General features: G+C 46.5%; 1 protein-coding gene across 1 annotated transcript; it reads right to left on the bottom strand.

Annotated features, from left to right (window-relative positions):
* Positions 1 to 21,081: 21,081 nt before the first annotated feature.
* LOC125403637 (acyl-CoA desaturase 1) lies at positions 21,082 to 34,480 on the bottom strand. The gene is made up of 6 exons (XM_048439178.3): positions 34,052 to 34,480; positions 33,264 to 33,546; positions 30,004 to 30,134; positions 28,467 to 28,672; positions 27,001 to 27,233; positions 21,082 to 24,807 (listed from the first exon to the last, which is right to left on the bottom strand). The coding sequence occupies exons 1-6, from the start codon at positions 34,073 to 34,075 to the stop codon at positions 24,608 to 24,610; spliced, it is 1,077 nt and encodes a 358-aa protein (XP_048295135.3). The 5' UTR covers positions 34,076 to 34,480; the 3' UTR covers positions 21,082 to 24,607.
* Positions 34,481 to 71,900: the final 37,420 nt, after the last annotated feature.

Below are 71,900 nucleotides of genomic sequence, written 5' to 3'. Positions count from 1 at the left end.
CCCAGGCTACCCCAGTCATCAAGATCCCCATAAGCCTCTTGTCATTGCTGCTTTTATCACGTTTGTGATTGCATCTGGCCTATCACTGTCTTCCTAACAGTACATGGACCAAGGCAGGCTTCCATTAGGTATTTATTCCTTGACCTTATACATCTATTATAGCAAGGGAGATGATCAAAGAGTTCTCTTTTTAAACGCTCCCAAATTTCAAACGATAACTATGCATCATAACAGAGACTTCAGTGGAAGCAATAAACTGAGTGATATGTTTTGCTTATCCATTTATTTCCAAAACTAGGTAACAAGTCAGGAATTTCAATGTATGCAGCAGGGTAATGTGGCAATATGACCAGTGTGGCAATATGATTGGGAAGATTCTGTCCCGGGGGTATTTGGAGCCTCGTGGTCAGCCTCAGATCACACTGGGAAGGCCTCAAGTCAAGCTGTCATTTCTAAACCAAGGTTACGTAGAGATAAGAGGGTGTGAACCTTCACTTGCCTTCTCTCAGCTCACTCCTTCTTGTGCCAGGGGAGATCTTAACCTCTCTGAGGAGCAGATGGGAGGTGGGTGGGGGAAGGGAAGCAGTGGGAGGAGAGGAGGGAGGGGGAACTGGGATTGGTATGTAATAATAAATAAATAAATTATTAACTTAAAAAAAGACACAGACTGAAAAGCCAATGCCTTCAATGACCAACGGCAGTAGGATCATGAGAACCCAGGAAAAACTGCTCCAGAGGGAAGGAAATTAAAGAGATACTGACAACCAGCACTCCGTGGTGCAGAATGGAATCCTTTGCTAACAAGGGCAATCCAGGGAAAGCGTCATCGGGCCTGGCTGATGGCCAGGAGGAGCCTGAGAATGCCCTGCTGGGTGTAGAAGAGCCGAGCAGGGAATGCAAGGCAGATGCAGGCAATTTATTTCAAGTAAAATTTGAAATAAATTAGAATGTCTTGTCACTATCCTCACAAAGTTTCCAGAGTTTGAGATGACTTATCCACGAAGGGACACCATGAGTTCCTAGACTGACTGTCACGGCAGACTCCAGAGTTGTCTTTCTGTTGTGTTTCAAGACAGGGGAGCTCTGTCTGTCCTAGAACTCTCTCTGTAGACCAGGCTGGCCTTAAACTCACAGAGATCTGCCTAGCCTACCTCCCCACTGCTAGGATTAAAGGCATGTGCCCCTACACTCAGCTGACTCTAGGGTTATCAAGGCAAGTGCCCGAAGAGCTGGTAAGGCTCAAGTAAATAGCCCCTGTGTAAACACTGCAAAGACGGAAGTCCCACTATAAACTCTCATTGTTTGGTTTATTCCGTGTACATGTGTTACTTCAATCAAAAGTAAATGGGAAAAAGCGGCAACATGGACTCAGTGAAGCTGCCCCTGCTTTGATACCTGTCAGAAGCCAGTTTCAACAAAACTCATGCGTTCCAGGGGAAGAACAAGAGGATTAGAATTACTAGGCAAAAGGAACAGAAATACAGGGGAAATAAGGGACAGAAACACAGAACAGCATCGGGAGAACGTTCAGTGAATACTGACTCCGCCTTGCTTGTTTTCCACACACTTATGTACTTCATCCAAAAGGGGAGGGGGGTAACAGACTTCATTAACACGATATAAGGAATAGTCTTGATTTCGCCAACCTTTGGTCCAGGTGGAGAGGACCCATCTTTACATCCAGAATACTAATTAACTACACCCTGGGTCAGAATCGCTCCTTTGTAGCCACACCTGTTGTCAACAACTTTGGGAGAGCAAAATAAGCTCACCCCCTGAGCTCTAGGCAAAGTGGAACAGGCTCACGGCTCTGTGGGTCCTCACAGACGCTCCACCCCCAACTTTTAATGTCCTGTCTCCTGCTTTTGTCATGGCACTACCCATGAGAACAGGCTCCATGTATGCTCACTCATTTAGACCTGAACTGGAAACTCCTGAATGCCTTCCCTGAAGGTCTCGCTAATATACAGTGCCCCTGGGTGCCTTTCCTAGGAGGTGCCCCCCCCACCTCACCAGACATAAGAGGGTGACCGTTTTAAGGACATACGATGGAAACTTTGACATGAGAACTACAACATTCACAAGAAGGCATGTAAAAACTCTGCCCAGGCAGAGGCAGGCAGATTTCTGTGAGTTCGAGGCCAGCCTGGTCTCCAGAGCAAGTTCTAGGACTGGATCCATAGCTACTGAGAATCTGCCCATCTTGTAACTATTCCCGTGGAATGCTGATCGGTTTGAGAAATCAGAATCCATACATAGCCTTCAAGATCAGTGATGCATAAAATGTCAAAATAAGAGGAAAGGATGAAAGCATATTCTGCTCTATGTAAGAGTCTGTTAGCATGTTTCCACAGCCTACACATGTCAGCCTTCCTTTGTTCCCTGGCCGACACCCGACAGACTAAAGGACTGGTGAGCTTGTTGAAAATCCACGATTTGATGTTTTCCACCTTGTTACTCTAAAAGCAGAAATTAGGTGAGTCGAGTTGAAAAGGCCCTTGGGCCTGGCTCTGCCTTTCAACACATTATTATAAATCGCCAGGATTCATTTCAAAAGCTAAGTTGGCTTTCAGATCAAGCAGTGTGTACCGTGCATTCATGCTAGGGTCAAAGGTTGTGACTGGAGAAACCTGACCTGGCTCAAGTGCTAGGCGCCTATCTCAGTTCATCCCAGTTCCAAGATGATCCGGTCACTAACTCAGCTCGCGCCGACAGCCTCACTGCCCGTGTGCGGGATCTGCTTGACTCACCTTTCTCAACAGAAATCCAAGAAGTGGGTACAGTTTACTGGAGCTTTGTATTTTCAAATTGGTCGAAGATTGTGTTTTTCTAAAAAGTGAATGTGAAATCACTCTCCTCCCTTTTTCCCTCCTTCCCTCCCTTACTTCCCTTCCTCCCCCCCTCTCTCTTTTCTCCCTTTGTCCCTCTCTCTCAACTCTTTCACAAGATCACACTACTTAGCCTAGACTGGCCTTAAATATATGATCCTGTCATGTATCTCCCCAGTGCTGGGACCCTTGTTCTTTCTTTGCAGGGCACACAGACATTTGTTCAGTGGGGAGGGAGTGGTGTGGAGGTGGGGTTTCTTTTGCCTTGGAAGTAGAGGAGCTCTTTAGGAAAGAAACACCCATAGGTGCAGAACTCTGTTGGTCACCTCATTGTTAAGAGGGTCCAATCTCTAGTCCTTCTGCAAGCTCAAGAGCTGCTTCAGGCCCCTTTCATGTACATAACCACCCGGGGCAGCAGCTTCTCAGTGCAAAGGAAGAGGCTATTTGAATAAGCTCAATACAGATGGAAAAGTACAAAATATCCGGCGAAAACATTTTATTCATGGACAACAGCATGAAAGCAGCCACTGTGAAGAAGAAAAAAAACCAAAACTACAGATCCCAGAGGGCTTTTTCCCAGCCCCCCAAGTCCTCACAACAGTGTCAGGCAGGCAGTGTAGCCTCTCTGATTACAAAGAAGCACAGGAGGAATTGGGCCCCAGAGATTTCTTCATATAAAAGGGAAATTTGGGGGCCAGGTCTCATGGGACTGAAAGGCAGTCATAAGACAAAGATTCCTTTCAGTTAAAAGAGTCTAGGAATTATTTTTCTTACTTTTTCCATTTTTATTTACATATTTTGTGTGTGTTTAGAGAAAGGTATGCTACAGATGGGACTCAGGACATCAGGCTTGGAGGCAGGAGACAATATCTATCCGGCTGATTCTAGAATTTCAACACTTAAAAAAAAAACAAAGGGAGAAAGAAAAGAAAAAAGAAAAGAGACCCTTTTGAGATACGGGTCTGGCTGAGGTCGCATCTCTCAATCCTAGGGAGAGCATTGACCAACAACATTCTTCCCTCTCAGTGAGTTATTCTACTCGGCTCCTGAGAAAGAGATACCATAGACACCTAAGGCCAAAGGTAACTGAAGGAACACCTCAGAGGGTTAGACAGCCTGAGGGAGGCCTGACAGAACCAGGGGTCTGGGGTCTCTCCTCACAGCAGCAGGAGAGTACAGAGAGCCCTGACAGAAACACAGGTCTCACAGGAACTGGGGGTGGGGGCTGGGAGGGGCAGCAGCTCCCTCAGCCCTGCTCAGCTGCAGCTCTGCCCCTGCCCAGCACCAGCCTGTCCCCACTGAGTCTCAGAGCCTGCACCAGCTGAAGGGACCCTCATCCCTGGCATCCCAGCGTCCTGGAACTCTTTTCCTCTCAGCCCAGTGGCTGAGAGAAGTGTGGGCCCCATCTTCAACACTGTCCTCACCCTGAGAAAGGCCAACTCCTGCCTGTTTCCTCTGGCTCTCCTGGAAGCTAAATCCAGGGTTGTAAAGGAGTGTTTTGTGAACTCAGGAAAGGAAGAGACACTGTGGTTGTTCTGCAAATGTATTCACAGGGACCTCTTCTTTCTGTTGCCCACCCTGGCCCTAAACTGGCTGCAGAAGAAATTTCTCCCTGAAGGAGTCAAAGGGTCCTTGCAGGAATGCAGGTCCTGGCCTCTGCTTCTCCTCAGGGAGGGAGCATCACTCTGAGGGGCTCTGCATGTCCACCTGCCCGGAGATGCTGATTCCAAATTCAACTTGCACACCTGTGTCCAGGTGGAACCGTACACAAAGCTATGGAATACACCCAACTCTGTATAGACCTGGAGTTAAGAGAGGGCATTTGCAGCTGTTATGCCCAAATCCGTGAAGTCCCCCAATCTATGCATGGCTAATTCTAAAGAAACCATAAGGCATAAGGGATAATTCCATTTTAAATTTTGGATTGCCATTTTGTTAGAGTTTTTAAAAAAAACAACAAACAAAACGAATGTCACATGATTTTACCGCCATCTTGATTAAAGGTGACCACGTGGAGTGGAGTGGGCTTAACAAATCTCCAAGATAGTTTGAATTGGGATAGATTTGTGCATGATGACTCATGTCTCTTTCTAAAAACAATTTCTAAAAAATTTAAAGTGTTAAAGCTGCATCTCAATGTTTTATACTCAAATGTACCTTGCTCTGCCAGCTAGACTTTGTTTATTTAAGAGTCACCCAGGTGATAAAGCTTAAAAAGACATAAAAGGATCATAGGAAACAGTTGAGGTTTACAAATGTATGGCAGGACAAGAGTCCCAAGGAATGTGCAGTTGCAACAATGGACCTTAACAGTTTTAGAAATCCCAGTGCCAGGTGATCGTCACCAGAAACACCAGCTACAGTGAAATGGAGCAGGCTGAGATCTAAAAGACAGACTATGGATATGCTGTCCAGGGTGGGACCAAAGAAGTACTTTATTTTTAATATTCTTGATATTGCAGGAAGACATTTAAGAGATTTTAATTTTTTAGAAAAAAATTTAAATAAATTTATAAGGCTATGCTATAAAATGTTTTATATTGTTAATATTTAAACTTAAAGGCTCTTTGCTTTTACATACAGGGCTCAGTTTCCTTGTTGGCTTTTGGGGGACTTAGTGGATTTAAGCATAACACAGCAGAGCGGTGGTGGGGCACAAAATAGACCTCTGAGTTCGAGGTCAGCCTGTTCCAGAGCAGTTACACACACACACACACACACACACACACACACACACACACACAAACATATCACACACACACAAAAGTCTCAACAAACAGGGAGGGGGCATACACATCTGGGGCAGAACCTGCTTCCCTGCTCCTACATGAGACTGCTGAACTGTCTCTCCAGCACCAGAAGTTTAAAAAATGGAGGGAGGGGCTGGAGAGATGGCTCAGAGGTTAAGAACACTAACTGCCCTCTCCGAAGTCTTGAGTTCAATTCTCAGCAACCACACGCTGTTTCACAACCATCTATGGTGGGAGGGATCTGATGCCCTTTTCCGTCATGCACACATACATACAGACAGAACATTCACATACATAAAATACCTAATAAACAAGACTTTGGAAAAAATGGAGGGATTTATTTCAATTCTAAAGACTCGGGCGAGAGAAGCAGAAACAAGAGGGGATGAAAAAGATTATTGAATGAATCACAAATCCCTAGATATAAAGAAAAAGCATTTTTCCTTAATTTTTAATTAATTTGTTGGTAGAGTGTGTCTGTGTGTATGTGTGTGCATGCATGCATGTGGGGGGATGCGTGTGTGCGTGCGTGCATGCATGCATATGTGAACATGCATACCACAATGCATGTGTAGTCAGAGGATAACTTCCAGGACTCAGTTCTTCCCTTCCTCCTTGTTGAGACAGAGCCTTCCGTGTTCTGCTGTTGTGCCCTCTTTTCCAGGTCAGCAGGCTTACAAGCTTCGAGGCAATTCTCCAGTCTCAGCCTTCCATCTAACGGTTGGAGTGCCTGGATTACAGATGTGTGTTGCCCCATCTGGCCTTTTGCCTAGGTTTCAGGGATCAAACTTAGGTCATCAGGCCTGTGTGGCTGGTGCCTTTACCTGCGAGGCCATTTTCCCAGCCAAAGAAGGAGCATTTCTTGGCATGAAAGTCTAACAAAAATTCTTGATAATGGAAGCTGTTCTAAACCAAGGCATAACATCATAAACTTTGGGAAAATTGGAAATCTAGAGACTGTCTTTAAAAAAAAAAGCACTCTATTTTTAAGAAATTAATAGAGAAAACACACTTAAAAAGATTTATTTATTATGCATACAATATTCTGTCTGCATGTATGTCTGCAGGCCAGAAGAAGGCACCAGATCTCATTACAGATGGTACGAGTCACCATGTGGTTGCTGGGAATTGAACTCAGGTCCTTCGGAAGAACAGCCAATGCCATTTCTCCAGCTCTTAGGATGCACATTTGCTACAGATTATGAAAAAAAAATAAGGAATACAAAGATCCAGGGAAGAAGCCCAAGATATAAAAGAGGAGATGAACAGAGAGTACCTGGCCAAGTCAGAGCAGAGAAGGATATGGAAGAGAATGCTTGAGGACTTTGAGACTGACAGAATTCCTGATGTGGCCAGATGTATTATGAAGAGAAGCTGACAACTGATGGAGAGGCTGGACTGAATCTTTGTTAAATATATAGAGAGAACTCGAAAGAAAAAAAAACAAACAAAAAACCATACTGTCACTACAGCCAACGGACATAAAAGTTTTGTAAGCGAGAAATCACGGGGCTATTGCATGACTGCAGTGTGAACAATATTTACATAGAGTTATATAAACACTGACTATGGACACAGCCAAAGTTACAACATGATTGTGTTGGGAGGGTGGAGAAAGCGAAACTTGCAGGCACGCACACATCATAATGGTAACGGCAGAACAGAAAAGACAGTCGAGACGAAGGAGATGGTGGCTCACTGGCTGTTCTTCCAGAGGACCCAGGTTAGGTTTCCATCACCCACTTGGCAGCTGACAACCACCTGTAACTCTAGTTCCAGGGGATCCGACACCCTTTTCTGGCCTCTGTGGCACTGAATACACATGGGACACAGACATACATGTAGGCAAAACAACACCCATACATATAAAAAGAAGGAGAAGGACATGACCAGATGGTCAGTGTGGTAGAGCACTTGCATAGCATGGACACGGGTTTTGGTTCTGCAAGAAAAAAAGAAAAGAGAAGAAAGCCAAATTTTTGATGGTTAGATGTGAATAAAATAGTGCCTATAACATCTAAAAATCAATAACTGGCCATATAAGCACACCACTTAGAAATACTGAAAAAGTGGTGGGGGTTGGCCATGGCTATAATCATGGTACTTGGGAAGTAGAGGCGGAAGGATTGTTGAGTTCTTGTAGCTTGAGCTGCCTGTGTCCCTGTCTCAAAATCAAACAAACAAAGCAAAAACAAACAAACAAACAAAATAGAAAAGTCTGGGGAAATGGAAGATGTGACCTCCTGACCAGCCAGGCCTACAACGTGAGATTTGATTTGATTTGATTCAACAGTAAATTTTAGTTATCTTGGCCTCCCACATGCCCTGGGAGGACTCAGGTGCTCTCAGAGGTCAAGGGTCACACACCAAAAATGTGCATGTAAAGTGATTTTCCTAGAGCAAGTGCCTAAGTACTGGATTTAGTACTTAAAGTTAGGTGCTACTGACTCTGTCTAATTACACAGATGCATGGGATGCATCATTGCGTCTTTATATGTAGATCCAGTGACACAGATATGAAATATAATGAGAACTCATATTAAAATCAAAATAATCATAGGCTGTGATATAGCACAGACAGGTGGAGCAGGGGCAAGAACTTGGGCTCCAAACATAGTACAGAAAATAAAATTAATCATATGGTCAGGTTGGATGGTGAACACCTATGACCTACGATCCCAGCCACTGGGGAGTGTAAGCAGGAATACTGGAATTCAAAGTTGTCCTTGGCACAGAGTGAGTGAGGCTGGAAGATGGTCTGTGGGTGCCGATTGAAACCCTGACCCAGACAGAAACAAGTACATGTGGCTGAGTGGTGGAAGGCTCACCTAGTGGGCTCAAGGCCATGTCTGAACCTCAGCAAGACACACACACACACACACACACACACACACACACTCTCACACACACACACACTCACACACATACAGTCACACATTCTCTCTCAAACACACACATACACACACACACACAGATAGATAGAGAGAAAGAGAGAGAGAGAAAGAGAGACAGAGAGAAAGAGAGACAGAGAGAGAATGCCAGGACCAGGGCCAGCAATGTCCAGAGAAAGGACAGTAAAAGAGTAAAAGCATCTCTACCACATGCCTAGCTAGGAATGCAATTACTGTGTCTGTCACCCAGTCTGGTCATGAGCTCATCTGAGTCCTATCATGAAGACAGCTTAGACAGATTTGCTTCAAACCTTCAGATTGTGAGGGAATGTTGGTACTTGGATATCAAAAAGACACGGTTGCCATCCATCCTACGCACCAAAAACAACAAACAACTCTCGTTGTCTTTGTTTGACTCCAGGGCTTTGATGCACTTCAAATTACAGTCTTAAAACTAAGGTAAGATGGCAACGCCACTGTCTCCTGACGCTCAGGAGCTCCTCCCTGCATCGAGGACAAGACGAACAAGGAATTCAGTGAGGGACAGCATACACCTCCCAAGGTCTCCTAGGGCAGTGGCTCATTTGTTTCCACTGGAAACATCTCTTGGTCTTCTACAGCTGGGTAGCCACCAGGCCCTCATTCCAACACAGTCTGACCTCTGGGCCAGTGAGGAAGGGTTCCCAGAGTTAGGGCCTGGGAGCCCCTAGCAAGCCAGATTCAGCCATCCATCCTAGCCCTCAGCAGTCCAGTCAAAGACAGAACAGAGAGTGAAAAGCAGAAATCTGCTTAATGTCACCATATTGGGAAGAGGAAAAGAGGTCCAGTACTGCTCCCACCCATCCTGCCCATCTTCAGCTTCAAAATATGACGCATAAGTTTGTTTGTTTTGTCCTGTAACTCAATATACAGACCAGGCTAGCTTCCAACTCAGAGATTGCATACTTCTGCCTCCCGAGTGCTGGGAATTAAAGGCACACACCACCATATCCAGTAAAAATCTTTTCTTTTTAAATATATATATGTGTGTGTGTGTGTGTGTGTGTGTGTGTGTGTGTGTGTGTTTTGCCTGTATGTGAGTCTGTGCACTACATGTGTGCAGTGTCCATAAAGGTCAAAAGAAGGCACCGGATTCCTTGAACCTGGAGTTACAGATGGTTGTATGCCTTGTAGGTACTAGGAATTGAACCTGGGTTCTCTGGAAAAGCAGCCAGTTCTCTTAACCACTGAGCCACCTCTCTAGCCTACTTCTTTTCCTCCCTTCCCTCCCTCCCTTCTCCACTTCTTTCTCTCTCTCCCCCCTCCTCTGTTTTTGAAACAGGATCTCTGTGACTTGCTGTGTAGACCAGGCTGGCTTTGACTCATAGAGATCCACTTGTCTCTGCTGCCTCTGCTTCCGGAATACTGAAAAAAATTGTTCACCACCACCTTCATCTCTGCCTAGAAGCTTAGGTTTAAGTATAGAACAAGAAATCCAGAAGTATGTGTAGCTAAGCAGACTAGATCAAGGTACAACCCCAAATACATCCTTTTCTCAGTTCCTGTCTCTCCTGCAATGCAGTCTGACAAATTGTCAAAAATGTGTGAATGTCGGGCTGGAGAGATGGCTCAGTGGTTAAAAGCACTGACAGCTCTTCTAGAGGTTCCAAGTTCAATTCCCAGCACCCACATGATGACTCACAGCCATCTGTAATGAGATATGGTGCCCTCTTCTGGCATGTAGGAATACATGTAGGCAGAACACTGCATACATAATAAAAAATAAATAAATTTTTAAAAAAATGTGTGAATGTCTTCCCAGGAGACAAAGTCCACCTCTGGCTGGCAGCAACTTTTGGCCTTTTCTTTCTCCCAGAATGACATGCCTGGGCTATTTCCAATTTCTTGGGGCCCATTGTTCCAATAGCCTGATAGCCGAGGGGTGGCACACGGCACAAGCGACTCTTCAGAATATTGGCATTCCCAACAGTGTGGCTGGAGAAAATGTGCTTTCTCCTCTGTGGAATATTCTAAGTCGTTCGACGAGTCTCCTCACAGACGGACAGTTCCTTTCTCCGTCTAAAATGATCTTACTCACTCACCCATCTTTTTGTTTTCTTTTAATCTAGATCAGCAGTTCTCAACATGTGGGGTGTGACCCTTTTGGCAAACTTCTGTCTCCAAAAATATTTACATTATGGTCCATAGCAGAAGCAAATTACAGTTATGAAGTAGCAACAAAATGATTTTTTGGCTGGGGTCACCACAACACGAGGAGCTGTATTAAAGGGTCACAGCATTAGGAAGGTTGAGAACCACACCACTGCTCTAGACCCATTCGGCTTCTTTATTATGTGTGTAGTTTTGTTTTGGAGGCTTAGAGTTTGTAACTGGAGATGTCGGGGTCAGAGGCAGGGTCTCGGCAGTCCTAACAAGGCAGGCTGGGTCACCATCCTCAATAGGCCAATCAAACAGACCAATAATAGAGATAAGCAGAGAAAGATTTATTCAACATGGATGCATTGGGAAGATGAACCAAGCGGTCCTATGATCCACTGCTATACCTCCTATTCGTGCTCCCAACTAGTCCATTGCCAGGGTCGAGACATGAACTTAGGTTTAAATAGAAGGTATGAAGCAGGGCATTGGTGGCGCCCGTCTTTAGTCCCAGCCCTAGGGAGGCAGAGGCAGGAGGATCTCCGTGAGTTCGAGGCCAGCCTGGTCTACAGAGATAGTCCCAGGTATATATATATATATATATCTGTTATATATATAATAACAGCAAGAGGTGTTATTACAGAGAAAACCCTGTCTCAACAACAACAACAACAAACCACCAACAACCAAAGGTATAAAGTATGCAAAACAAGCAACCTCCCCTCTCCAAGGCGTGATTCCATCTGCCATTGACCTATCAGCATCTCAGCTCACGCCTGTCCTCCAGGTGGTCTGACAAGAGGGAAATCCCTTCCCTGGAGTTAAGTTCCACTTCTGGTTGGCACCAGGCTTCAAGCTTTTCCTTCTCTCAGCAAGAGATTCCTGGGGAAATTCCAGTTCCTGGGGGAACCTTGTTTCAAAGTGCTGAAGCCAAAGGGAGGGGTACCAGAATCTCTTTAGAATATTGTCAGCCTAGTTCCAGGCTTATTCCACACTGGTTACCCTTAGGTTCTAGATACCACGCCCTCTACGTGCACTGAAGTAAGGACCATCAACAACTGTATTATAATTTTGAAGATTTAGGGTCCGTGTATACAGTTGTATAACCAACGCCTCCAAACAAGACATGGGGTACCCTAAAAGTTCCCTCTATGAACTTTAGCTTCAACATGCTACACATTTTCAGTGAGGTAGCTGCACTCATGTGCTTGGCTAGGTGGAGAGGTCCTATGGGATTGGGGAAGCCCACTACTGAGTGGGTCTGTGGTGGCATTTCCAGAGCCATTCACAAAGGGGAAGATCCATGCGGAATCTGAGCAATACAGCTGGGGTTCAGGTGGGAGAAAAGTGGGGAGGAGGAGGGGACCAGCTAGAGCAGGCCATCTCTGTTCTCTGGAGGCCGTGTCCTCCCCACATACACGGACGGAAATTTATGAAGTCATGAGCCAACCTGAATCTCGTCCCCCTTTAAACTAGTTTCAAAGCACCAACTGTTCTTCCTTTTCTCTTTCCCTCCTTCCACCCATGTGTGTTTGTGTGTGTGCATGTGTGTGCAGGCGTTCCCACGTAGAGGTCAGAGGACAACTCACTAGAGTCGGTGCTTTCCTTCTGTGGCATGGGCCCCCGGGACAGAACTCAGGCCATTGAACTCAGCAGGTCGGGACTCTCTCGTCAGTCTTTCTTATTATCCACTGAGCTCTGTGTTTGTGTGTGGAAATGTGTGTGTATATAGGAGTTGGAGGGAATGTTTGTGTGTGAGGGGGAGGGTGGGAGTGAGGGTGGGCGTTTGTGGCTGGGAGTGGGGGATGTTTGTGTGGGTGTGTGTTTGTGTTTGAAGTAGGGGCAACTTCAGTTTCTTCAAAGCCACAGAATTGTTCTCAGATTATATTTTTCTGAGCCTCCCAGGTATATCTAATAGGTGTGAATCCACTTTAGATTGTTCATCACAACTGGCTGTTGTTATTTGTTTATGTGCCTCTATGGAAAAGCACGTTTTAGCCACGTGTGGCTTGTCATTGAGATTGGACATTACTCTTGTGACTCCTCTTAACCCTCTGAGTATAAATTGTCTGAGGCTCTGAATAAAGTTGGCTATTGCATGAGACTTTATTCTACTTCATTCATCTGCTCCATGTTCCCAAGTCCCCCTGCTAGCTAGAGCCGTGAACAGCCCCGAAGCTTAGGAGATGTTCTGTCTCTGCACCCTGCCTCCTGCTAGGGGCACACAAGGATTACAGATCTGCTGCACCCCGACTCTACATGTTCCAGGGAGAAGTTCAAGCTTCAGGTCATCTCCCAGTCACCACTAAGCGTTTTTAAAGATGGCAATTATCACAGTTTTCCAACACTGCAGGGAGATGGCTGTTGGTGGGATCTGAATCCAGGGCCTTGCATATGCTAAAGACACAACCACTAAGTGAGCAGCACCACAAATCCTAAAACTTTATTTTAATGACCGCATACTATTTCTTCAAATGTTAGTCAATTTATTTAGAAAAAAAACCCGAAAAACTTCACAAGATTATCAAGTTATTTAGAAAAAATATCAGACAAAAAATTGAAAAATTTCACCAGAACTTTTTATGCTATTTCTTGGTGGGATTAATTTCCAATTCCATGCTACCATTGCAGCTTTGTGTGTGCAGTTAGCTTGTTTCGTTGTTTGTTTGGTTTTGATTAGGAGGGGTCTGGCGTTTTTCTGCCTCATCTTTCTCTGCTATTATTCTATGCTCTGTCCATGTTGTTACCGTTCTCCAGCACACTGTCATTGACTAGTCTTTTATTTTGGGGGTTTTTGAGACAGGGTTTCTCTGCATAACAGCTCTGGTTGTCCTGGAACTCACTTTGCAGACCAGGTTGACCTTGAACTCACAGAGCTCCCCCCCAATGCTGAAATTAAAGGTGTGCATGACCACCGCCCAGCTGAATATTCTTTTCTTTTCTTTTTTTTTAGATTTATTTATTTATTAGAAGAGCCTGTGCTCTTAACTGCTGAGAAATCTCGCCAGCCTGAATAGTCTTAATCTTTTTATTATGTCCCTAGTTTTACTACAACCTTTCTAGATCTTTTCTAGTTCGCTTTCAAATCCCATATCCTGATCCTGGATACTGCTGGGTAGTATTTCCACATGCATGTAAAACTCTCATGTCAGAAACTGAATTCCTATTCCCTTTCCAAATCTGTTTTTGCAGACACCAATTTTAGCTGGGGTGAGCGCTGTCTTTGCGGTCATTTATAAAAGCCCATCATGTTCCACTTCTCTGCAACTAACTCTGCTCCAAAACTCCTCTCCGAGGCCCTTCTTTCCAATTCCACACTGCTTTTCTTTTTTCTAAGTAATAGCGAGAAACAAAACTATGGGTTCTTCAGGTAGGTAGTCACAGCCTCTCCCCTGCACTTTCCCCCTTCTACCCTCCACTCCTTCATCCCCGGTGACATCAGCCTGGATTCTGAACACTGGGATGCTGTGCTTTCCTAGTCCGCTCTCTCCTTCACGACCGGGTCTTTAGTCTGTTTTGACTTGTGAGCGCGGCTGCCTCCTTGATCTGCGCCTGCGCTAAGCACGGAAAAACGAATGCATCCTGCCTACAACCTGTGGCGCTTAGCTACCTAGAAAGCTGCTGTGGACCTGAGCCCACGAGTTCTTCGCCATTCTCCTTTGCGGAGAGGGAGGCCGGTACCCCAGATGCGACCTCTCTAGGAAGATCTCCAAGGGCTCCGGCCTGCAAAGTGCGCGCGCACCTCCGGAGCCAGGGTGGCCGAACGGCGCTTCTTGATTGGAGCGGGCGCGACTGCTGATTGGCTGTGCCGGGGTCAGGCGCTGTGGGCCGAGTGAACGCGAGTAACCCCGGTGGCGGTGCTGACCGCGAGTAACCCCGCTGGGCGTTTGCTGCCCTGACCCGGCCGGGGCGGGAAGAGGCAAGGGTGTGGGGCTCATTGTCCAACCGCTACCCTAGTTGAGCAGGCGGAGCCTCTGCGTAGAGCTGCTCCCTCCCGGTTCAGGCCGCAGCTTCTCTGTGGAGCTTAGTGAGGCTCACAGTCCGACAGGAGGTGCGTCAGATCATGGGGTTAACGAATGGTTGTAGCGGCCTCGTGCCCTAGTGACCCCAATGAGGCGGCTCCTCTTCTCACTGTCCTGATCCGTTGGAAAAGTCTTGGCAGGAAGCTTTGACTGGCAGAGACTGAAGTTACTGAAACTGCAGCTTCTCTCACCATGTACTCCAGGGACAAAGGGCCGGGAGCCTGAGGGGACAGGCTTTTGTAAAAGACCGAGGAGAAAAGGGACAGATGAGTACGCATGAAGAATGAAGGATATCACGCAAACATGGGTAGTGAACATTTAAAATGGTTGCCCCGGTGTGTAAAAGTGTAGAAAGTTGCAGATGGAAGCAGTCGCGGTGGAGCAGCCTAAAATGTTCTGGAGCTAGGGTTAGTAAGTGCCATAGGATGACTCTATGCACCTGTGTGTGGTATGTGCCCCTGTGGATGCGTGCGTAGACGAGCTTGTGTTTTCAGGCATGCATGGAGGCCAGAGGTTGACATCCAGATGGCTTCATTGCTTCTCCACCTTAGGCTTTTGAAACAAGGTCTTTCATTGAACTTGGAATTCAGTTTCACATAGACTGGTTGGCCAATAAGCCACCTCATCCCCCATCTCTTCTCCCCAAGATATACGGGTCTCTAGCTGCCAGCACTGAGGTAACAGACACAGAAAGCGATCCCAGGGATTTTTCACCTGGGTTCTGGGAATCCAAACACAGGCCCTCTATACTACCCATTGAGCCATCTCCCCGGCCCATGACTTTTTAAATTTAGTTCTATTGATTCATGTTCAAATTACATGTGTGTATGTATGCAGATGTGTATTTCTATGCTCACATATGAATTAAAGGGATCCTTCTTTTGGTCTGGATTCTCTAGAAAGGGCTAAGAACAGAGACATGAGCAAGCTTGGACATCTGTGGTCTTCTCCACTCAATTCCCTCATTTCCTTAAGTTGCTCACAGCTCTTTTAAAGCTTGGGTGGGACACGGTCAAGATAGAGGATTCACATTGGCCTCTCTGAGAAGGGTCTTGCTTGGATTCAGATCGCTGAACTACACAGTACACTCTCTGTGGCTTGAGTGTAGCAGGCTGGGCAGGATGGGGGGGCGGCAGAGTGGGATCATCAAAAGGGGAGTGTTCTGCCCCTAGGAATCTCAGGAACCTTAGCAGCCTGTAATTAGGGCTTGTGGCATTTGTCCCTAAGGTCAATGCTCAAGAATCAGTACTTTGTCCATCCATAATGTAGAAAGTTAACTATAGGTCAGAGACTAGAACTTTTCCCTCTCTGTGACATTTCCTGCAGTTCGTAGCAGAGTTAGAATTTAAAAGAAGATGAGAGATAGATCTTTCCACGATTTTATCCAGTATTATCTGTTTTAGGTGCAGGGAGGCATTTCTTTTTGTTCTTGTTTCTGTTTTTTCAAGATAGGGTTTCTCTGTAGCATTGGAGCCTGTCCTGTAACGAGCTCTTGCAGACCAGGTTGATCTCGAGATCCGCCTGTCTCGGTCTGGAGTGCTGGGATTAAAGAATCGTGCCACCATTGCTGGCTTGAGGAAGGTGGCCTTGAGGGTCTCACAACCTGACTGGAGAGTAGGGCGTGGTTAGAAAAAGTTCCTGTGGAAAAGTAAAGGGATTCAAGCTGCCATGTGGTTGCATGTTAAGGAGAGTGAGCTGCATTTCTTCCTGGAAAACAAAGGTTCATGTTGGGTGACTGGACATGACTTTGGCTTTCCACCACTGCCAGCCGGGGAGGAGGGCTGCACCAGCCGGCTCAGAATCATTACTGTGTATCACCAGCAGGTTCTTAAGCATAAGAGAAATCCAGGCGTGCCTTCTCCATCCTCTCTTCCGGGGGACAGTGGTGTGTCTCCAGACCACTGCACAAATAATCATGTTCTTCTCTCCAAGGAAACTCGGCCCCATGAATCAAATTTAGGCTTTTATAGCATGTTCTACAGAGCCGACGCGCCATCTAGACCATAGCACTAGGTCTGTCTACAGCAAAGCTTTCACATTGTCATGTCCTCCAGTGTGTGGACTTAGACCTTGGCTTCTTCACTCTTCAGAAAGTTAGATTTGTGACTGCACAGTGACCTTCTTGACGACCATGTGCTCTCGAGAGTCTACAGCTGCTGCACTCTGGTGTGGCAAGACTAACAGTCTGTTTCGCAGCTGCTTCTTATGAGTCATATGGCTCGCATCTGTTCCCTTTAAGTTTGAATTGAGAGACTGTATAGACTGGAATCAAATGGAATATTGAGTATTGCCCTTAATCGAGTAGTCTAATCCGTGCTTTTTTTTCTTTTCTTTTTGAGATTATAATATAATTACATCATTTCTCCTTTCCTTTTTCTCTTTCCAAACCCTCTCTGTACCCCTCCTTGCTCTCTTTCAAACTGATGGTCTTTTTTCCATTAACTAATTAATTCCCATACACATATTTTCCTAAACATATCCTGCTCGGTATGATGTTACATGCATGCTTATTTTCAGGGCTGACCATTGGTATTGGATAACCTTGCGGACGACTGTTTTTGCTGTTCTCAGTATTTCTCTGTTGTCTGTTAAGTTCTTTGTGTAGGACTGAGGCCTCATTGGCTTTCCCCCATCCATGTTAGCATGTCCATTATTGTCCTTGTCCAGGTGGGAAATCCAAACAGAGATATAGAAAGAAAGTAGGCAGAGCCAAGGAGACACCATGCAGCTGTTGAAGGAGAAAGACACCCAGTAAGAAACTTACCCAGTAAGCCAGATTAATAGAAATTGGTTAATTTAAGATATAAGAGCTAGCTAGGGGGCTGGAGAGATGGCTCAGATGGTTAAGAGCATTGCCTGCTCTTCCAAATGTCCTGAGTTCAATTCCCAGCAACCACATGGTGGCTCACAACCATCTGTAATGGGGTCTGGTGCCCTCTTCTGGCCCGCAGGCATACACAGACAGAATATTGTATACATAATATATTTTTTTTTAAAAAAAAAAGCTAGCTAGGAATATACCTAAGCTATTGGCCAAACAGTGTTGTGGTGTGGGAGAATTGTCTGTAATCTGTCAATTATATTTTAAATAAATGCTGATTGGTCAGGCAGGAAGTATAGGTGGGAAAACCAGACAAGAAGTAGAGGTGATGCAATGAGAAAAGGAGAATTCTGGGAAGCAGGAAGCTCCCTCTGCCACTCCTTCCCAGACCACCGAAGAAGCAACATGTGAGCTGACAGCTGGAAAAGGTACTGAGCCACATGGCTAACACAGACAAGAATTATGGGTTACCATAAGATGTAAGAATTAGTTAATAAGAAGACTGACCTAATGGGCCAATCAGTTTATAATCTTATAGAGTCGTGTGTGTGATTTTCCTTGGGGCTTGCCGGATGTGGGGTACTGGGTGGGACAGAAACCCCAACAAGCTGGCCCTCATACTACAGTGTTGTAATGACTATAGTTTCCATGTGATTATTCGGGTCTGGGCAGCTGGGAAACAAATGAGCAGTCTCCAGTTACAGCCTTCCTCTCTTCAGCTCCTGGCAACTGTACCATAGCAACAGCAAAAGTTAAGAAGGAAAAGTGTTGCATGGCATGTGCAGGGTTTGGAACCTTCATATATGAGGCTGGGAAAGTGCGATGGCCCCACTGCCTTGGAAGAGAGTGTGGCAAAGTGTGAAAGCAGAAACACTGTATGATCCAACAATTCAGCTTCTAGGAGTATACCCAAGAGAAACAGGACACATATTCATGTGAAAACTTATATGTGAATGTTCATAGTTGTGTTATAAAATAGTCAGAAAGTAGGAAAAAACATTTCTATCAATAGATTAATAAATGCAACGTATTTATAAAATAGAATGGTATTTGTTTATACAAACAATAATGTGCAGTTTAATGTGGTGGCGCACACTTTTTATCCTAACACTCAAATGGTAGAGGCAGGTGAATCTGCAAGTTCCAGAGTAACCAGGGCTACACAGTGAGACCACATCTCTAACCCTCCTCACGTCCAAAAAAAAAGAGAGAGAGAGAGAAAGAAAGAAAGAAAAGAACAAGGAAATACAGATACATGACATAGGTGGATCTTGACATTATTTTGAACCCAAAGAGTAAGACCTATGCTTCCATTTATATGAAATGTTCAGGATAGATAGAGGCATTTGAATTTTTTCACCTTTTGTAGATTGTCCCCCCCACCCTTTGTTTTTTCTTTTCTTTTTTAAAGATTTATTTATTTATTATGTACACAGGGTTCAGCCTCCATCTATGCCTGCAGGCCAGAAGAGTGCACCAGATATCATTACAGATGGTTGTGAGCCACCATGTGGTTGCTGGGAATTGAACTCAGGACCTCTGGAAGAGCAGTCAATGCTTTTAACCTCTAAGCCATCTCTCCAGCCCGCTTATATATATATATATATATATATAGCCTGCTGTGTCCCAGGCCAGCATTGAACTCTTTGTCAGTGAGGATTATCTTGAAATGCAGGTCCTCCTGCCTGTACCTCCTGAGTGCTAGGGTTGTACAACCTGAGCGCTAAGTAAACAACAACCACACATGGTTTATGCAGTGCTGCAGATCAAAACAGGGTCTCCTGCATCCTAGGCATTTTACCCACAGAGCCACATTTCAGCCGACTGGCTCTCTTTTAAGCAGAGGCACAAGATCAGAAATTCCGAAGCATAAATGGTCAATAGTTCTTTCCTTTCTTTTGGTTTTCTTTGAGGCAGCTTCACATACTCCAGGTGGCCTCACACTCACTTGAGCTTCTGATCTTTTTCCCTCCACCTTATGAAAGCTGGGATGACTAACACCTGCCACCATTCTCAGTGGAGATAATGCTGAAAACTGCCAAGGGATAATCAAGAGAAGACTGACCCTCCCTTCTCCTCCCAAAAGATGTGTAAGTACTGTATAGAGTTCTCTACCTATAGATGTGTATGTAGAGTTCTCTACCTATAGATGTGCATGTAGAGTTCTCTGTACCTATAGATGTGCATGTCGTGTATAGCATTCTCTACCTTAGATCTGTATATTCACTTTTCGTTTCTCCATTATTTTAAACTACTTTTTGGCTAAATCTTTATGTCTGAACAGGACATATGGTCTTCTCGTCCCTTTCCATATAATGCCTCAAGCAGTATTCACTGCTTGCCCCCTGGGGACTCTCACTGAGTTTCTACCCTCACTCTCTCCTTAGATTCTTTCAGGTGGAAAGTCTCACCCTCTTTCTCTTTGGAGCCTTTACAAAAATAAGAAAACAGTCCGCTGTGAAAGAAACACTGTGCTTCCTATGGGAAGCACACAGGAGTGTTAAACCAGAGGGAGGGCATCACGGTGCAGAACAGGAGGGAGTGAGAGACAAACATTGGGAGGGCACATTGTTGATTTAATGCCAGTTCATGGAAGCCAATCCGGAGCAGTAGTTCTCAGCCTTTGTGGTGCCAAGACCCTTTAATACAGCTCCTCATGCTGTGCTGACTTCCAGTCATAAAATTATTTTGTTTGCTACTTCATACCTGTAGTTTTGCTACTGTTGTGAATCAATGTAATCTGTGTTTTCTGATTGTCTTAGACAACCCCCGTGAAAGGGTCTTTTGTCCCCCACAGGTGGAGAACTGCTATTCTAGAGCAATTGAAAAGCTATTCTGGGGATTGGAGTGGGCTCAGCAGTTAACACTGACTATTCTTCCAGAGATCCTGAGCTCAATTCCCAGCAACCATAACCATCTATGCCCTCTCTGAATGCAGACAGAACACTTATATACATATATCCCAGTACTCAGGAGACAGAGGCAGGTGGATCTCCACGAGTTTGAGGCCAGCCTGGTCTACAGAGCGAGTTCCAGGACAGCCAGAGCAGTTACGCAGAGACAAAAACCTAGAGTACCCATCTTGTGGTCTGAAGGTTTGCAAACCTCTCTGGGCTGTTTGCTTTCCCTCAGTTGCCAGTCAGCATTCTCAGCTTTCTGTTCCCTGGAGGCAGGACATTCCAGGAAGAAAAATGAGCTGGACTTTTCAGGGCTGAGAGCTAACAGCTTTTCCTGAAGCTGTGTTATCCATGTGGCCGTGTGACACACAGAGACCTGGCACGGCCCTGGGCTGGTTGTCAGCTGATGCTGTGTTTGACTCAATGCCAGTAGACTCTTGGTTTCCTGCTGCCAGAGTTTACCCTCTAGTTACCCTTAGGAAGGGCAGGCGGTTACTGGGGTATGACTCCATCCTTTCTATAGTTCTAGCAAAGGGAGGCAGATTTCTGGGACTTTCAAGGCCAGCAAAGGCTACATAGTGAGACTCTGTCAAATACACAAGTTCAAAACAGAGGCTGTGAATGTGCCTCGTCTGTAGAATGCTTGACCAACACGCAGAGATCCCTGGGTTCCACCTCTAGCACGGTGTGCAAGAAATAGATATCATGACTATCACAGTCAAAAAGCTCCCAGACATTATAGCCAGATCCACTTTTATTAGGAACAACTACAATCTCAATTAGTACAATTAGACTCAAGAGTTTATATTAATGAAAATCATCCAAAATTATGCTTGGGTTACAAATAACTATCACCCGTAAAAAGGAGAAAAATCTTCTTCAGGCATGGAAAAGGTTTCCTGCACTGTTTCCATGGCAGTGAGTAGGCACTCCTCTGTGACTGCTTAGATCCCACTTCCCCGGTGAGTGCTGTCAATCTCTGGGAAGAGCAATGAGAACTAAAGATGGTATCTAGAACATATGGATGTGTGGGGCTCATGGTGTACACTACTCCTGTAGAAGGCTGTATGAGACTCTCTGCTGAGGACCATCAAATACTTAATTAAAAAAAAGCTCTAGTCACCTCAAAACTGCCCCTTGAGGTAGGTGAGTAATAGTAGCCCAAAGACTTGCTCAGGGACAGTGTCAGAGTGTCCTCCAGGGTGGACGTGCTAGGCACTTACTTCACCATGAGTGGGAAGTGACACCATCAGGTGTTTATTAGCAAGGGAGGTTTGGAAGACATTAAAGACCTTATCTCTGGGGTAGATTTGTTATAAAGTAGATTAAGAGAGGCCTTGGATTAAGCCACCAGCAGACTTCACTTTGCAAACCTTTTACGCCAACTCACCTGAGCTACACTTTCGGAGAACACACCCAGAGCCTAGCAACCCAAGGAGAAAACTCCCCTGAGCACCACCGCCACCATCACTTGTTTAATAACAGTAACAAGGACGCCAGTGCAATCAAATACAGTCAAGTTACTTCCACTTCATACCAGATTTGAGCATCTACTAGAAACAGCTCCCGGAAAAATTATCCAAACGAAGCCTGTAAAAGATTTCAGCCAATCACTGCAGTCACAATCTACCAGCTAGCCTCTTGTTTACACCCGCTCCATCTTCAGGGTCTCAGGGCTAAGGGAGGGAGGGAGGCTGGGCTCACATGCACTGAAGAGTAGAAAGGAGGTAAGGCACCCAAAGCTGTTAGCACATTATGTGGGAACTGTCAGAAATCCACCTGAGAGGATCTGAAAGTGTCCCTTACCTAAACCTTCCATCACATCCTACCTAAAGCCCCACAGACACGGGGGCCTCAGCCTGAGGTCCCTGTGCAGCCCTGTGCTGCAATATGGCCTGCATCAGATCTGCGGGATGAGAGTGGAGGAGGAAGAAGGTTGTTGTTGTTTCTTATAAATCAAGGATCTGATGACCTGGGAAAGGAAAACCACCCAAAGGCCTTTCCAGAGGGTTAGGTCAGAGGGATATAGGTCAGCAGATCTGCAGTGATCTTCTACAAGATTTTCACCTTCAACGAACAGCTCGAAGCCTGTGTTCGATCAACACAAGAAGAAAGGCTCTGATCTGATTTCAAGTGAACAGAGCGTTTGGCGCTATCCACAGCCAGTCCTAACACCAAAGCCAGGCTTCTGGATTGGGCTACAGGGCAGGAGAGGTTGATGGTTCCAAAATGCTGATGTAATGCTTTCTTCTAGATTTTTCTGTACTATTGTCTGCCCTGAGCTGTGTGATAGGGATGTTCGTTAGTTCATGGCACCCTAGTTACCACATTTCAGTGGAAGCTTTGCAATACACCCTGGCTTCAGGAAGCAGGGCCTCTTTCTGAAGTGAGGCCCTGGGCGATTGCCTGTGCTTCTCGTGTTTTTTTCAGGGATAAAATGGGGAACTTCATCCTCTCACAAGCATTGTACCACCACCTGCCTACATTCATCAACCAGAACCACCTTGCAGAGCCTGCAAGGAGGCGAAAACACACTGTCTACCCCGACTCACACGGAAACCAACAATCGACCATCTCATTCAGCAGATGCTCCACTGAGACAAGCACTTGGCCGAGCTGTTAACTCACAAACCAGCAGATCTCTGAACCATGGTGTTCGAGAGCCTACCAAGCTTTTCCGAAATCACTGTGGCAGAGGCACATAGGGATAGAGGTAGAGAGGATCTGGAGGCCACAAAGAAGCGACACCTGGCTTTGCTCACTCAAGGGACACACCTGTTCTGTGCCCATGGAGCATTGCATCTGTGGGAGAGGAAGGTGCCAGGACAGCAAGCCCCGAGTGCTCAGAATACACTCAGGCAACTTGTCGCCTGTCCAGGGAAAGAGGAAAATGCCAAAGAACAGAGAACTGGCAGCAGAACTCAGGGCAAGGTAACAGCCTCCCAGGCAGCTCACTGGGAGCTGGATGACCCCAAAGCAAAGAATGCAAGAAAGGTTCAACCCCACGAGAAGCCCATCTCTACTCAGTTCAAGGAGAAAATCAGAGTGATGGATGGTACTAACACTTCAGATCCCTGGCAGTGTATTCCCCAAGGGCTCACTTAGGAATCTCCCTTTCAGCAGCTACCTACAGATGCTGTACCTCAACCTCTCCAGTTCCTGTCCAGCCAGGAAAGAAACTGACAACTCCTCTTGTCCTTCAATTTTCCAAGTGAAATATTTTCATGTTCCAAATGAAGATTTTGTTTATATCCATAGTCTTATACCATATCCTCAGAACGCTTACCAGCTATTAGCTATCAGTTCTAGAGACACACTTCACATGAAGATTTTTCTGTGAAGAAATCTTCATGTTGCTAAAAGCTAGCTGCATCCCCCTCACACACAGACCACATAACAGCCCCCCCCCACTCTCTTAAACTGATTGAATTATTTCAGCCACACCAAGCTCTGTGGTTCAGACTTGACTAAAAGGAGGCCATGCTATAGAGAGGGGCCTGGTGTCTGTGTTAAGTAGGCCACTGGGTATGGTTACCCTTTCCTACCTTTCTCCCAGCCTTACTTATGAGCCACACTATAGATGCTAACTCTTGGCTCCAGATGATCTACTTTCTATATATCAAATCAAAAAAAAATTTCCCATTTCATCTAGCAAAGCCTGTGATGAAGTTCCTTAGCAGATAGGGAAGTTCCCGGAAGGTTTTGTTATATTTCTAGTTTGAAGCAGCAATCTCAAAGCTCAGAACAAGGAGAAAAGTATCTAGGAAGAAGAAGCAATATTTCAGACACCAGAAAAATTGCCTAGGCTTTGGAAGGTGGACACAGACCGGTGGCTGGCCGGCTGAGTGCCTGGGAGGTAGACAGAGAGAAAAGAAACCAAGCAAGATGCAATGCAAACAGGGACAGAACCCTGTGCTCATGACCTTGGCCTCAGAACAGCATGTTTGCTGGCTTTTAATACTCTGTGTATAGAATGTTCAAATTTATTGTTATTACTTAAGATTGTTGCGTAAAATTGTATATGCATTTATCATGTCTGTGTTTAGAAGTATCTATCTATATTGAGGCTTGGTTAATCCTAGCTAATTAAAATGCGTTTTACCTCAAAACGTGATCAAAGCTTTTTCATTTTAAAAGAATACTGTACTGGAATAGGTTAAATGCATCATTAGCAGTCTGGTAGCATTATCCTGGAGTTAATCAACAGAATATTAAATCTCTGCCCAGATAACTTTGGGAACAGGAACTGGGGAGCCCCAAACTCAGCTACTCTTGAGGCTCCGATCTCCAGTTCTTTTAATCCTGGCCAAGACAGCAGCCTTGGATACTTTCTTCCGGTCGTAAGCCAGGCCCAGGGCAGCCATGCAGTCGATGAAGAATGTTGTGAAGTTGACGTACCAGCGGTACTCACTGGCAGAGTAGTCGTAGGGGAAGACGTGGTGGTAGTTGTGGAAGCCCTCGCCTGGAAGAGAAGCACAGGGAGCAGTTGGGGGCTCGGTGACTGCTGTTTCCTGCTCTGAACACATCTCTAACAAGGTAATCGGGTACCTCAAACCTTGAAGAAGCTCACTGTTGAGTGCCACAGTCTTGTATTTTAAAGTGAATAGATGCCCTCAGAGGAATCTCAGGAAAGCAGCTGACAGGCTCTGCTCACACTTACCTGTCTGGGAGTCTTTGTCAAATCAAGTTTTTATTATAAGATAAGAAGTTAAGAGAGAAGCTGGGTCTAAGGGAACAGATTTTATGCTGGAAAGTATCAGAACATCAAGAGGTACAGGCCCAAGAACTCATAGGGTCTGTACATAAGTACATGTGTTTGGGAAGGAAAAGGAGGAAGCAAAGGGAATTCTCAGTCACATTCTCCCAAAGCTAAGTAGATAGCACACCTTCCCCACACACTGCTGATCTCTGTAAGGATAGGGTGTATTCTAACAGGAGGGGCAGCTGCTGCCAAAAGGAAAAAAAAAGCCAGTCAGTGACAAGAGACCTCCTCCTCCCCACCACCACCACACTGGCTCACAGTAGGCTGCTGACTCTTGAGTCAGGGATGTGCTGAGAAAACAAACACTTTGATAAAAGGAAAAAAAATATCTGGACTCTGGAGGGCTTCTGCAGAGGGTGATGTGTTTACCATCTCTTGGCAGGACTCTTCTTTCTGAATGGATTCCAACAATACAGAACACAGAAGATCCAAATGCCCTCTTCTGGCCATATCAGGCACTGCATGCACAAGGTGCACAGCCATACATGCAGGCAAGCCACCCCCACCAAAAAAAAAAAAAAAAAAGAAAGAAAGAAAAAAATACAATTTCAAGATTTTTTTTAAAAAAAGATTGCTAGTTTTTACACACTTTCCCAAGGATGTTTCAAGTGAGTACTTCCCAGGAGTCCACACCTTGACATTCAACATGAAATCAGACACCGTAGTGACAAGGGAGAGAAAAAGAGATCAAGGAGTAGCGACAGGAGCAGGGAGAGATAGCAGCAATGTTCCAGGGAATGACCAGCATGTGACCTGAGGGGAGTAATTCAAGACAAGGATGAGAGTGATAGGAGCATCAGGGCAGAGAGCAATGGGAAAGATGAGAATGAGCTTGGAGCAGTTACTATCTCCCAGCCCAACAAAAGAGATACTGGCAGCCATTTGGAACTGATGGTCACAAGGAAGCCTCACTGTAGAGCAATACAGGACACACGTAACCCAGTTCAGATTATTCTTTCCTAAGGAAACATCAGATTTGGATAGCATAGGGTTCGCTTTAAAAGTGGTCAAAGTAGCAGCATACAAAATTGTAGGAGAGACACACAGACTCCAGCAAGAACCAGGAAAAGCTTGGATAATGTTACAGGTACCACTGAATGGAGAGCAGAGTGGTCTCCGGCTGTCAACAGATGATGAGAAGAGGGCACTGGGTTCTCACAGGGGAAACCAGCTAAGGCTTCAGTCCCTGGGAGAGCGGGGCAAGGGCAGTGCCAGAACTGCAGTCAGCACTGGAATGTGAGAGGGAAGCATCCAGGAACAGCCAACATCAGATCACCCACGAGGCACTTCTCACAAAACGCTGCTCCATCAGTATGGAACAGCTGGGAGGAAAAGAACAAGAAGGGAAAATGGTGGGGGGAGGCGGTGGGGGAAGCCAAGAGTCTGCCATGCAGCTGACATGGCTACATGACAAAGCAAGGTCCACAGCGGGGAGATAAATACAAGTGTGGCAACCTGAAGATTATTGGCCTAAATCCCAACTCTTTTACACTGGACGCAGCAAGATTACATAGGAATCACTAGACAATAGTCACTACCCTGGTGACTATGTACTCTTTTTGCAAATCCTAGGCTACAAAGAGTCACAGACCTGCCAGGGGACAAGAGGAGGAAAACTCAGAGGCTCATTATAGGAAGCATTTAGAAACTGGTTTACAACCTATAAGCAAAAGCAGAATTACTTCTTGCCCTTTCCACTTTACATTAAGAGTTGTTGCTTGCCCAACTCTCAAGAGTTTCCAGATACTCCTCCCCAACCCCCGGTTTTATAGTGGAAAAACTGAACTACACAGTACTCATAAAACAGGTCATTCTGGTTCCCCTGGCTCCTAGACAAATACCCCAAATAGCAGGTCCCTAGATAGATGGTCATGCTGAGGATTAGTGACTTACCCACGGCACCCACGGAAACCAGGACATTCTCTCGAGGTTCAATGTTCTTGTCGTAGGGGCGATAGCCATAGATGTGGGCGGCACTGTTCACCAGCCAGGTGCAATTGAGAACCACAGCATACCGCAAAAAAGCAGAGACGTACAAACTGTTTACAAAAGTTTCACCCCAGTAATACCAGGGCACCAGTGTGGGCAGGATAAAACACATCAATAGGATGCTGGGCACGTAGTACCTATATGGAGAGATCAGACACTGAGTGTATGGAGAGAGGACTCCCACACCTACACAAACTGTCCTTTCTAATTAGGCAGGGTTGTGTCATCTTATGCCTGAGGATGGAACAGGTCATCAGCATGAGGAGGTGGCATAAAATCTCGACGCGGTGTTCTTTCTGTTTTCCGAGGATGTGCCGCTATTCCACGTTCCTCTTACTGGGTCGAGTGTGTCTCCTCTCAAGTCTTTTCCTGACTACAAATCTATTACCCTTTTCACCGGAGCACAAGCTCATGCTGGTCAAACTGATCAGAGTCAAATCACGGCCTCATCAGTCAGTTCCACTGCCCAGGCTGTTGTCCATCAGCCTTGGAGCTCCTTTTTCTTGCCTTTGGCAGCTTACGACACATGTCCCGCACTCACTTCCTGCGATCACCCTGTAGATCTTTGCTCTGCTCTCCCCACCAGGTCTCTGTCTCATTTTCCACTGCCTACAAATCAGGCCACTGACCTCCAAGGGGACTGACTGCCCTGGGCAGTTGTCCCTAGCACTTTTGTGTCACTGACATCTCCTCAGTCTGGTTCCTTTCCATGCTGGTCACCACTTCCCTGGCTTGAGACCTCCCTGCTGTCTAACCTGTGACTCTGCCCACCACCTCCCTGGACCCAGGATTATTTTCACCTGTCTTGAAAGTTGCTTCTCCAGAGCCCATCTGACTGTGCCCCATGCTGCCAGAGAATGCTTACATGGTTCTCCCAAACAGACTGAATTCTGTGCCTGTCCTTGGAGTCCTGTTCCTGTCCCATGCTACACAGAGAAGGGCTATATTTCAGGAAACACTTTGGCATTCTGTTGCACTGTCAATGGATGCCAAGGGGTCCCTCATTGTATATCCACTGAGCTGTATTTCCTCCTTGCACCTAACCATGGTAAACATAGTATTATTCCGCCTTATGTGATGATTCCTTCCTTCAATCCCAAATAGGCTGAAAATTCCCTGAAGGAAAACCACTCATGTACCAGACTAGGACTGATGCACGGTCCTTGGTTTTGTTAAGATAGCTCAGGCAGAAACAAAGCAATAAATTATGGCTGTGAGCCTGTTGGATGCTGAATTCGAGATGTAAATGATTTTGAACTTATCAACCCAGTAAATCACCCAGTTATTATTTTATAAGCCCTAAAAGGAAAAAGGTAGAGTCCCCAGGTCCCATGCTCTTCCAGTTCCATCCCAAACCCCACCTCACTCACTTCCTCTGGAACATGACCAGTTTATCAGCTTCTAGGTCAGACATATCCAATTTACTGCCCTTCTCTTTGACAGCCGGGTGTTTGCGCACGAGCAGCCAGCCCACGTGAGAGAAGAAAAAGCCACGCCGGGAATTGTGAGGGTCAGCGTTTGTTTCTGTGAACTTGTGGTGGGCGCGGTGATCTCGGGACCATTCATACACATCATTCTGGAGGGACAGAAAAGAGGACCCCAGTATTGAGAAGAAAAGCCTTCCTAGGGGAATCCAGTGATCAGTTATCTTCAAAGGCCCAGGATTCTCAGTTCAACTCACAAAACCCCTAAGACTCTAGCTCCAAAGGAGACCTGGGGGTGGGGACTGCTCTTTTGTACATCTGTCCCTCAAGCTTATTTTGCAAAGTCCCAGAGCACACTGAGGGTTGTGCGTGGGGAGGAAGAAAGGTCCCAGCACTCACAGAGAACACTGCAGCTCCGGAAGAAAGGAATGTGGGAACGTGGGGCCAGAGATCAGAAGGCAGGTAGCCTTGGAGCTCAGGGAGTCACTCTGGGGAAAAGATGCAGGGCACGCCTCCCTGATGCTTTCACAAGTGACAGCCCACCTAATCTCTTTATAAGGCCAGCAGGTAACTAACGAGCATGGGCACATTTCCCTAGGACCTCAGAGTTTGTCTTAGACGTGTGAGAAACACTTCACATAGTGTCATTATTAGGGACTAATTTGGTTCCTTGTTTCTCTCTTGTAAGCCTCACACCACAAGTCATCCTGTGCCCACTGTTTCTCCCCCAACCCTCCTCATCTATTATAAACCAACTTCTGTACCTGAACTAGCCAACCCAGCAGCCTCAGCTAGAACAAGGTTGCTCAGTCCACCTTCCATCTAGAGATGATGAGACTCAGTTCCTCATCTCTAAAGTGCAATACGTGGCCAGGAATGGTGGCACACAGCTTTAATCTCAGTACAGGGAAGGCAGAGGCCAGCCTGGTCTACACAGTGAGTTCCAGGCCAGCCATGGCTACATTGTGAGATCCTATCTCAAAAAACAAAAATCAGTGTGATAACAATAATATCCACCAATATGCCCATAAGGACTTAACGAGTTTAGGGATGGCAAGTGCTTAACAGTGCCCAGCACAGCCAGCACTATATAGAGTTCCCAATTCTGTGACACACTGCCGTCAGTCCCAATGTGGTAACATTTCAAGATAGTCACAGCAAAGCATAGTTGACTTTCCAGTAGGAGTAGGAAACCATGGCCAGTGTACAAACTGTGGAGCATGGCCCTTTAGGCAGACAGCCTACAATAAATACACTGTGTAATACCACAGTGGCCCTGAAATCAAAAGGGACCCAGCCTGGACAGCCTTTCCTATTTGCTTCCCACCTATCCTCCCAATCACCTGAGCACTTGAACCTGTAAAGCCCCAGAAACCAAAAAGGGCAATCACTGGGGGTCCTAAGAATTCTCTAGATGCTGCTCCCCACTGCTCCCCCAGATCATCCTTGGGGCAGAGACACAGCAACAGCACCCACTTCTCACCTGGAAAGCCATGGTGTTGGCCAGGATGAGGAAGAGCCTCAGCGGCAGCCGAGCCTTGTAAGATCGGTGGCTCCACAGGCGGTGGGCCCCGGCTGTGATGCCCAAGCCACTGCCGTAATAGCACAGAATCGCTGCAAGACAAGTCAGCGGAGGAATCACTAACAAGCAAATTTCAACGGTGGAAGTAGTCAAGGAGGCTTCCCTGATGCCAGTGTTTGTCTCTGGACTTTCGCTAAGGATCTGTCTGCCGGTGAACCCTAAGAATCCCTTGCTCTCTGAGGTCTAGTAGCTTCTGCCCCTTGAATGGGCAGAGCTGCGAACTTCCAGCAGAGCTCAGGATCATAAACAGGAGTTTTGTGAAGACAGCAGCCACACCACTCTGAACACTGGCCACTTAGAGAAGCCCAAAGTTGTAGGGGACATTCAAGTGGCACAGCTGATACAGTCACATTTGAATGGGAAGGAAGCCACATAAGACAGCTTTGGTCGGGCAGTGGTGGCACACGCCTTTAATCCCAGCAGAGACAGGTGGATCTCGGTGAGTTCGAGGCCAGCCTGGTTTACAGAGGAAGTTCCAAGACTAGCTTCAAGGCTACACAGAGAAACCCTGTCTCAAAAAAGAAAGAAAGAAAGAGAGAAAAAAAAGAAAGAAAAGAAAAGCCCTGAAAGGTCATGTTTGCAGTGTCCTAAACTTTGCCAGTGACCAAGATCCTCACATCCACTTTGAATAGAGTGCATGTCACTAATACTGTACTTTACCTGGGTGTGGTGGTGCATACCTTTAAACCCAACACTCTAGATCTCTGAGTTCGAACCCAGCCTGGTCTGCAGAGTTCCAGAACACCAAGGGCTACACAGAGAAACCCTGTCTCGAAAACCAACAAAACAAAAACACCACAAAAGTCCTATACTTTATAACTGAGGAAATAAGATCCCAAGAGAGGTTAGGTATAAGCAGGGTCAGTAAAATAAGAGTCCGATGTCAGAACATTTTTCTGCTTCATCACCTTCTAGGCCTGCAGGCTCAGAAGGCACTAAATTTGATCTCCAATGGGGAAGTAGATACTGTATGTCCCCAGCTCTCCTCTGGCCAGCGCTGGAATGCTGGGGCAGAGTCCTTGGTAGACACTGTCCTAGGGAGCAGCAACAATGATCCTCAGAGACCATCGACCTTAGCTGCAGTGGGGAAAGACTACACACTGTACAAACAGTCCCGTGGCCTTCTGTAGCAGAGATAGCAATTTCCTAAGCAGCTTCCTGCACAGCCCCATTTTCCTATTACAAAACACTTGCAAGTCATAGTCAGTGTATGTCCTAAGTACGGTTCTAGCTATATTTTCTCAGAGTTGGGATGGTAGCACCAGAAGCTTGCTACTCACGGTCATGTGGCAATCTGGTCTGACAACACTGTATCAGAGAGCCCCGGAGAACCACTAGCAATCAACAGGAGGAAAGAAAAGGTCTGCAGCAACACAGAAGCCCTCAATTTTGCACCAAGGAAGTATCCATGGTAGTCTAGTGCTGTAGATGACCCAGACACAGTCTAGATCACATATGATACCATCTGAACAAGGGAATTGGGACAAGAACCCACCAGGCACCCTGGAACACATTCTACCCAAACCTCTCAGTGCATCCAGGGAGATGGCTCAAGGCACTTAGATTCCCTCCCCATCCCCCACGGGGCTATTGTGTCCACCAGGGGCAGGGGCAGGTGGCGGGGGGGGGGGACAGTTCAAGAGTTGTCTTAAGACAACTGGAGCCATATCACGGTGGTGTATGCCTTTCACACTTGGGAGGCAGAGGCAGGCAGTTCTCTCAGTTTGAGACCAGCCTGGTCTACAGAGCAAGTTCCAGGACAGCCAGCGCTCCCATCTTGGGGTGGGCTGGAGTTGGGTGAGGAGGTATATGCCTTTAATCCCAGCATTTGTGAGGCAGAGGCAGGATGATCTCTGTAAGTTCAAGACCCAAGGTCAGCCAGGGCAACAGTGAGGCTCTGTTCCCCCACTCCCCCCAAAAATGGGGGCTGGGAAGAAGCCTCTTTGACCCTGAGTGTTATCAGAGATTCCTTCAGAACTGTGTCCTCTTGTGGAGTTTGAAGAGAATAAGAAGGCTCTGCAAATACCTGCCTCAAGAGAAAGGCCGGGAAGTGGCACAGCTAACCCAAGGAACACGGCTTTCTCAATCCTGGCAAGGCATTGCTGCCCTACTTGATACTTGGAAAAACTGCGGTTCAGAGAAAGTGGATCCTCTCAGATCTAGGGCATCTAGAGAACCTCTAAGATGAAGCTTCCAAGACCAGATCTAAGAGCTCAGAGGACCTAAGGGGCCCAGGGCAGTGGGAGCCAATACCTGGCTAACCATCCCCTTTACACCCTTATCCACTGAGCCAGCTGCCACAAAGGATCTACACCTGATACTGCTCCAGAGAACTCGCCTGTATCTTCCAGAGAGGGACTCCTGCCTCACTGCCCTGCTCCCTCTTCCTGACTCAGGTTTCATAGATGAAAACCCACATAAGTAAAGTGGACAGGCATCCGAGAGACAGCCTTGCCATCAGCCTACACCCAGGGAATCCCTGAGGGGCTGAATTAGGGCTGGGGCTGAAGAAGATTCTAGTTTCTGCCGTGGAGGGGTCAACAGAGCTGGTGCAGGCTAAATGAGGGAACGGGATGAACAGGAATCTCGTTCCATTCTTTAAATATCCTGTTGATTGGCGCGTGCTGCTCCCCAGAGAGTGACCGGGAGCAGCTGAGCCACACACCTGTAAGCCTGAGTGTTGTAGCAGCCTACCAGCTTGGTCTGGTTAGTGGTTGAGGTCACAATAAGCACCTTTTTTTTTCTTTCTTTTTAAGGACCTCTCCAGCGTAGTCTCCCCAGGTTCTGTTCCCCGCTCTAGCGAACCAGTAGTCCACAAGGCCCCAGGTTTAGTCTTAATTCCCATGCCTCCCAGGTAGGGTGCGTTTCTCCTGAGTCATGTGGGGCTGGGATAAGCCACCGAGCAAGTGACTCACACAGACAAGCTTGGTCAGAAAAAGTTGTTTCTCTGCCTCAGGTGGACCCTTCCAAGCCACCCGCACAGGAACCCAGAATTCATGTTAAGGGATTCCTAGTTCCACAAGGCTTTGCTCCCAGGAACCAGAGAAAAGGCCAGGAAATCTAGACAGAGGGGCCGCTGCCTTGGGTCAGGAGTTACCTACCTCATTAAAGAGCAAAGAGAAACCTAAGGTACTGGCCCAAGACAAGGGGGAGCTGCTCACCGAAGATCCAGGTGTAGACCTTGCAGGAGGGAATCAGTATGATCCCATACAGGGCCCCCAAGTGCAGCAGGGCCATGAGGATGATGTTTCTCCAGACGTACTCCAGCTTGGGCAGGGGCCCCTCCTCATCCTGGTAACTGGGGTCGTGTATATCTTCCTTCATTTCAGGACGGATATCTTCTTCCAGGTACAGAGGTACGGTCTTCTGCTTCTCTCGTTCATTCTGCAGGCTTCCGGAGGGAGGCGCTGTGATGGTGGTGCTGGTCGAGTAGGAGCCAGAGATCTGCAAGGAAAAGTGCCATCAGGGGAGCAGATCTGTGGAGGACAGGGTGGGAGTGACCACTTTCCTCACACTATTGCAGCAAAAGGTACAGTAAAGGCACAGACCCTGCCCCAGAGTCGAGGTTGCATGAGGGCGAGATGGAACAGAAGTTTTAAGAAACTGTACAGATTTGTTGCGGGTAGGAGAGCATAACTTCAAAGTGAAGGACCAGTGGGAAATAAGAGTTAAACATTCGCACCTTTAGTAATACACAAAGGGAACCCCGTGTGAACATACAAGTATCGGCGCTACTGGCCTTTCTTTACTTTAAAGCTTAAGACACGAAAAGTTGAGGCTCAACTGCCCGAATTACAATCCACACTCCTCAAACGACTGGTTGCACTAGAATTCGCGAAAGCCAAGTAACCCGGAGAATTCTCAACTCTCCCCCTCCGCGGACCCAGTCACCTAGAAGCCCGGTCCGCGTGGCCGACACGCGGGGCGGGGGCCGCTTCTGCAAGCTCACCTCTTGGAGCATGTGGGCCGGCATCGTGGCTGTCGGCTGCTGGTCTCACTTGCCCAGCACTGAGACCGAGCGTGGACTTTGGTTCCGGAGCCCGCTGGTGCGAGCGATTGGCCGAGCTGCGCTCAGAAACCTCCGCTCCTGACCCGCGGGAAGGGTGTTCAGTCGAACCTGGATGTGCGCAGATCTCCCCGGGTCGGGAATTTAAAGGGTTGAGCAGGCGATGGGATGACCGTGTTTAGTATTTCCTCAGACCCCTTATATTCGCTGCCAGCAAAGGGCAAAGAGCGCGGGACTAGCAAGCCAAGGAAGTCAGGCGTGGAGGTGAGAGAGGGAGGGACTAAGAAGGAGAAAGAAAGCCAAGTGGATTCCGGAGTAGACCTCCGTGGCACCGGGATGCTGAAGGCACCTACACCGGGCTGCTCCAACCCCCTGCCTCGGGGAAAATGCTAATGTGCCTCCTGCGAAGACTGTCTCGTCATTGGCCAAAGAGAATTTGGTGCCACCTCGTCCAGCCTTTTCCATTGGCTCGGGCAATCTGCTGTTCCCTCTGCCACTAGCACCTCGCTCTCCCCTCCCTTCTTTTTCTCCTTATCCTCTTTGCGGTGGGCCAACGGGTGACTTTTCTTTAAGAGGGGGATAACTTGATCCCCTGGGCTGTGTACATGCCTACGACTGTCTCCTGGCGCTTAGCAAATGGTTCACTGGGAAAATTGCAATGGGAAAAGTGAGGAAGTCACGGTGGCTATCGCCACTCACAAGTCGACCCAACTTCGTGTCCATCCCCACTTCCACTCTCGTGCAGAGAGGAAACTGGCCTCCACCCGGGAGACGACTGGGGCGGGAGGGTGCAATCCGCTTCTGGAAGTCTAGCTCCCAGGGCTCTGACCCGAGAAAACGGTGATTTATCCCGCTTGTTAGCAGCGGGATGCTAACTTCAGACAGCTGCTATCTCGGGTGCAGGAAGCTCTCAAGCCGCAACACAGCACTGCGCTCACTCATTGGTCGCACTCTTCAGGGGACCGCCTCTGCCAGGAGCCGGAGCCCAATCCGATCCCCACCTACAGGAGCGGGATGTTTGAGGGAGTCCTTGATCCTCAGGTTGGAATCTGGGAAATTTCCAGGGAAATGGACTAACACAGAGATATATTCACTCTGTAACAGGTCTAAGGGCCTGCATGTGCCGTAAGAACAGCAAACAGGTGTTCAGTGATCCCTAACAACTAAGCACAAGAATCATTTTGTTGAACCCACACTGTGACCCTGAGCAGTGGGTAGGTACTCTTTGGTGACGATGTTAATGAAGACTAACTTCAGTGGGAAACTCACTCTGTAGACCTCCAGCTCACAGAGATCTGCCTGTGTCTGCCTTTGAATGCTGGGATTAAGGGCGTGCCACCACCACACCCCGCTGCTTGGTCTTTTTAAAGAGGAAGTGAGACAGAGAGATGAAGTTACCGGTGGCCATGCTTAGCAAGTTTGTGGTGGAGCCTGGAATTGAGTAGAGAATGAGGGGTTGCCTCATCAATTTGTCTTAAAAGTCACATTCCATTTGTCCTGGGGGTACACACCTTTAACCCTAGCATTTAAAGGCAGAGGCAGGCAGATCTCTGAGTTCCAGGCCAGCCTAGTCTACACAGTGGGTTTTTGTTTTATTTTGTTTTGTTTTTTGTTTTCCCCCAGATCTGGCTTCTCCAGGTAACTTTCACTGTCTTGGAATTCTGTTTGTAGTCTAGTCTGGTCTCAAATCCAGAGATTCGCCTGCCTTTGCCTCCTGAGTCCTGGGATTAAAGGCATGCACCACCATGCCTGGTTTAGATAGTGGGTAGTAAGCCAGCCAGGGTCACATAGACCTGTTTGACAACAACAGTCAGGTTCCCCTGGAAACCCTCATCCCCATTCTGGTATTATCACCTAGGTCTGGGGATATTCCCTGAACCGAATGACCATGACATTCATTGCCGGAAAAGGCCAGGGCAGGTCCAACGAAAGAGCACGTGGTATAGGATATCTGCAAAACAGGCTGCCGTGCTGGAAAGAAAGCGTGGGGAGCCTAGAATAGGCTGGGTGATGCCAGTAACTAAGACAGAGTGAGGACTGGTTTATCCCTTGTGCTAATGATAATATGCCTATAACTGTGACGCCCACTGCAAACCTCAGGAGCTTCCAACTGAGCACAAAATAAGACTTCATGATAGGAAAAGCACTGTGGGAAAAACACAAGAGTTGGTATCAAGAATTAAAGTGACAAGTTAGAATGTATAAATAGATAGTATATATTTTAGAATTTTGGTTTTTTTTTTGTTTTTTGTTTTTTGTTTTTTTGAGACAGGGTTTCTTTGTAGCTCTGGAGCCTGCCCCGGATTTCACTCCATAGACCAGGCTGGCTTCGACTCACAGAGATCTGCCTGCCTCTACTTCCCAAGTGCTGGAATTAAAGGTGTGTGCCACCTGGCTATAGTATATATTTTAAAGGTTTATTTTTAAGTATATGTGTGTCGATTACATGTGTGCCCAGAGGTGTGAGATTCCCTGGAGGTGGAGTTACAGGCGGTTATGAGTTGGATGCTGGGAACCGAGGTCTGGTCCTCTGCCAGAGTAACAAGGGACTGTTAACTAGTGAGCCACGGTCTCTCCTGCTTCTTTACAGTATAATTTACAATACTGGCCACATTCCTTTAATCCCAGCACTCAAGAGGCAGAAGCAGATAGATCTCTGAGTTCTAGGTCAGCCAGAGCTACATAGTGAGGTCCTTTCTCTAAGTAAATAAAAAGTTTTGTTGTTGGGGGTTTCTGTTCTGCCCGGTTCCGACAATCGTTAAGTCCGAAAAAAATCACACAGAGGTCTACATTAGTTATAAACTGATTGGTCTAGTATTTCAGGCTTCTTATTAACTTTTACAACTTATATTAGCCCATTATTCTTATCTGTGTTAGTAACATGGCCCAGTACCTTTTTCAACAAGGCAGTCACATCTTGCTTCTTCTGTGGCTGGGCCAGGGCTACACCTCTTCCCAGAATTCTCCTGTTCTCTTTGACCCACCTCTACTTCCTGTCTGGTTGTCCCACCTATACTTCCTGCCTGGCTACTGACCAATCAGTGTTTATTTAAAATATAATTGACAGAATACAGACCATTGTCCCACACCAAAGTTTAGTTGGTTGGTAGTGGTGGTTTACACCTTTAAACCCAGCACAGATCTCTGAGTTCAAAGCTAGCCAGCTCTACAGAGCGAGTTCCAGGGCAGCCAAGGCTATATAGAGAACCCCCCTCTCAAAACAAATAACAATATACATATTTCATATTTATATAATCTCATATGTGTATATATATAATTCAGCAGATATTTTCGTATAGATGAGGAAAGTACAACATAAGCTGAAAAGATATAGGCATTAGAACTTTCTTGTAGGTAACATGACAGCTTCAAACTTCCAAGAAATTGAAAAGAGATCAAGAAAAAAAATCAGACCCCACTTAGCCAACTTCAGTAAAAAGCAGACAATAGCAAGAGCTCATGGAAAGGGGGGGCACTCATTCGGTCCTTCTCAAGTGGTCTGAGTTCGTTTGTTCAGGGCAGGTCTAGGAGTGCACAGAAGACATGCCTGGAAAGCATCTCCTGGGTCGCTGCCATTGCTCTGGGTGCCCCTATCCTACAAAGCACATTTGACCCAGAGAGAGTGTTTGAAGAGGAAGATGTTGGACATTCATCCCTCACTCGCTCTCTTGGAAAATTGTCACTTTATTGACATGAACTGGACATGCACATAATTCAGAGCTGAACAGTGTGTCTAGTTCATCCACCAGGACATCCTCCTTTCTTGAAATTAAAAAAACAAAACAGGGATCTCCGTAGGGCCGGAGATCCTTCAGTAGCTGGAATGAGCTCCGGAGAGGACAATGACCCAGCAGACCCGGGGAGGGCTCCAGAGCTCCAGGTTACCACCAAAGAACATCAGTTTGGTCTCAGGGCTCCAGTTTCTGAAACTGGAAAAAACCAGAATACTCTCCAACTAGAACAAGAAGGGAGAACCTAAGATAGATTCATCTCTACACTGAAATTACAGATTGAAGATCCCAAACAGACAAATCATGACTTGGAAGAATATGTTAGTAAACTCTTGGATAGTAAGGAGGTGGTAAGCAGTCAAGTAGACGATTTAACCAACCACAATGAGCATCTTTGTAAACAATTGATTAAAATCGACCAACTAGCAGAGCAATTAGAAAAAGAGAAAAATTTTTTGGTGGACACTGCTGACAAGGAACTTGAAGAAGCAAAGATCGAACTCATTTCCCAGCAGAATAGTACAACAGTATTGGAAGATACAATTAAAAGGCTTAAATCTGGTGCAAGCTGTGACATAGAGCTTAGAAGTCAACAGCAAGAGACCGTGAAGAACTGAAATGCATGCTGGAAAAATCCGAACGTCATTTGGCAGAAATCCAGGGCAATATCAAGGTTCTTACATTGGAGAGAGACAAGACCTTCCTTCTTTATGAGCAGGCACAGAAAGAAATTGCTCGTCTTCGAAGAGAAATGGGGAAAAGCTATTGCTCAAGAGACAGCTTTTAATGAGAAGGCTCACTCGGAGCAAAGGTTAGAGGAGCTGGAGGGTACAGTTCACAATGTAAAACAAAACCTCGCTGGCTCTACTCCTTATAGCTCCCCCTTTTCTCTTTTCACTGTGTTAGGAAGAATTCTTCTATTTTTCGAAGATTGTGCTTGTAGTCCTAAAATACTTAAGGTGGTGTATATGATGTGTTATTAATAACCCTGTGTTACTTTTTCACTTCATTATTTTCCTCTAGAAACACGAGTGCAGCTTTTTATTTTTGTTTTGTTTGTTTGCAAAGAAGTTTTGTTTTTATTGTTAAGGTGTAGTCTCAGGATTTTTAATTAATTAATAGACTACCTTACTATATAGCCCAGGTTGGCTTTGAACTCATGGTTCTGCTGCCTCAGCCTCCTTAGTGTTAACATTATATTATCATTATACTTATCTAAAATTTCAGTTTTTCTCACCTCTATGTACTACTAAAGGTAATCTTGTCAAATATGAGTATATCAAGCATTTGCGATGCTCCAGATACATGTTAGCAGTGTTCCAGGTGCATAAGCAGTTAAGGTTTGAATGTATGGATAAATTCACTTGAGATATTTTCTTATAATAAGTAAAAAAACAAACGAGAAAAATAATTTTATTTTCATAATCCTGCTCTATATGTAATATGTTAATCTTGGATAACAAATAAATATTTTTACAAACCGGATTGAGAAAGGTAGACTGATAATACTGAGATAGGTAGGCTTTATAGGAAAGCTATGTAGTGGCTTGTTTTTATCCTATTATATAATACTTTATTAAAACCTTCTACATTGTCAGATCTGCCCTAGTTGATTGTCTCGTTGTGTAAACAATTCTGCCACAAACTGCAGTTTGTAGGAGCGTCTCCGCACTAAGACCAATGAGGCAGCTAAGTGGTAGGAGTTAACTTTGTCGTTCTGCTTCTGTAGCTTGATGAGAAATGCATGGAACAAATGTCAAATGTGACTTTGATGAAGGAGACCATAGCCACTGTGGAAAAAGAAATGAAATCATTAGCAAGAAAGGCAATGGATATTCCGAAAGTGAACTTGGCAGACAAAAAGCAGAGAATAATTCTTTGAGGTCAAAACTACATTGGCGTTGAACAACTGACAGTTTGCTGTACTTAATTGCTCTGCTTTATAGTACATTTCGTAATGAAAATTTAATTATCTGTTATTTTTAGTTTATGAAAAGGCTGATAGGATGCAGTTGTAGAAACCTCAGCAACAAGTAATGGTGTCCCCCAAATCACTCAGCCAGGAAACACGCGTACACTCATTTCAATGTTATATTTGCAACATGTGTCAAGTTTATTAAGGCAGTTTTTATATGGACCTCTGAGAACTGAGACATTTAACTGCAGTATTGTTTAATTTACTTTTATAACTTCAAATTCGGTTCTCAGGTCTGAACAATTTATGAAAGCCCAGACAGGAAAGCTTAGGGAAAGGATGGTTTTCAGCACAGGGAGAAGTTGATTAGCTCTTTCGTTACACTGGTGTAGTGGCAGAGGCCACCAAAGCAGTGTGTAGGCAGGAAGCCACTTCTGCATTTGAGGTTCAACATTACTATTTGCTGATGTGAAATAAAGCTTCTCAAGTTTCAGTAGAGTTGAATTTTTCTTTATCCGTAGACATGAAAAATGTTAGCTGATGTGAATGTGAAATATATTATCCAATAACAGATAATAATTGGGCCACATATGAGTTCCCAGAGTCTCCCCTTGGTCTACCCAGGGCCAGTGGTGCAGAGTAGGGACCACTTGTCAGTCAGACGTTTACTTAGACTCCCTTCTTTTCCTTGGAAACCTTTTCCTTTCTTCTAAGACCACTGTTAAGCTCACACAAAAATGAAAGTAATAGCAAAGCAAGAAAACAATAATAAAAACCCGGGAAAATAAAAACAAGTAACAAAAAGGTTAAAATCATCTATAACTCCGTAACCCATGGAAAAAGATTAGTGTAGAACTGCTTCCAGCCAGAAAGCAGCCTGTGTGTATGTAGCACGAAAGTGTCCTGTGTAGTGAGCTTAGCCTGTGGCCGTTTACATCTGGCCTTTTAATTTCATCACAAAGGATTTCTGTGTTGCTAGAAAATATTTGTCTTAGATAACATTTTAGTGCCTTGCATTCTGCTGGGGAGATGTGTATCACTCTGGGGTGTAGCGGGTGTGTTTTGTTCCTGCAGTGCAGAATCTTGCTGGATGGCTCCTCTTTGCAGTACCCTGCTCTATAGGGCAGCAGTGTGCACCCTGCCTAGCATTTTAGGATGTATGCTTATTTGGGAACTTATATTGATGTGTAGCTGAAACATATATATTAAAATGTCAGTATTTTATATGTTAAGGTTGGAGATTTTGACCTTTAAAACCATCACCACAATCAGGATTCTGCCCTTATTCTGCACTCTAAGTTCCCACTTGCCCCTCTGTAATGTTCATACACTCTGCTGATCATATGAGTTGATTTTATTTCAGGCATGTAGGTATTTGGATTTTCTAAAAATTTAAACCTGTGAAATTGTATTGTATATGTTGCTTAATCAGGCTCAGTGTAGTTACTTTGAGGTTTGTTCTTTATGTATTACACATGTCGTATGTAATTTATAGTCTGACTACTGAGCTGTATTCTATTGTGTGCGTGTACACATTGACAGTTGCACTGTTTCTGGTTTGGGGCCATAATAAATAAAGCCATTAAGCTCTTCCCTTTATAACAACAACAACAACAACAACAAAAACAAAAAAAAAAAACCCAAAACCCGGAGGGGGCTGGAGAGATGCCTCAGAGACTTCTAGAGGTCCTGAGTTTAATTCCCAGCAACCACATGGTGGCTCACAACTATCTATAATGAGATCTGGTGCCCTCTTCTGGCAGATGGGTGTACATAATAAATAAATAATATGCACTGTATACATAATAAATAAATCTAAAACCCACGCAAACAAAAACCTGGAGGGTCCTCATTGCTGGAAAAGAACTGCCTTCAGCTGATCACGTGAAACTCTTTCATTCTATTTCTCTAACTAGGAAATTGGTTTCCTTGAGAGCTAGGCCAAATAGACTCCCCAAATGACAGTTGCCAGAGTTGGCTTTCTGACTTGGATTACATATCTGCTTCATCATAAGAGAGTGCCATCACCATCTGGCTGCATCTGTCATGTATAGTATTGATTTAGGGCTTGTTTTCAATACAAATAATGTTGTGTTGGTAAATTAATTTATCCTGCCCTAAAGATGGAGCTCAGTTGACAGAGCAGTCGCTTATCATACTCAAAGCACTGTGCTCAGTACACAGTATCCGGTACTCAGTACCCACATAAACCAGACAGAGCGTGTGCACGTACACACATATGTAATACATTTAAGTAACAATATCTATCTGAGCCAGGTATGGTAGGGCATGTCTGCAATTCCAGCACTTGGGAGATAGAGGCAGGAGGGTTAGGAGTTCAAGGTCCACTTCAGCTAGGCAAGAAGTTCGAGGCTATACCTATCTCAAACAAAACAGAATAACCTTGGTGATCCTGAAGTGTGTTCATACTGTGATGGAATTCACAAGCAGGACATGAACATATATTTCTATCTAATTTCAACAAAGTCAGACCATGTTGTAGCAAGAAAGGGAAAACAAGTTGTTCTGAAATTTACCAGATTCCAGCCAAACTTAGGCCAATTCATTCTGTGAACTTTGATTTCCTCAGCTGGGAGATGGAGACAGAACTATTCGTTAGGAAAGGCTGCTTGCGCTACTTAATATTTTATTGAGAAAGTTATAATCAGTATTCTTACATTTCTATCCAGGCCCCTGAATTCTGGATTCAAAGCACTGTGAGTTTATCGAATGTCATCCTCCAGCCTCAGTTCCCATTCCTGCTCCGCACAGCTTATGCCTTTTCCAAACTACAAACGTAGCAGTGTCTCCACTTGATTTTAGCCACCAAGTGGATCCCACTCATGGCTAAGAGCGATTTTCTGCTTTCCCTACTTTTCCTCTCTCCAGTCTGTCAAAATACACTCACTACTATGAATATACACAAGAGAACTGAGCAAACACATGTTCATACAGCAGGAATATGCGTCCATAAATGTTCATAGCAGCAGAACTGGAAACAAGGGAAAACCTTTTTCAACTGACTAAAGCGAGAGTAAGGAAAGACAACAGTGGTCTCTCCATGGCGTTTTTATGATTAAAGATTTTGTTTTAAAATAGGGTCTCACTAGACCGCTCTGGCTGGCCTGGAGCTCATAAGAAGACCAGGCTATCCTCAAACTCAGATCTGCCTGCCTCTGCTTCCTGAGTGTCTGAGTGCTGGGCTGAAAGGCATGGGTCACCATGAACAACTGACACTAAAGATTCTTTTCATGGGCTGGAGCGATGGCTCAGTAGTTAGGAGCACTGACACCCTGCCAGGACACCTGGGTTGGCTTTCCAGTACCCACATGGCAACTTCACAAATATCTGTAACTTCAGTTCAGGGGACCTAATGCATTCTCTGGCCTCCTCAGGCACCAAGAAAACAAATGATACATGCATGCAAAGCAAAATATCCACACACGTAAAAAAATATTTATTTTATCAGGGAGATGTGTGGAGATGGTTTTCAAGTGGTCAGGTCCTTTGATAATGCCAGCCACTCACAGCCGGGGGAGCCTGGGATTTGGTAGAGATTCAACAGCCCACAGAACAAAGAAAATCCTTATATAGTTATAGAGGTCAGAGAGATCTTTGAGCTCAGAGGGTAGAGAGCTCTGAGCTTATCAGATCAATGAAGATACTAACTAGGGCATAAGGCCATATTTGATTTTGTCTTATTTTTTTTAAAAGATTTATTTATTTGGGGCTGGAGAGATGGCTCAGAGGTTAAGAGCATTGCCTGTTCTTCCAAAGGTCCTGAGTTCAATTCCTAGCAACCACATGGTGGCTCACAACCATCTATAATGGGGTCTGGTGCCCTCTTCAGGCCTACAGGCATACACACAGACAGAATACTGTATACATAATAAATAAATAAATGTTTTTAAAAAGATTTATTTATTTTATGTGCATGGGTGTTTTGGCTACATGGCTATCTGTGTAACATGTGTGTGCAGTGCCCTCAGAAGCCTGAAAAGAACACCAGATTCCATGGCATTGGAGTTACAGATTATTGTACGCCTCCCTGTTGGTGCTGAGAACCGAACCTAAGTCATTTGCAGGAGGGACAAGTGCTCTTAACCACTGGGCCATCTCTCCAACTCCAAGGTCATGATGTCAGAATATAATCCTGGGTTGGGCGTGGTGGTGCATACCTTAAATCCCAGCACTCAGGGGCCAGAGTTCAATGCCAGCCTGGTCTGCAATCTACAGAGTGAGACCCTGTAACAGCTAATTCTATTGTTCCAACTTACCTCAAGGCTGCATGAGCTAGGACTTAAACAAACAAGGGAAAGTACTAGAGACGTGAGCTCCATATTATTATTATTATAAGTCTATGTTTTCTTTTCTTTTCTTTTATTTTTGAAACAGGGTCTCAGGCACCCCTGGCGGCTGTGAATTCCCTCTGTAGCCGAGGAAGTCTTCAAACTTCTGGTTCTCTTTTCTCTATCTCCCAAGCACTGGGATCACAGGTTTGGGCCGTCATTTCCGGCTTGTGCCACGTGGAGAATCATGCCGAGGACTTGGTGCACATTGGGCATGCGCTCTCTCAAGTGAGCTGCATCCTCTGCCCTCTGTTATTCTTTCGTTTCTTTGTTTTTGAGAGTCGCACACTCGCCTGGAACTCATTATTGTAGCCCAGACTGAATTTGATGTCATGGAAATTCTACTGCCTCAGCTTTCCAGTACTTGGGATTGAAGGCGTCATTCACCACGTCTGTCTCAAAACAAAACAAAACAAAACAAAACAACAACAACAACAACAGCAAAATTATAGAAATAGAACTCAGGATCGTGGTTGGAAGGTAGTGGAAGAAGGAGGTTGATGTCTAGGAAATGCCGGGCATCTTTGGGGGTGAGGTAACAAAAACATTTTAAGATTGACTGTGTGATTAACTTTGTGAATATACTAGATGCCATTAAAGCTGTGTGCCTTTAAGTGGCTGGAGTTATGTCATGCAAAAACTGTGTCTTTAAAATACTTCCTTTCAGTCAATGTCACTTCAACCACTGCAGATGCTGAGATTAAGAGTCAATTTGTTAAACAAACAAGCACAGTGAGACTCGTTATGCAAGCAGCCCCATGGATGTCCCCATCCACACTGAGCATGGCCTCATGGCATTGGGACAATAGGTCAGAGCTGCAGAAACTGCCCTCATCACCCTGGACCTCTCAGGCTTTCTTGTGGCAGAGGGCGCAGTGGGGAGGGAGTCTAATGTGATAGTACACCATGTACCCTAAGAGCACTGACACCCCACACAGACACACATGCGGGCAAAACACTGATGCACATGAAATAAAGAAGGAGAAGGAGGAGGAGGAAGAGAAGAAGGAGGAAGAGGAGGAGGAGGAAGAGGAGGAGGAGGAAGAGGAGGAGGAGGAGGAAGCAGCAGCAGCAGCAGCACCCTTGGTACCCTGGGCTAGAGAGTATGGTCTTTCATTGTGTGGCCCTAGTGATGAGGAGGCCAATGAACTTGTTCAAGCTCATGGTAACCAGTCATGTGTACATCATACGGCCTAAGGAGTTATCCCCAACATCCGTCTCACTTCTATCCTCTCTGCTCTTCCTCTGTTCAGCACAGAGCATGTGCCCAGTCTCTGTCTCTCTGTCTCTGTCTCTGTCTCTCTGTCTCCCCACCCCCACCCCGTGTGTGTCCCCAGCACATAGACATGTTTGTAGCATAGTTTTGAGGGCTGGGGAGTGATTCCTGCTAGGCTGTGACCCCCTTTCTCTGGGCTCTGGTCTAATGTGGTAGACCACAGTGCATGTGGCTGGGACAACCAAGGCCTCAGGAGCCAAGTGTGTGATCAAGGGCTGACAGCCTGTGCTGCTTAGACCCGGGAACAAAGGTCTCAGAATAGGGCCACTGGTATCATTTTCTGTTGTGGCCTGACCCTCCCTGCCCAGGCCCCGGGTCACTCCCTCTGTCCTGTGCAGACTTGCCTAGGATCTTGCCCCACTGCAGAGCCAGCCTGAGCTGTGTGTGAACAAAAACAGAAAACGGGTCGACACAAGCTCGGGGCCTCCAGTGACAAATTAATCCATAGAAAGGAATGTCCTTGCCTTGTCTTAGTTTTGGGGACAAAGATGAGACCCAAGAAGGGGCTTGTGCCTCTCTGTCTTTGTGGTTAGAGAGAAGTGGTCCCATTGGTTTCTTGCAGTAATCCAGAGGGAAAGAGACGCTCGCAACCAGTACCTCCCTTTCCCCTTCAGGTGTGAGAAACAGATCCCGGCCTTTGTTACCCTCCTCCCACCAGGTGAACTCTTGCCACCTCCACCCCCTCTCCCCTCCCCATAGGCTTTCATGGCCTTTCCTGTCTTCTTGTAGCCTCAGCTGCCCCAGGAGCGTAGGTAGCCAGCCCATTGTCCCCACCTTGCCTCATCCTGCAGTAACCTTGCTGTTCTGGTGTCACTCTTGGTTTGCACTGACACAGCAGAGGCCACAGCAGGGCTACGAGGTCCAGAGGGCAGCTGGCCACCATCTAACCCCAGCCTGGAGTCTGTGATCCTCTCAACCCGTGCTCTGTGCCGAGGTAACCCCTCGGGGCCTGAGCATCAACTGGGCCTCCTCAGTGCCCAGTGGGCATCCGATGCTCTGCTCCATGCGGAGGAACTGAGCCAAGCTCCTGCCACCTCAGGGAGCTCACAGATTTCTAAGAGACATGGGACAAAGCTCAGAAGCCACCTCCACAGGCCAGTATCTGGTGACACATGATGCAAACGGCCTCTCCAGTGGGACAGGAGTTTAGGGAAGGGGAGAGAGGCCTTCTCAATGAAGGAACCCCTAAAATTGGACAGGGCAAGAAACCAGGCTTGAGGTGAAGGGATGGAACAGGGACTTTGCACATTTTTGCTTGATATATGGTTCCTTCCAACCACAGAACAGACCTGCTAAGTACAGTTGAAGATCATTATCTTCAGGCCCTGTTTCTCTTGGCCCCAAGGATGCACTCCAGGCCCCTAAGTAAGGGACAATTTGAAAGACCCCTAGGCTAACTACAGCTGTCTTCTCCTCCCCTTTCCAACCCTGTTTCCCTTCTTATCTCTCTTCCCCTGTCCAAGATACAGAAGGGGAATACTCACCCATGCCCTCAGCTTTGACTTTGGAAGCCAAGGCATAAGAGAATGCGACCCTGGTGGATTTCCAGGCCTGCCAGGCCCTTCCCCACCAGGGCTTGGCTAGATTCCCTTTCAAAGCCCTGCCTGCATCGTTTCCTCCTCTCTTCCCAAAGGGACTCTGGACTTGCAATGCTGTTTGCCTCAGACAGGCTCTTGCCATCTCGGGTTTCCATTAAAGCAGTGAAAGTTTCCGAGTTTGGAGTTCAAGGGGGACACTGAGGCAAACTGACCTTTTGGATAGAGATTCATTAGGGGAGTTATTAACACCACAGACAGACAGACAGACAGCAGGACGGAGGCTCCCGTGTGAGCTCAGGCCCCAAGGCCACAGGTAAACAGAGTGTGTGTCAAGGGGCTACGTTGAGAGTTCAGGCCTGTGAGGCGGAGAATGTGTCCCTGTCTATGGGGGTGGGGGGGGGAAGGATGGCTTCAGATCACGAGGTTGATGATTCGCCTACAGCTCTCGGCAGCCAGACTGTCCCCAGCTCCTGAGCCTTAGGAGGCGAGGAGGGAATTCCTGTGTAGGAAGGTGTGACTTCAGGGATGTGGGGGGGGGGGGAGGGGGAGGGTCGCCTTTACTTAGTGTGTACCCCCCACGCAGGCGACTTCGGCGACAGGCCGGCGCTCTCTGAAGGCCCGAGTCGGCAGCCTAAGATCTGTAAACTTCCCTGGGAAAGTGAGAACGGAATGATAGAGACCTGGGGAGAGGCTGTTAGTGTCTTAGAGACTCTCAGACGTGCTCTGCGTGGATGAGTGGGCGGAGGCTTGACAATCGCTCTAAGGCTAGAAAGAAGCTGCAGGTGGCCGTTAAGCTGCAAACCAAACAGCCCAGAGCAGCTGCTTTCATCCCCAGCTAAGAACCAGCGGGGAGGAGTTCATCCTGGGGAGGGGGAGGGGCTCAGCCTCACCACCGAGCTTCCGCCCTAAAGAGCACCCACACCCACAGAGGGGGCTCAGGACGGTCCACGGATTCATTTTTCTCTTCCCCTAACATTCTCTTCTCAAACTTCTTTCCACAGACAGTTGCCAGCATATTCTACCTGATGCCCGGTAATTACCTCACCCTCTGGGTCACCTGGCAAAGCTGCCTGTCATCTACTTGGTCTTGCCTAGGGCAGTGACCTCATTGTTGACTCTGATACAGGGTAGAGCGTCCTCAAAGGGTATGGGACCTGATGTTGGTAAACCAGCCGCTTGCCAAGGAGGCCGGTGTCTGGGCCTGGGTGGAGGGGCTGAAACTAACCAGCATTCACAGTTAAGACTGTAACCAAGAAGCAGTCAAAGACAGATGCGAGGGAGTTAAGACTGACTTGGTGAGTGTGTCTGGAAGTCCGGCAACAGGGTCCCATTCAGAGAGGGGAGGGAGGAGCCGTTCCTCTGACTGCCGGGAAGGAATTGACAAGAAGCAGTGAGGTCAACTCAGGAAGTGGGAGATAAGGATTGAATTGTCCACTCAGAGGTGGGGAGCAGGCATAGCGCTTGGTGGACACTCCCAAGAGCTGAGCCTGCCGGGGAGCCTGGGGCCACCAGGAGAAGACCTAAATCATAGACCTCCAATTACAGGGAGAGCCTCTGATCAAGAGTGGTAAACATACTGGAAGCCACACTCTCCTTGATAGCTCTTGGCCCAGAAACAGAGAAGCCAATCAAGGAGGGGGCAAGCCCAGTCCCGGGAGACACAGAGCTCCTCTGATGGCCTATTTTGACTCCCTGAAGGTTTTACCAACCTCCTCCCTTCTTTTTTAGGCCATACCATAGTAACTCACTAACTACCCCCATCTCCCTTACTCAGGGACAGACGTGAGCATAAGAACTTCTGGCCCTGTGAACTCAGCCCCACCTCATGGCAAACCTCACATATTAGTGCAGCGTCTGCTTCTCAGAGGACCCAGTTCCACACAGAGGGCAACCAGACTCCTGGAGTGGCCAGCCCCTGGGGATTAGGATCTGCTGACAGAACCAGACAGGAGCCTTCAGCTACCCAGAGGAAAGGGGGAGGTAACAAGAAGGCTCTGGGGAGCAAGATGGTTGCAGTTTGGGACCCCTTTGGAGAACCCTAGTGGGGACAGAGGTGGGGGCTAGGATCCTGCTGCCACCTGGTGGCTATACCAGGCAAAGCACTGATAAAGTCTTTCTGTGTGAATCGACCAGCTTTTTTTCTTTGTATCACAGTTCTGGTCTTGAAGCTTAAGTTCACGGGAAGTTATTGCTCTGAACCCCGGTTTCTTTGTCTGATAATGCAAACAGACCCCATAAAACCCTATGAGTGTGAAAGTAGAGTTCGAGAACTGGCTCAGCGTGTAAGGCGCTTGCTGTGTCAGCATGAAGGGCTATCCCCAGCCCCAGTGTGAAAACCAGGTGTGGTTTTAACATCCATGGCGGTGGGGTGGGAGCAGAGACATGAGGATTCTGGGACTCATTGGTTGTTCTAGTCTACTTTCTATTGCTGTGAAAAGGACCATGACCAAAAGCAACTGGGGGAGGAAAGGGACTGTTTGACTTACACTAATCACAGTTGATCATTGAGGGAGGCCAAAGCAGGAACTGAAATCGGGCAGGAACTGGAGTAAAGACTGTGCAGAAACGCCGATCAGTGTAGCCGAAAAGGTGGCTCCAGGTTAGTCAGACAGCCTCTGCCAACTTCTAACTCTCATGGCCATTCACAGCTATGCGTACATACCCTTGTATACCACACACACACACACACACACACACACACACACACGATTATCTGAGAGGTAACACAAGATATTATGCCACAACATGCCTGGCCTCTGGGTGGTGAGTACTTAGTAACCACGCTTTCTTTGGTCACCCACCTAAAAAGCTCACCTCAATGCAATTCCCTCCATCTTCCCTTTATGACCTTCCATTTCCTGGTCCTGTGAGAACCGAAGTGAAATGCTGGAGGCTATTTGTGTCTCCACTCCCCAACACGTTTGTTTGACCCCTCTGCACCAATGTGTTTGATCACAAGTGGGCAGGAAATACGTCAACATCAGGGTGTACGCGCACCTCTAGTTGGATGCAGAGGGTGAACGGTGGGGGATGGGAGAGGTGTAGGTAGGCAGGAAAAATGTATACTTGCCCCTGATTGGACCTGATGGGCCTTGTGGGGTAACCTTTTCAGCCTCTGCAAGGTGTGACTTGTGGCCATTTCCTGGGAACCCGGGTATGGACCTGGCCAGAGAGTCCATCAACCTGGCCAGTATGTAATTAAAGTTTGCTTCAAATTTGGCTTTAAACTATAGTAGTGGTCTTCTCCTTGGCCTGTGGGATTAACAGGCCGTTCCTCCGGACCACCGTGAGTTGCCACCCCTTTCAACATGTCCCTTGTCACAGTCACCACACATTCCATTTTATTCCTCCCTCTCTAGCTGGAATCTGCGGGGAGGAAGCCACCACCACAAGTTCCCACTGCATGGAGGACTTCCTTGTAAGAAACGAGCTTCATGATGGCCTGCCGAGCTGCAGGGGAGTCTCTCAGTCTAGGATCAAAGGAGTCTCAAGTCTCAGAAAGCCAGATGGCTTCCTTGTCCTAGGTCATTGTCTTCCAAATAGGAAAATATCAAATGTTGCAGAAAGAAAAAATGACCAAGCTGAAAAATCTGGAACTATATTACCTATAAATCTGGAACTATATTACCTATAAATCTCGAACTATATTGCCTATAAATGCCACTGCTATTTTAAAATTCATTTTACTCTATGTATCCATGTCAGCATAAAATACACATAAAGTACCGTGCCGTGCTGTAGGTATATGTAATGATAGAATAGCTGGTGCTACTGCCTTACGACACTGAATATCATTCCAAAACAGTTAAGTTTGCCACAATCACTCATTTTGAAGCTACCTCATTATTTACTTAACCTTTTTTGCATTGTTGAAACTTATCGCCTAAAAGAAGCTGTTACCAACCATACTGGCAGAGTCCTAGATTCGGGAGTGAAAGGCCAAACAGAAAAAGGGATAAAAGCCACCACTTCTCAATTCTCAATCAGAAACTGGATCACCGTGTGGTTTCGCCAGCTTGCCTTGCTCTTTCATGAATGTCTGCTTCTTTTCCAGGTTCTAAGGAGACAACCCCTTTTTGGAACGGAAATGAGGTTGGATGTGGACCTGGAGGGAAAGATCTGATGTCTGATCCAGACGCAGCTCCACTCACGCTCCTGCCCCAGGCCAGCCTTTATGCAGAGGCATAAGGATCCCTCCCTTTGGTCTTAGAACTTGGTCTCTTTGCTTAGTGGCAGCAAACTATTTCTGAATCTCAGGAACACATGGTTTAGAGCTTTCTCCATAGGACAGAAAATGGGCCTTTTAGACAGGCATGATGGTGTGTATCTATAATCCTGGAATTTAGGAAACTGAGGCAGGAGGATTGCTGTGGACTTGAGGATGGTGTAAACTATATATGAGCTTTTGCTTAGCTGGTCAAGAGGCAGCTTGAGTCTGAGGCTCCTCACTCCCAGTATCCACCCTCTTTGCCCCTTCTTTATGACATTTAATAATTTAAATAATTATAATTTAGATAAATAGACATTTATTTAAGGTGAGACAGCTGCAGAGCAAATCATTCTTAAATGGTGATTCTGGTTGAAGCAGCTTCAGAAGCGCTCTAGACCGGGCACGTCCACGGATCTTAACTACACGATCACTTCTGCGCCCATTCTATCGCTTCTCTTTCCTGAACAGCATCTTCAGATGTGGCTGAAGTAGGATTTAGCTCCTCGTATCTCATCCATTGTTCCTTAGGCAAGAGCAGACGCATCATGGTCAGGTCCAGGGTCTCTTAATACAAAAATCTTGTCATTATAGGGGTCCTCTGGAAGCCTCCTTTTGGCGACTTTCACATCTTCAGTCTCTAGTATTGTATAACTGCTCCCTAACCCAGTTTGTTGACTCCCGCAGCATTGTAATAGATGCTTGAACACCATCCCGCCTTGCTTGGGCAACAGCCTGCTGTTTTGACCACCTGATTGCTCTGTTAACAGGAAAAGTTGAGTGTGCCATGAAGTTTGAGAGCTTGGAGAATTGCCGGGCAAAAGTGTCATGAGATTCCTCTTGATTACCACATTCATGACTGCTTGAGTGGGTTTAAACAGCAGAGGAATGAGGATGCCTTCTGAGATTTCTCAATCTGTGCTGCATAGCCTGCCCCACAGGGTGGTGTGATCCGATCCACGGGGTGCAAGGACTCAGTATCGAGCAGGGAAAAGCAATTGGATGGGTTGATCATGGTCTAGAGCTCTCAGAATGGGGAGACCTGTCACAGGAGGAGTGTCCTCAAGTCCCCTCAGACCCCTGCTGACCACAGGCCACCTCCAGATTTCAGAACTGCCCAAGGGAATGGGAAACCAGCTCATGTTCCTCTCTCTGCTTCTCAGGGACCACACTGTTGCCATCCCATTCCTGACCCCATCCCAGGGTCTAATTTTACAAGTCTGGAGTCCTTGTGCAACTGTTCAAAAGGCTTTTGGTTGAGAGCCAGCGGCTCCCTCCCTACTTACTCAGCTGCTCCAATGCAAGTTGCTCCACCCTTGCCCAGCTCCTCACCATTTTCTCCAAGGAAAGTGGGCACCTCAGTGCATCTCACTGGCTGGTACAGGGGAGAGATGGACAGTGCCCTTCTGGGGTGGGGGATCAGACAGTCCTCAGATGCCAGCCGTGGAGGGAGTCACCTCTTTCCATTGTCGGGTCCTTGGGTAGAAATTCATGTGATAGATTCACGGGTATGACACACTTTTCCCTCACTGTCCTAAAACTGGGTACGTTGAGTTATCAAGGGGCTGAGCTGGTTGTCGTCTCTTTCTAAGGACACTTAATGCTGGAGATTTTGTTGGAGACCAGCACCCTCTGAGACAGGGTTGGCTTCTGCTCCGGTCTATTCCACAGACATCGGGCAGATTGAGAGAGGAGTCTTTTTCCTCACTCATTAGGACACACAGAAGGACCTGGGAGACCGCTGCTGAGCTGATGGGGAGGAACACCTCTTACATCCTGTCCCCGGCCTTGTCCCTACCCAAATCCAGTGCTTGCAGTGGATGCCAGCTGAGACCCACCATGATGTTCCACAGCACCCTTTCCCCAGTCCCTCCACTGCCCTTTGATCATCTCTTTAGTAGGGTATCTAGACATTGCATCCCAGGGTCCACCTGACCCCAGCACTGGCTTCTGTTTCCTGCTCCCCCTCCTACTTTATCTGCACAACATTCTCCCTTCTCTTTAACTCCTGATTCAGTTCCTCACAGCTCATGTGTCCTGGGCCTGCAGAGAGAGAAGGAGAGGAAGGGGAATACAGAGAGGGAAAGAGAAAGAGAAGAAGCCATCCCTGTTATCACCTTCCTGTCCACCCGGGGATCTCAGCTTCCCCCCACAGACCAGAGGCAGAGCCTGCTCTTAGGGGCCGTTGCCTTGTTTCTCTTCTGCCTGTGCCCAACTGGGCCTTTGTCATTGTTTCTACCTTAAGAGTGGGAACATCCTTTCCCATGAATGCTGCGGAATATCCCAAGGGTCATGAACTGTAAACACTGGGGAACAGGGCCTGGGATGACCTTGCCTGCAGCAGCTTCACTTCCTTGAATGGGACCCTGAGGATCCTCACTGTCCTCAATATAGCACTCCCCCAGCCTCAGCCCAGGAAGCCTGAGGACAGAGGCCAGGAGGAGACACGGAACACTGGTGCCCAGCTGCTGTCTCCTTATCAGTCTCTGTGTCATAGGTCTCAGACCGGGATGCTCTCCCGGGGTACTAGAGTCCGAAGGGGCTTGAGTAGCTCTGTGGAGAGCAGGTGCTCAGAGGAAGTACTAAAATTGAAATTTTGGTGTCTTTGGTCTGCCTGTGTCAGAGTTGCTTGGCCAGGACACAGAGGCCAGGGTCCTGGTTTCCCAGAAAGGTCACCTGGCATTGTCACCACTTGGGGACCCAGAGGGTGTGGAGGAGTGTGGTGCCTGGGGGACTGAGGTGGGGGGGCCCACCTGGAGCAGATGCCCACCCCCTTCACTGCTTCTCTTTCACCCAGTGTCCTCACCTTGTCTCCCACGGGCTTTGTAGGAGGGCAGGCAGGGGTGTGTGTAGCCAGGTCCCAGGGGTCATAGAATGGGCAAGAAAGGACAGGGTAGAAACGGGGTGAGGTCTAGGGACAGGGAGGAATGAATAACTGGGAAGATGAGCTGCTGGGGACTCTGAGCATCTTTTCACACCCTTAGGACTCTGGGGAACAACCCTGGCTGAGAATACAGCTGAGAATAGAGAACTCTATGTCAAGACCACCTTGAGGGTACATCATGTTCCTCGTGGATATCTGTGTGAGTAGCCATTGTCCAATGGGCATCTGCCTGTGAGAAGCACGCGTGTGTGAAATGTTTGTACACTGAAGGCAGTATTCGTCTGTGTGAAACAGGTTTGGATTCTGGGACTTTTGTGTACGCAACAACATGCAACTCCTTTGACTTTTTAGCTTGAGAGATTTCATTGAGAAAGAGCTATCATTGAGCGCAGTGAAAAGGGCCAACTGGTAGAAAGGTGGCTAACAAAGGGAGCGTCTCTCAAATTCCCAGGTAACCCAGTTTTCAAATCCAGTCACTGACACTGGGTCAGTAGCCACAGCTTTGTCTGTCAGGTGGAAATTTTGTGGAGAGTGAAGGATCTCCCTCCCTTTGTTTTTGGTGGATTTTGCAGGAAGAAAATGATTCAGGTCTTAGGGGGTTTCTGAGAAGAAGACTGGGGTTCAGGGGTAAGGCAGTGCCCTGTGGGAAAGCCTGCTCCACACAGGCAGCTGGGGCAGTCTCTACAGGACATTAGCTGAGGCCTGAGAAGGTAATGGAAAGATCCTGCTGTAGATCCGGGGTCAAAGAACAAGCAAGTTGAGAAAACAGGAGCACACAAAGGCCATTCATCCCCGTAGGTGAGGGAATCGGCACTGTAGTCAGTTCACGCCTCCCTTTAAGATTTGCCCGGCAGGTGGTGCTTACCTCATACAGAAAGCAGTGTTCTATGTGTGGTTGTTTGCATGCACGTTGACCCAAGGGGCAGCATGGACCACTGTCTTGGTCACTGTTCTGTTTTGTGAAGAGACACCATGACTCTGACAACTCTTATAGAAGAAAACATTTAATTGGGGCTTGCTTACAGTTTCAGAGGTTTAGTCCGTTATCATCATGGTGGGGAGCATGGTGGCGAGTAGGCAGAGATAGCGCTGGAGTTAGCGCTGAGCTACATCCTGATCTGCTGACTGAGAGAGAGAAAGAGACTCTGGGCTTGGTCTGGACTTTTGAAACCTCAAAACCCACCCCCAGTGACACATGTCCTCCAACAAGGCCACACCTCCTAATCCTTTCGAATAGTGCCACTCCCTGGGGATCAGACATTTAAATCTATGAGCCTAGCGGGGGCCATTCTTCTTCAAACCACCACAACTGGGGCTTGCTTACAGTTCCGGAGGTTTGGTTATTAACATCATGGTGGGGAGCACAGTGGCGCACGGTGACACACAGGCAGAGATGGTGTTGGAGATCCACATCCAGATGTGTAGGCAGCAGGAAGAAAGAACCACACCGAGCGTGGAATGAGTGGGCTTTTGAAAACTTCAAAGCCCACCCCCAGTGGCTTCCTCCAATAAGGCCACACCTCCTAATCCTTTCAAGTAGTGCCACTCCCTGGTGAACAGACATTTCAATCTATGACCCTTCTTATGCAAACCACCACAGTCACCATCTGCAGAGCAGAGCTCCCCTTCTGGAGGCCTCTCCTCCTATGTTTCCTGCGAGTCTTTTCTCATCTTCGGTGTCCCACCAGCTCCGCCTCGGGGAGTGTTTATACGCCCCCTTCTCTGCGGCAGACACTGTACTAAGGGCACGTGCATGATGAATGCTTTGACTTTTTCCTCCTGAAGCTCACCTTCACCTGTCTAGAACTTTCTTCTGCTGAGTCATCAACTTCCCTGTTACTTTCCAAAGGACACCCTTCAGTTCATCTGCTCGCCAGACTAAATCATTTCTATTCTGTCTCAAAACCAGTCATTACAGACCTTACCCGAGACTGACGGTTGGGGCTCTGAATTTGTACAGGTTTAGGCTCACATGCTACAATCTACCATTTACCACCTGAGGGACCTTAAACAAGTCTGTTTCCCCTTCTGTACCCGTCTGAACCAACAGGATTATGTGGCCATTTTAATGGGTCATTCACTCAGCCGGGCATGTTATGTGACAACAATTTCAGAGTGTCCACCATGTGCTTTCCTGTCTGAGCCCTGACCAATTTAAAGCCCTTTACTGGAAGAAATGTACCTTGGGGCGACTGACTAGCACAGTATCCTATGACGCCATGATGTCTGTTATATCTAGATTTGGGAGGTACATGAGGACATACACAGGAAGTGAGCAAAGGTGAAGAGGCTGTTATCCCTAAAAGGAACAGAAAGAGAATGTAAGTTTCTGGGAAGAGGGGACAGTGTGGACCAAGGCCAAGTTTAGTGGATGCATGTGTGTGGATGGAATGAAGATTGGGAATGGTGAGCAGGACCAGGCTGGAGTCCTCGGAGAGCCTCGTGGGAGCGGATGGGAAGCCAGACATTTGTGCTGAGAGCCATGAAAGGAGTCCCTGAGGGACTTAAAGCATAGACCTGGACAGCTCCACTAAAGCTTCAGGTCTGGTTTCTGGGCATTGGGTCAGAAATAACCCCAGGAACATCATTTAGAGGAGGAGACACACACACACACACACACACACACACACACACACACACACACGACACTGCAAGCTGATCTTCAGCTTCTACCCTGAATCCTCTCTTTCTGCCTCCCTCCTAAAGAGATAGCTTCTGCCTCTTCCCTCTCTCCACTTCTCCCCTCCCTCATTTCTCTCTCTCTCTCTCTCTCTCTCTCTCTCTCTCTCTCTCTCTCTCTCTGTCTCTCTCTCTGCTCTTCTCCCTCCCCTTCTCTCCTTTCCCTTCCATAGTCCACTAAATAATTATCCAACCTCACTCTGCATGGCATGCCTATCCATCTCTGTCTCTCACCCACCGCATGGCTCCCTGCCCGGGACCAGCCGCCTTTGGAGACCTGTGGCATGGCCTCATGGCGTGCCTATCTGTCTGTCTCTCCTCGTGGGACTGGCTGCCCCATCGAGGTCTCTCGCCTGCCACGTGGCTCCCTGCCTGGGACTTGTGGCCCGCAACAGCCACTGGGGGAACTGCGCTGTCCCTGCCTGGGACTGGCTGCTCTCGGGACCTGCTGCCCGCTGCGGCCGCTTGGAAACCTGCAGCGTTTCTGCTGCTGCAGCCACTCGGGGATCCACACCACTTTACTTTTACCGTTACAGCCCTTCTCTCTGCCTTCTCTCAAGTGATTCTTCAGGGAACATGGGGCCTTGAGCAGGGTCTCCGCTCCTTTGGAGATCTCTAACCCCCGGTCCTCACATTCCTGTCTTCCTACTCTCTGTTGGCTTCACTGGGCTCTGATCTCAACCAAATGATGGATTCTTAGTGAGAATGATGGAGTCCCAATGCGGGTGAAAATACTTCAACATTATAGTGGCTTTGTGTCCTCCAGAAGGCCACTGCCCATAAGCAAATATAGACACTCCTAGTGGTATGAACAAACACCTGAGCGGGGGCGTTGAGCAGAAGGGAAATGTCTAAAGAGCTTGATAACCCGCTCTCCTGCCTAAGGACGAAATACAAGTCTTGGCACAGAGCTGGCTCTATCAGGATGCCGCCCTCTGAGAACTGGACTGCCTCGCCAGTGGCTGTGCCTCTTTGTGGTGTGCTTGACTCTGAGGGTTCCGGTGACTAGTTCAGATACTTCAGGACACTGGAAGTGACCTGTTATGATAGATCCTGCAGTTCAATGGAAAGATAAGAACACTGGGCAGAGAAACTGGCTTCAGGTACTAGTTCTGCCACTTACTCACTTTGTGACCTTGGGCACTTCCTTGCTGGTAAAACAAAGAAAATAATACCTAAGGAGTTGTGTAAAGACTCTCACTTAATTGTTGGTAATAATTATTTTTTATGTTTTCTAATCAAGTTTCAGAGTGCCCTCTTAGTCCTTTAAACTGATTATTTAATGGTGTGTATGGGGTTCAGGGCAGCCTGGCCATATATATGGGGCCCAGGCCACACAGCTGCCATGTCAGCCTTGATAGAGACCAGCCAAGAGAGGAGGCCTGAGTTTCCATTTACTGTCAGGCAGTACCCAATTCCAGGAAAAGTCATAAGCTGATATCACCCAGGGACAGGCCAGCGTCTAAGGGGAAGTACCTGACATTTCAAATAACCCAACCTTTGGGTAAGACTGAACAAGGTTACCAGATGTCCTTGAACCCAGCAGGCACCTATTTCCTTTCACCAAGACACTCCTTGACAATGTCAGTCAATCAGGGTCTTAAGCCCTGAAAATCCCCTCCCCCCCCCAACCTCTATTATGATAAAAGCCCTATCCCGCCCATGCTGGGTACTCTCCATTCATACTGCTATATCAGACGCAGGAGGTCCAAGCCCAGGCTTGAATAAAGGCTCTTTGCTTTTGCATGCAGACTCTTTGGTTGTCTTTGGGGGTACTCCGTGATCGTGCATGCTGCATGCGTGTGTTCTCCTGATGGGGTCATCACTCAGTTGATATAGCCCTTTCCATGTAAGGATGAAGACCTACCTGAGTTCAGATTCCCAGCAATCGTGTAAAATGCCAGGCACACAGGTGTGCACTTGTGCTGGTTTGGAAGAAAATGGCCTCCAAAGGGAGTGGCACTATTTGAAGGCGTGGCTTTGTTGTAGTAGGTGTGGCCTTGTTGGAGGAGGGTGTGTTACTGTGGAGGTGGGTTTTGAGGTCTCATATATGATCAAGCCATACCCAGTAAGACAGACCACTTCCTGTTGCTACAAGTCAAGATGCTGGACACTTGGCTATTTCTCCAGCACCATGTCTGCCTGCACGTCACCATGTTGCACCATGATGATAATGGAATAGACGTGTTGCACCACAACAGTAATGAAATAAACCTCTGAAAATGTCAGCCACCCCAACTAAATGCTTTTCCTCTATAAGAGTTGCCGTGGTCATGGTGTCTCTTCACAGCAATAGAAACCCTAAGACAGAAGTTGGAACCAGGAGTGGGGTATTGCTGAAAAAGGCTTTGATAAGCTTTCTCTGCCACTGCCTCCCCGCCTCCCCGGTTTGTGCACCGCCAACTGTGGAGAAGTGTGTCTGCCTCACCTCATTCTGTTTCTTTGTCTCTTTGTTTTGTTTCTTTGTTTGTTTTATACTTGTTTATTTACCTGCTTTTTCAGGGGGGAGCACACAGGTATAGAAGGGGAAATTGTAGGGTTGGTTCTCTCCTCTACCATGGCAGAGGATATGTGTCTGGGAACTGAAAGGTTGTCCTTTCCCTGGGGAGCCATCTTGGCTAGCTCTTTGCTCCACTTTCTTCCAGTGGGTTCTAAAGGTTCAGTAGAATCTTGCATCATCAAGAGAGGATGGAGTAAGCTTGGAGATTAGGGAAAAGTTATGGGCTTTTGGACTTAACATTTCTGGAACTGACGAGAAAGAAGCCAGACTACATTTAGGTCAGTGTCACCTGAAGCAACAGATTGGATGTAGAGGCTGCAAGGTGAATTCATGTCTTCTGCTCAGCCAGACACGAGGAAGACTCAGAGACATGCAGCATGGCACCACATTTCTCAGTAAAAATGTTCTAATCTGTTGTAGAACTCTCTAGAGAACAGGATAATCCTACCCTCCTTCGAGTTACTCCATTTTCTCCTGAGTTATTTGTTTAGAGAGGCAGCTTGTCCTTGGCTTCTCTATTTTGAGTACAATCCTGAGGCAGAATGGCCCTGCGTTTGCTTACTCAGAGAACAGCTACCAATTGCCAAGCATAACCTTAAGTTAGAGTCAGAAACACTTGTCCGTGCTGACAAAACATTAAGTGTGTTTTATAATTAAATCAAGAGCAAATAGACACGGGGACTAACAAGACCATATCAGAGAACCCCAGGCTTGTGAACATGCCAAGCACACTAGACAAGAGACTGTTGCAATCCCCTTGTCAGGACACACAGAAGGAAAGAAACACCAGCCCACAGCATGTCCCACTAATGTCACCCTAACACAGACCGTCTGGTGTATTTATCACAGCCTACATGTTCATGTACCTTAGGCTGGCCTCAAATTTGTTGAATAATTAAGGATAACCTTGGACTTCAAAATCATCCTGCCTCTAATTTCTGAGTGCTGGGATTATAGACATATACCCCTATAGAGAGTTTTGATTGTCTCTGGAGGTCAAATCCAGGGCTCCTTGCTCAGGAGCAAGCATTCTACCAACTGAACTGCATTGCCAGCCCTGTTTTAAATGTTACTTGTGATGACATGTGTTGAATTTATAATCAATTTTGATTGACTTAGTAAGTTAATTTAATTGATTAATAAATAGATATATTTTCCTCAGTTTTATTTTTTATTTTGTGAAGATGTTTTGACTGCCTGCCTGTCTGTGTACCCTGTGTGTACCTGATACCCCAGGAGATCAGAGAAGGGTGTTGGAGGCCTGGAATCAGAGTGGTTGTCGGCCACCACACAGTTGCTGGAAACTGAACCCAGGTCCTCTGTGAGAGCAGACAGTGCTCTTAACCACTGAGCCGTCTCTCCAGCCGCCCATTTTCCTCAGTTTTAATTCCTAGTGACGTCATGACACAACACAGATGAACAAACCACCTTGGAGTTCTCAAAAATTTTAAAGTTTCAAAAGGCTCCTGAAAACAAAACATTTGTGAGCCAGTGATAGAGAGATTGCATCTGAAATGGTCCAGTGGGATTCTCTCCTCACAAGGAGAAAAGCTGTGCAGATACCGGTTCAGTCAGTCAGGCTTCCAGATACCTTAGAGATAATTCAAGGGAGAAAGGATTCATCTGGGCTTGCTGTTTAAGAGGTTTTAGTTCATCATGGCAGAAAGACGTGGCAGTCTAGGAAGGAGAAAAGAGAATGCCTGTATTAGCTGTCTCAACTCTTTATATTTCATTCATACCCCCAGCCTATGGGATACTTTTGCCCATAGTTGGGGTGGGCTCTCCTTTCACATCTCCTCCTCTCCCCTCCCCTTAGTTAATCATTTCTGAAAATGCCCTCACAGGCACACCAGAAAGTGTGCTTTTCCTAGTCTCCTAGGTTCTTCTTGGTCCATTCAAGTTGGCACTATTAACCATTACACATTTAAACACGTATAAAGTTTTCCTATGTGCCAGATGCGAGGGTAAATGAGATAGGGCTTTGAACATACGAGGCAAAGTCAAGGGAAGCCAACATGCAAAGAATATAAAATAAGACAAGGGCTACTGTGCAGGCATATTCTGGGACCAGGAAACACCAGGAACACATGCGGGTCCTAGAGACAGGTATTCCTAAGTCTGAGGAGGCCCGAGAGGCATTGGCAAGGCTGCCCAAAGCCAGTGCCATTGGCTTGCTTGTTTGTTTTAGCAGTTTGGTTCTTATCCTGGACATTGTGGGATTGGAGGATTAAGTGCCGCCCAGTTGATACCTCGGGCTATGACTATTTGAGAACTTTTTTTGCCTGAGAAGACAAATAAAAAGTAAAATGTTTAAAAATAATTCCATTCTTATGAAATCACAAAAACAAAACTGGGAATATCGTTATCAAATGTTTACCTAGTAGTCCCTGTACTAGGTAAAGAGTCAGGTCCCTCACAGGATGGCAAAGCTCCTGTCTGTGTCTCCACGAGAAGTCTGATGGTGCATACCGTACAGCTATCTCCAGACGCTCACACAAGTTTAGACAGGGAACTTGGTGGCATCTGCCGGAGGGACGCAGGAGGTGAATGCCGCAGTTGGTGGAGTGCTTTCTAGGTGCACTTCCTACTTGCTGCTGGGGGCTTCTGGGAATAGTCACGCTGAGTGGCGCTCCTGGCGGCTCCCTGCGGAATAACAGCAGGATCAGCTCTGGGCAAGGCTGATCTGGAGCTGCTTTTTGCTGGATATTTGTAAGTCCTGACTTGGCTCTCCCAACACCACCTCCATATTCTCTCCTCCCCAACCCCCCGTCTCTCTCTCTCCTGTCCTCAGGTTGGTCTTCTCTAAAGAGATCTTCCTGGTGCTCTATGTCACCTGTCCCCCGTTCTTCACAGGAGCAGAGGTTTTTTTTTTGAGGCCTCAGTCTTCTGGAACTCCACGGTAAAACATTCCCACTTTGGTCTCCTCCTCTCCTCTTTTTATTGTTCGAGATTTTCACACATGCTTATATCGTGTTTCGATCAAATTCACTACCATTTCCTCCCTTCCCACCCCATCTCCCCATTTCCCCCCTTCCCACCTTCCCTGTCTCCCCATTAGTTTTTCCCAACTTCATGTGCTCTCTCTCTCTCTCTCTGTAAAGCTCACTGAGTCCACCTACTGCTACTGGGTATGTGCATAGGTGTAGGAAAATCTGCTGGGAGCCTCGCTAGGGCTTTAGCTCTGAAGAATATGGATCTCTCTACCCTTAGCATCCGTCAGTTCCCATAGCTCCTTCGCTAAGGGTGAAACTTCACAAGAACCTCTCTCATCCATGCTAGGGTTTGGACTGGCTTGATCTTGTGTGGGATTTGTGTTCGCAGTCACAGGTACTCTTAGTTCCTGTGTGCAAAGGCCCTGTCATGCCCAGCAAATGCTGTTTCCCTGCAGACATCTACTACCTGTGAGGTCCCTACAACAGACCCAGCAACCCCAGAAAGCCAGTTTTTGGCATGAGGTGGACACAAGGTTTGGTCATGTGTTGCTGTCCTTGTTTGCCACAGAATATTAATGGCCCACGTGGCTTGGACTGCACAAGTCTGGGGCTTCTGCATAGTGCAATCACAAACCAACCATGCTTCTAGTATGGGCACCTCTGCCACATCGTTTACCAGGGCAGTGCATGACATGGTGGAACCTGATTGACATTATTCCTTTTGTACAGGGGTTCCCAATTATTCTAGCTCCACAAGGAATCTGCCCTTGATAGATTTTATCATAAAAAGGTCTTCTATTGCTTTCTCATTTTCTAGTATTTCTCATTTTCTAGTTCAGGTAGCAACAGGAAATAAAAAGTCTTTAGATTTGGATTCTGCACACTGTGGTACAGTATGGCTTTAGTTTTTTTCATAATGTTCAATCCTCTGGACATTATTTCAAAGAAACTGTAAGCAATGCTAACATAATTCAAAGAAACGGTAAGATCAGATATGGCCTTCCTCTGTATTGATCTATGGGGATATGTGGCCAGTCATCAGCCCTGCACCCAGGCAGGACTTGCCTGCCGGTCTATGTCTAGTGTCTTAAAGCAGCTCTCCCTCCTCCTCAAAGTCTATAGCTACAAAGAAAGGTCTTAGATCTCTTGTGACATTGACTCAAGGAAGTCATGCTATGTCTTAGAGTTCCTGAACAGAACAAAGAAATGCTATTGGGGGGGGGGATATTTTTCTATCTGCTTCTGAAGAAGACTGTCTTGTTTCCAACGGGTGTTTAGATCACCAGATTTGACTGATTTCTCAATAAATTCTACTAAGAATTGATCAACCATTCACTAAGTCTGTACCAAAATTGTAATCATTCATTTCTGTGTGCTCTCTTGTGTCTGCATTCAGAACTGGCTAGAATGGGGAGAAGGGGGACATCTCTTGCAGCTGACCACAAGTGTACCCTAGTGCCTTGTTGCATAGTCCTGTCTCCAGTCTTCTCGACCCCATTCCCTGAGCTGTGCGCTCTCTCTCTCTCTCTCTCTCTCTCTCTCTCTCTCTCTCTCTCTCTCAGTTTTTCAAGACAGGGTTTTTCTGTGTAGCTTTGGAGCCTGCCCTGGAATTCACTCTGTAGACCGCCCTCAAACTCACAGAGATCCACCTGTCTCTGCCTCCCGAGTGCTAGGATTAAAGGCGTGTGCCACCACTGTCCAGCCCGGAGCTGGTCTTTAACACTGACTCAGCATCCCTAAGTATGTTTGGGTCTGCTCTTCCCACTGTGCCAAGATCTTGGGCAACTAGAACTTTTAGGGATTTGGGAGGTTGCTAACTAGCTCTGGGAGTGGCCCAAAGACATAAACCAGAGTTTGCTGGCAGGAGAGCAGTGAGATAAGATAGAAAGAAGAATTGAAAGTCAGCTGTGATGGCACACTATGTCTCAGTACCTATGAGAACAGAACAGGGAGGAGGATGTTCATTTAGAGACCAGCGTGGTCCACATAGCAGAAGCTTGTCTAAAACAAATGAACAAACAAAGAGACTAACAACACCTCAATAGAATCACTAATTAAAGATTTTCGTTGGAATTGGCTGAATAGCTCAATGGTTAAGAGTGCTTTCTGGGGGTTGGAGAGATGGCTCAGAGGTTAAGAGCGCAGATTGCTCTTCCAGAGGTCCTGAGTTCAATTCCCAGCAACCACATGATGACTCATAGCCATCTGTAATGAGATCTGGTGCCCTCTTCTGGCATGCAAGCATACCTGGAAGGAATGTTGTATACATTAAAAAAAAAAAAAAAAAAGAGTGCTTTCTGATCTTCCAGAGACCAGCATTTGGTCCTCAGTGCCTATACTGGGCAGCTCACACTGTGATTCCACTTCCCAGAGACCGACGCTTTTTTCAGGCCTTTGGAGTCACCTGCACGCACGAGGCATTCACTCACAGAGACACACAAATGCACACATCTGAATAAAACTAAGAAATATTTTATTATCGCTTTCTTAATTCTTCTCCTTGGGACCTCCCTCCTTCCTTCCCTTTCTTTCTTTTATTCTTGTTGCTGGAGAAGGCAGCCAGAACCTTATCCTGCTAGGCAACCTTCTCCCACGGAGCTACATCCCCACACCTTTTGTTTAACTCACTCGATGGCACAAGCAGCTTTAAAACTTCAATTCTCCTCACCAGTCTCCCTAGGGCTGGGATTATATGCATGCCCCATCAACCTCATGTCAGCAAATTAACAAAGAAGATTATAACTGGATCTAATTATTTCAAGATATAGCTTTTATAATCTCCATTTGTTGACTGTATTTTATGTCTACTCTTATTTTCTTAAAAATGCCCCCCCCACAGTATCCACCTGACACTTGTACTCATATGAAATCCTCAACTGGGACGTTGATTTATTTGCATCAGCAGGAATAAGATAGCAGTGATAATTTATCAAACACCAGCCCAGTGAACAGGAAGCCCTGTGCCAGCACGGAATTGCATAATTGCATGTAAATGGAAGTTTCTGTCCCTCCAGCAGCTCCCAGATAAACACACGGAGGCTTAATATTAATTATAAATGCTCAGCCAATAGCTCAGGCTTATTTCTGCCTAGTCCTAACATTTTAAGCCAACCCATATTTCTTATTTATGCTTTACCACGTGGTGATACCTTATTAGCATGGCAAGTTCAACTCCTGCTCCCTCTGTCTGGCTGGAGACTGCTCACTCTCCCTTATCCTTCCCATCATCCTGAGATTGGTCACTCCACCTATACTTCCTGCCTGGCTACTGGCCAGTCATTGTTTCGTTAGACCAATTCAAGTGACAACTCTTTACTGTGTACAAGAAGATTATTGCAATCACAGGCCCCAGGCTTTTCAACATCCATCTTTTATCTCTTGCCCCTGATGCTGCCTTCAGGATCATCTCTAACTAGTAGGAAGTAGCGAAGGAGAAATTAAACAGTGTTCTTTTCCTTTAATAGAGATGAGCCAGAAGTTGGAAACCTGTCATTCCACTTCTATTTCCATGCTTAGAACTTAAGGGTTTAATACATCTAGTTGCAAGGGAGGCAGGGTAACATGGTGTTTAGTTGGTGAGACACACGCTCCAGGTTACATTTTATTATGATAATTTTGAGAAACAGTATGGGGTACTGAAATCTGTGTTGAAAACATTAATAAATCAATCATTTGGTATTGAAGACAGTTATGCTTAATGGACCCTGGAGAAATTAAGATATTATCTTAAATAATTTTCTTGGAACAAAATCATTAGGGACTTTGGTGAAAGCTGAATCTTCACAATCAGCAGATTATAGTTCAGTTCTTCTTTTTCACTTGTTGGTTTGATTTGTTTTTGTTTCTTTGAGACAGGGTTTTTCTGTGTAACAGCACTGGCTGTCCTAGAATTTTCTTTGTAGACCAGGCTGGTCTTGAACTCACAGAGATCCGCCTGTTTCTGCTTCCCCAGTGCTGGAATTAGAGGCATGAGCTGTGTTTAGTTAACCTTTGAAACTATTCTCAGAGGCGGTCTATTTCTACAATGGTTGGCAAGGCTGGAATGGCAGGGGGAGAGGCTCCCAGATGGTGGGAGAAGCATCTTCTGTGTTTGCCTTCAGACTTACCAAGCTTAGGAAGAAACAGTTGGCTTTGAGTGTCAAAAAATTGGAGGTATATAATTTCCAAGCAGAGTGTCCTGAGTGCATAAAAGATCTCTACACTTGCTGCCAGAGGTGACCCAGTTCTCCAAAGGTGGCCGTCAGTACAGGGAAGAGATCCTGATCTTGTCCACGGAGAAGTTGGCTGGAAGAGAAAATCTGTGTTCCCATCAGTCATAGTTAAGGACAGGGAAGGCACCCTGCAGCACTTGGTGGCCCATGTGGCAGTTCTTGGAAAAGAGAAGCACAAATCACTGTGCTGAGCTGGGCTCATCTCCCCGGAGTTCAAAAGGAAAGGACTAGACTGTTGAGTCCCTAAACACAGGAGCAGATAAAATCAGGTTATTACCAAGCTCCCGATGATGATGATTAATGCTGATTTCAACACTCAGACTTCTTTAACAACAACGTATTTTATGACCTGCCCGTGTCTAAAAGGGATCTGGGCCATCTGACCTTAAAAAGCACAAAGCACAAATCATCAGAATTATGGAAGACTTAGCAAAAGAAGAGGAAACAATAGAAGAAAGTTTGTACCAGGAAACTGAAGAAACGAATGTTGCAAATGGGAGCAAAACCTGAGGTTCCTGGCAGCCAAGGCAAAAAACAAAAACAAAAACAAAACAAAAAAACCCCCACAGAAACAAACAACCGGGTTTTCAGTGTTGAGTGGAAAAATGGGCACCAGGTTAACAGGAAGATCTTCACTCTTGGAACAATGTAATTCAAGGATAAAAGTATTGCTAAGAAGTTAAAGGTATTTTATGTATTGTGTGTGTGTGTACAAGTGTGTGCGAGTGTGTGGGTGTGTGCACGCACACATGTGTGTTGAACCCTAGTTGTCCTGGAACTCGCTCTGTAGCCAAGGCTGGTCTGGAACTCATAGTGAGCCCCCTGCCTCTGTCTCCTTTCAAAATTTTGTTTTGATTGTTTTGATTTTTATTTTAGACTTTTTTCCAGACAGGGTTTCTCTGTAGCCATGACTGGCCTGGAACTTGTTCTGTAGACCAGGTTGGCCCCAAACTCAGAAATCCACCTGCCTCTGCCTCCCGAGTGCTGAGATTAAAGGTGTGCGTCATCAAATTCCCAGTTATCTTTTTAGTGTGAATGAGTGTTTTGTTTGCATGTATGTCTTCATTACTTGTGTGCCTGGTACCCAGGGAGGCAAGAAGTAGGGGTCAGATCCCTGGAACTGGAGTTACAGGGGGTTCTTAGCCACCATGTAGATGTGGGGAGCCAAACTCAGGTCCACTAAGCCAGCTCTTTAGCTTCTAATTCTTAGTATTTTTAAAATTTTGGAGGAGAAATGGGGACTTGGGAGTTGAACTCAGGGTCTTCTGCATGCCGGACAAGGGTTGTGCCACTGAACTACAGTGCCAGTCCATTTATTTATCATTTACTTGTGTGTTTGAGACTGAGTCTTGCTATATAGCTCAGGCTGGCTTCCAACTTTCTATGTAGCTCCATCTGGCCTCACACATGCGATCCTCCTGCCTTAGCCTACGTTTAAAAAAATATTTAGCATTAAAAAAAAGATTCTTGTGAGAAAAATAAAAAGATTTAGTGAACTGAACATGGCTCAGCAGTTATGGGCACTTTTGTTCTGCCAGAAGTTCTGAGTTTTGTTCCCAGCACCCACATGGTAGCTAATTACCCCCGTAACTCGCGTTCTAGGGAATCTGATCCTCACTTTCTTGTCCCTCCATCGACACTGGGTACACATGTAATATGAAGACATATATGCAGACAAAACACTCATAACATTCACTACACACATGCAGGGGAAACACTCATATACACAAAATAAATATATCTAAAACTTTCTGAAAAATGATTTAGTGATTAAAACATTGGTACAGTTTTGCATTGGTTTTGATACCATTTCAGTGGCTGTATCACACTCCATTATACTCCACAGGTGACTCAATGGTTATACAATTAATTTCACAATTGCTCAACTGCTGGGTTTTTCCATTGGAGGCAATCTATCTTTGTTGCCCGTGTTGGCCTTGAGTTTCTAATCCTGTTTCAACCATGGGAGAGTTGAACTTACAGGCTTGTGTCACACTTTGGGCTTAGAGTATGGCTCTTGACTCAGATCTATTTACTGTTACCCATTTGAATGAAGACTTCTTAAGCTCCGTTGACGATGGTAGTCTTTGTTGTTGCTTTTTGCTTTTAACCTTTCCAAGTGCTTTCTCAATTCATCTTCTGACTCACATAGTAAACCCTTCAAAAAGAGTTTGCTCATGAGGACACCTTACAAACGTGCACAATTCTGAATTTTTGGGTCGACATTTGGGAGAGTCAGAGTCCCTAATCGGAAGAATGTAGGGCTGTAGAGTAGTCAGTCCATTTGTGTGGTGCAGAATGGTGGTTAAATCCCTGAGCTCCCCTTCTGCTGGCCTGTTCTGTGGCATTTGGAGAGGTTAGCGAGCCTGGATTTCAGGTTATCTACAGAAAATGAGGTCGTAGTTCCTACTTCCTCAGATTTTTGTCAGAATCGTGAGAGACAATGTACACCAAACCTAGAAAACAGGTGTCAGTTGTGGGGGTTGCTCGGATGCTCAGGCAGTCGTGGATTTGAGCTGAGGTTACTACACGTAGGAAACACGATTCAGCATGTATAGAGGAAGTTTATTTTTATTCAAGAAAGAAAAAGTGGCCCATGGCAGTTTATGAACACCCCTTCTGGCCTCTGACCTCTCCGGAGCAGAGACGTTGTCAGTTCAGGCTGTCAAAGGTGACCGAAATGAGGTCCTGAAAAGGTAGGTGTCATCCTGACAGGCTGGCATTTGACCCAGACTCCCTGGCCTCATGTAACCCTTAGGAATAACTGAAGCATTCCACCGCTTCTCCAGAGCAGAGAGGAGGAAGCAGAAAGGTCAACCTCACCCAGCATGGGCAGCCTGCCTGCCTAGGCAGACACCCCCCAGCAGTGAAAGCAGCCTGTAAACTTGCCCATTCCATATCAAAAACAGTGGTAGGAGAGGCCGGCCTTTCACAGAGCCTGAGTTTTGCCTGTAACTTCACTCCTTGGATGTAGTTCTGTCCCTGGAGCCAAACATAATTGGTCCAGTGTGGAGGCAGACAGATTTGCTCCTGAATCCCGGCTTTATTAATCCCCTTGGGGCAGGGGGTGGGGGGTGGTTGGGGTTGGGAGGGGAGGAGAAGGGAGCCACAAACTCTCCTGAGACTGGAAAATGGAGGCCATCTTGGAGCTCACAACACAGGGCTGTTTCATTTTTTATGAGATTACTTTTTATTTTCATGTGTATGGGTGTTTTGCGTGCATATATGTCTGTGCACCACATGCTTGTTTGATGCCCAAAAGGCAGAAAAGGGCGTTGGATCTCTTGGAACTAGAGTGATAGATGTTGTTTGATCCCACATGGGTGCTAAGAATTGAATCCCAGTCCTCCAAAAGCGTAGACCCTGTTTGATTTTTTATTATAATTTTTAATTTATTCTTAGCGAATTTTATACATGTGTATGATGAATTTTGACCGTATTTCTCCTCAAACTGCCCTGGATTAACTCCCCACATTCCTCTCCCACTGCCGTGTGATGTAATGGATTTAGTGATTTTTTTTTTCTCTCCTGGGTAGGGAGAACTTGTCCTAAGTGGTCTGTGTACTTTGTCAAGACTCTCCAGAGCCCAGGAAGGCTCTGAGGACCCTCAAGAGACTATTTCTCCTAACCTCAAGAGTCACTGAAGTAGACAATGGGGAACTCACAGCCTCTTGATGTCTCCACAGAAGCAGCTTCTGCTGTCTGGTCATGGCAGGTCAAGGCAGTGACGGTCAGCGTGGTCCCATAGCACCAATGTTCCAGAAGAACTGGCCAAAATGAACATGTGGAGCCCTACCCACACCGCTGGCACGGTCATTTAATGAGCCTCAAGGCTGCCACATGTTGGTTTGGTTAGCCTCGGAGCAAGGAGGGGGTCAGTCACCACTCTGTGGCGTAACCCTGGGTTTTCCCTGATCTGCTTTGGACGCCAGTGACAGCACCTCCAAACCTGAGGCCCACCCTGTGTTCTGGACAAGCGCCCTCCACTGAGCTCCAGCCTCAACACCCACCCGACATGTTGGTGAATGACTTCTTTGGCAGGCCGGGTTCTGCCAGCTCTGTTTCTGCCTCTCTCCGAGCAAAGGTTTCTGGACAGCTGTGCCTACTTGTTAGGGCAGCTAAGGTCTGGCTTCCTTGCTTCTCCCCAAGACTTGGACTTTGTGTTCCTCCCTTTGGATTAAGGAATGTTCCAGCTTCTCTCCAATGCCTACTGAATAGAAATTGTCTTTCACTGTTTGGATAGCTATGCTATTAAAGGTCAAATGTGAAGCCATAACACAGCCCTGCATATGAAGTCGTGTACTAGGTTCATTTTACTTTGCTGTATAGTTAGTTATTTTTTATTTCTTCACTGTTGGCACAATCCCCAAACAACAGTGACTGAGACCCTGTTAAGTTCCAAGCACTGTGCAAAATGAATACACTACCGTCCTTGTTCCTGAGGATCGCGCGGTAGAGAGAGTGGTCTATTTGTTGGGGACCTACCATGTTCTATGCATTCGTCTTAACACTGTAAGAAAGATAGCTTAGACCCCATTTTGTATCTGGAAAGTCTGAGAAAGGAAACCCAAGCCTGTACCGTCGGTGATAGAGCTGGGGTCTGTCTCGGTTTACCTTGCTTCATGTTTCGTGACCTTTCTAGTACACCAAGTGTATTCAGGGCTTGTCTCCCTCATCAGGAATACACAGGCCTTACCACCATCTCACCAAAATGCCATTAACAGTCTTTATAGCAAAAGGACCAGGGCTGGAGAAATGGCTCAGCTGTTAAAGGTTCATAACCAACAATATAGCACAAGGAACAGACAGCCCAGGAGCCATTTCATAATCACATATTTCATTTTGTGTGTGAGGGGCGTATGCGTGTTCACACAGGGAGGGTCCATAGGGGTATATGTGTACATGCACATATGTGAGCATGGAGTGAATGCCAGAGGACACACATATCCCCATGGAGCCCTTAACAGCTGTGTACATCCACCTTTTCCCTGTTTCTCTCATTCTGAGACAGTCTCTCACTAAGGACCTGGGTTTCATTAATTAAGCTAGGCTAGCTGGACAGTGACCCTCTAGGGAATCTACCTATCTCTGCCTCCCCAGGACTGGGATTACAAGTGAGCTCCACCACACTGAGCTTTTTTCCTTTTCTTAAAAAAAAATGATTTTGCATATTTGTTTATTTATTTGTTTGCTTGTTTGTTTATATATTTGTGCATCACTTGTACCTAACTCCTCCTGTGTCCCCTCACTTACTCCCTCTCAAATTCATGGTCTCGTTCTCTTGATTACTGTTACATATATATGCAGAACCATGTAAATACAATTTGCTGGGTCTGTTAGTGTTGCCTACAGGTGTGTAATTTCAAAGCTGACCACTTGGTATTAGATAACCAGTCAGGGGCCTCATCTCTAGGGAAGGCTATTCTCCTTCTTGCAGCAGTCCCTAGCTCCATAGTTCTTTGTGAGCAGGGGCCCTGTGGGAATTCCTTTCTTGTTAGCACATCTAGCGGCACTGTCGTCTGCATCTTGTTTAGGTGTTCATATTGTTGAGGTGTGACTGTGGATGTGG

The sequence above is a fragment of the Myodes glareolus genome, chromosome 7 (assembly GCF_982192425.1).
Source record: "Myodes glareolus chromosome 7, mMyoGla1.1, whole genome shotgun sequence".
NCBI lineage: Eukaryota > Metazoa > Chordata > Mammalia > Rodentia > Cricetidae > Myodes > Myodes glareolus.
The sequence above is the reverse complement of the archived record's forward strand: the minus strand, read 5'-3'. Positions and strand labels throughout refer to the sequence as shown.

Bases quoted from the DNA above. Each gene is read 5' to 3' on its own strand.
- LOC125403637 (XM_048439178.3), bottom strand. From the start codon at position 34,075: ATGCCGGCCCACATGCTCCAAGAG. The intron at 33,547-34,051 runs GTGAGCTTGCAG...TTTTCCTTGCAG, and splicing joins CGGCCCACATGCTCCAAGAG to ATCTCTGGCTCCTACTCGAC. The intron at 24,808-27,000 runs GTAAGTCACTAA...CTTCTCTTCCAG, and splicing joins GGTTTCCGTGGGTGCCGTGG to GCGAGGGCTTCCACAACTAC.